The sequence below is a fragment of the Phaenicophaeus curvirostris genome, unplaced genomic scaffold (assembly GCF_032191515.1).
Source record: "Phaenicophaeus curvirostris isolate KB17595 unplaced genomic scaffold, BPBGC_Pcur_1.0 scaffold_178, whole genome shotgun sequence".
Taxonomy (NCBI): Eukaryota; Metazoa; Chordata; class Aves; order Cuculiformes; family Cuculidae; genus Phaenicophaeus; species Phaenicophaeus curvirostris.
In genome coordinates, this window is record NW_027206798.1 from 1 (window position 1) to 68798 (window position 68798).

Sequence of the window (68798 nt, forward strand, 5' to 3'; positions counted from 1 at the left end):
CAAACACAGAGTCCCAAGCTTTTTCATCCTCCCCTCAACACAAATTTGAGTTGGACATTGAGGGGCTGGCGTATAGTTCAGAGACGGAAACGAAGCTGGGGAAGGGTCGGGAGAACAAGTCTTATGAGGAGCAGCTGAGGGACCGGGGACTGTTTAGCCTGGAGAAGAGGAGGCTGAGAGGAGACCTCATTGCTCTCTACAGCTCCTGGAAAGGAGGTTGGAGCCAGGTGGGTGCTGGGCTCTTCTCCCAAGTAAGAAGCGATGGGATGAGAGAAAACGGCCTCAAGCTGCACCAGGGAAGGTTTAGATTGGATATTAGGAAAGATTTCTTTACCAAAGGAGTGGTGAAGACCTGGCAGAGGCTGCTCAGGGCAGTGGTGGACCCTCCATCCCTGGTGGGGTTCAAAAAGCACATAGATGTGGCACCTGGGCCATGGTTTAGTCAGCACAGCGGGGTTGGGGTAACGATTGGACTGAATGAGCTGTGAGGTCTTTTCCAACCTTCAAGATTCTATGATTCTAAGAAATTTCACAGATTCTTCTGTCCCTCAGTCCAACAAACGAGAAGCTTGCCAACAACTCACCTGCTGCTGCTGTTGATACATGGTGGTTTGCTGGCGAGGGAAGGGGTTGCCGGAGGATGTGCCTTGAGCGGAGAATTGATTGCCATAGGAATCACGTCTGGAGAAGAAACAGATGCATTACTTGTGTGACCACTCTCACAATCCCAGAGCTCCCAAACCGGGCCGAGCTGCTGCTGGGAACACCCCGCACAGACCTTTGTTGCTGCTGCGGCTGCGGGTAGCGGCTGGGAGAATACATCCCCGACTCCGGGCTGGAAGGCATGATGTTGGGCTGCGGAGTTCCGCTTGCTAAGTTGCCCTCAGGTCCCCTGCCGGGCTCCGTCCTACAGGGAAGCAAACACAAAGACCGCACACGTCCAACTTGAATTCACCCTCGCTCCTCAAATGGATCAGGAAAGTCACAATGGGAAGTGAAAGCGATCGTTTCACGAGGTTCAAGCACCCACCTCACTCTGTCGTAAGGACCTCCGTAGGAATAGTGTTGCTGCTGTCCGATGGCCATATTACCCATCCCTGGACCTGCAGCACGATTGTAAGGGTCACCCATACCACTGTTGGGGCCCTGCCCTGAGGACATGAAGGGATCGCTTCCTGGAGCTGAAACACGGAAAGAACCACCAGTAAACACATCTTTCTAACGCAGACGTAGACAGGCCCTGTCTCCTGGGGAAGGAGGGCAAGCAGAAGGTCTCCTACAGCTAATTCCAGCATAGAGAGACAGGGATTAGTACTCAAGATGAGGGAAAGGAGCACACGAGGACCTCCTCACCTTTCCTCACACTGCTGTAAGGATCTTTATTTGGCTCATAAGACATGTGACCCATCATGTCAGAGGTATTCATGCTGGGCTGGTACCCTGGATTTGGAGTCATGGAGTTCCGCTTTTGGAACGTAGGATCACTACCATCAGCAAAGGCATCCTGAAGGCCCACCGAGTTACTCCCGATCCAAAAAAAAAACCACAACAGGATTATAGAGGTCCACCATGCTCCTCAGGATACCTTTCCCCATGTTTTTTCTCAGGTGTTGCTGTCCCCTAGGATCACAGTCACGCTCCTCCAACAAAGTCACAAAGAACTGCCCTTCTACAATACTGTCCTTGACCCCAAACCCAAAGGAATCACTATTCTCACACAGATCCAGAGCCAACGGTGTTGCTGTAAGCCATGAACGAAGGAGCAAAGCCAGGGAGCCCCACCACAAGAGCCATCTGTGGTAGGGACCCAGCAGCACCCTTGCAGTCACACTGGGAGCGATGGTTTCATACCTGATGCCTGGCAAAGGGGGCATCTGGCTGTGTGGCGTAGACGCTGGAGTTGGTGGCTTCAAGTCTCCTCCTTCTGCCATGGAGCTGCTGGTGGACTGAGGCACCTGAGGGCCCTGCATGGAGCCTGAACCCGCTGCAAGAACAGAAACACATGAGCAGAGAGCCCTCCAAGAGACAGAGATGAACCACGGCCAAAGAAGTACAAGGAGCAAAACGCTGCATGGAGAACCTGGGCCAGACTTCCCAGAAGAACCACGTGCAGTAGCATAAAGCTGAGAGGACATGTTTGCTCTCATTGTGACTTTATTCTTTACCACGTTCTTTTACACAAGGCGCCACCACCATGGCACCATGTTGTGCTGCCCAGGATATCTCACTCCAAAGGATGATGCTCTACAGTGCACCTTCATGTTCTCTTTCTGTCGAGAAAGAAGGCGGGTTTGAGCCCTCTCCTGGAAGCCCGAGCCCTCTCCTGGAAGCGCGAGCCCTCTCCTGGAAGCCTCACCATCTTTTTAGTGATAGAAACTCCAGGATGTAAGCGGAAATCACCAAGTTAACTCTGAACAAGGCTCTGCCCTTCCAGAGGGGTTAATTCATGCAGGTCAATTCAAGCACCACTCCCAAGGATTCCTGGAACAGGGAATGCCGGAGATGCCAGATCTTTCACTGAACAACCAAACCCGTCCAGCAAGTTCCCTGGCTCCATACAGGTTGCTTTACACTACAGTAAGCTTTCATGAAAAAATCTCAGGCCATCATGTGTGATCCAGCTGTGCCACCGGCTCGAGGAGCTCTCCCTGCCCCAGATCACTGTGACACTGCCAGCTCTCAGATTCATACACTCCTCACAGCTGGCAAGAGCTGAACTCTTCATTAATGTTTCCATTAGTTACCATCCCCAGCACCCGATATCCCTCGGCTTCAGCCCTGCTGCTTGATGAGTCATTTCAGCTCTTCATTAAAATCCACCGAGGTCACGTCCAGGCCATGTTTGTTTACACCCCACCTTCCTGGCACCCTGTCCTCTTCTTCACGGCTCCCTCCCAGCCCAGGGAGGCCTTGGCAGAAGGAGGAGCAGAGGCAAGCTCAGCGGGGAGTTTCATTCATGGGCCCTCCCCGCCGTTCTCCTTCCCGTTCAGCTCCACTCGCTTCCCCCAGAAATTCACCGTTTGGAACGCTGGCATCGGCAGGAAGAGGCCTCGAGACATTCCCCACCTCGCTGCCAGTTGGTGCTTGTCCCCACCCCCTGCTGTCCCTCCCACTCACAAATTCACACACGCTTGGAGCCAGGCCAGTTCCATTACTCTGGGAATTAAAACCCAACGGCAGACTGATTCCGCACCCCGGGGACGCGCCGCAGTTTGTGAGCAGGAACCCAAGCTGGGCTGCAGGAAACCCGCGCCACGTGCCTGCGCGGCACCACCCGGCCCAGCCAAGGCCCTTCTGTGAATACGTTTGGGTTTGGAGGGTTATGAATGCACACTACATGGAAAACAGCTCCAGCACCGAGACCTCTACCTAGAGCATTATCCTGCAAGGCCTTTGGATGCTCTGCAGCCTCAAAAAGCAGCCAATGTGGAATCATGCCGCGCGATCCTCAATTCACAAAGTTCCAAGGGCCACAACAGGCGGGAACGAAGGAAAATCAAAACCAATGGATTATAAAGTCCGCAAGAAGCACAAAGTGGTGTCTGCGTGGGATGCCTCAGCCCTTTGTCCAAGTGACGGGACTTCAAAATCATACAATCATGGAACAGTTTGGGTTGGAAGGGACCTCCAAGCCCACCACTTCCACCCCTGCCATGGGCAGGGACACCTCCCACTGGATCAGGGGCTCCAACCCCCATCCGACCTGGCCTTGAACCCCTCCAGGGATGGGGCAACCACCACTGCTCTGGACAACCTGTTCCAGGGCCTCCTCACCCTCACAGCAAAACATTTCGTCCTAAGATCTCATCTCAATCTCCCCTCTTTCAGCTGAAAACCATTTCTCCTCATGCTATACCTGCACTCCCTGATTAAGAGCCTCAGCTGCTGTCCACTTGGCTTTCAAACAGGGAAGGCTTTGGAGTCTGGAGATGAAGTTGAGAATGCGATTTGTGTTGTGTACTACACCCTCTGTTTGGGCTGATCCAGAGGAGCGAGAGAGAAAGGAGGAAAAAGGAAGCAGAAGAGGAGGATGAACATGGACTGATACAGCTTAAAGGATCAGAGCAGCCCTCCAGTACTGAACGGGGCTGCAGGAAAGCTGGGGAGGGGCTCTTGATCAGGGAGTGCAGGGATAGGATGTGGGGGAACAGTTCACAGATCACCTGCACCACGGCCCTTGAAGGCAGAGTCACCACCTTCACACACTCCTGTATTGGCGAAAACAAAACAAAATATGATGCACCACCTCATCCATCCTGACAGGCATCTTGGCTGACATCCTACAAGTCCCAGGCTCCAAATGCTCTGAACATCTTTGTTCACCTCCTGGCATCTCAGAGGGCAAGAAAGTTTTTAGAAGGAGGTGGGGATGGATCTGTAGTCTAGTTTAAGCAGAACTCAGACACCACTTTAGACAGGTCGCTCTAATGACACACAAGTTGCTTTATCTCACAAAATACACCAGGTTTGGAGCTACACCAGGACAGGCTTCCTGACGAGCGAAACAACACGATTTAGTTCTTTATAAAAACCACCACTCTAACTGAGCAGATAAATGTAGTTGCCAACAGATTATTCGGACAAGCACGCTGTCGATCAAGGGCTTAGCGGGGCTGAAACCCAACTGCAGCACAATCAAAAAAGGGTTCATTATTCCCCTTCCTCAGGAGCCAGACAAAGGTAATGCTGGGTTTCTGAACCAAAAAGGCATTTTTTGCAAAAATTACAGGAACTTCACAGCAGATAAAGCTTACTTCACGTATAGGAACAGGTTCCTGACCAGAAAAAAAAGCATCTGAACGTTTTACTTATAAGACAAAGTGGAAAATCTGAAGCTTAAAGGGTTGGCAAGCTCAGCAGTGATTCAAGTCATGAACCTAAAGCAAATAAGACAGAGTGGATCAGACTTCATGAAGACCAAAATGCACAGCAGGCACTGTTGGCCTGGACCTCACGTCCTCCTTTAACTTCTGCATTGAACACTATGCTTAATTATTCCAAAACCGGAGCCTCCCATCAAATCTGAAACAGCAGTTCATTTGAAAGGGCTTGAATTCTAGAGCACTCAACCCGTAATAGGCTCGTGGAGCTCTCTGGGCACAAAGCCTCCAAGTTCTCACTGTCTCCTCTGGCGCAAGCATCCATTGCACACCCTAAACCCAAGTCTGAACTCACCTGGAGACGGAGGCTGGATCTTCGTCTGAGATTTCTTTGAATCGGCAGCTGCAAAGATATCCGGAGGGGGGTCTTCACCTCGCTCTATCTTGCACTTGAAGGCGTAGAGACACTGGATGTACTGCTTCTTCAAAGAACTAGCTGCGCTGCTGGACGTGCCCACGTTGAGATTGGTGGCTAACTCACACCACTTCTTGTTTTTGCTGACCTGCACAACCAACCAAGAGGCTCTAAACTCAATATCCAAGTTCCTTCTCCTCCAATACATTTTCTAGGAAGAAAGCAACACTCCCCAGCTAAAACAAAGGACGCTCTAAGGGCTAAGCAAGGCAGACACAGTTGTGTTCAAACTCAGAACTAGTAGTAAACTCTCTTCCCCACCTAGAGATCATTTGAATAGGGACAGACTGCAAATCAAATTAGCCATGAGATCAGTTGACAGCCTGATGCAAAGTCAATAGAATCATGGGGTGGTTCAGGTTGGAAGGGACCTCAAAGCCCATCCAGTTCCAACCCCTGCCATGGGCAGGGACACCTCCCACTGGATCAGGGGCTCCAAGCTCCATCCAACCTGGCCTTCAACCCCTCCAGGGATGGGGCAGCCACCACTGCTCTGGGCAACCTAGGCAAGGGTGTCCCCACCCTCATAGGAAAACACTTCTCCAAGATCTCATCTCAATCTCCCCTCTTCCAACTGAAAACCATGCCTCCTTGTCCTATCTCTGCACTCCCTGATCAAGAGCCCCTCCCCAGCTTTCCTGGAGCCCCTTTCAGCACTGGAAGCTGCTCTAAGGTCTCCACGGAGCCTTTTCTCTCCAGGCTGAACAACCCAGCCTATTAAGGAAGCATTAAAAAGCATTTTTAAAATTATTATTAGCATTATTTAAAAAAGTAAAAGCAAAATAAACAGGTAAGTGGGAAGCCAGGGCTACCCCAGAGCTACAAAGCTACTTTGAATCGTGTGGCCCATTGACTTGTGACTGCCAGACAGGAAGCAGCTCTGACCACAGACACCTGGTCACCCACCTCAGTCAGTCCTCTGATCTCCTTCTCTGAGATGCAGAGCCGGTAAAGGACCAAGGGCTTCCTGCCCACCGCTGGCAGATTTGTCATGCCCATGGCCTTCTCTTCAGTAAAGGCCAGGTAACGATCGACCCAGAGCTTCCTCTCGGGCTCACCACCCAGCTCGTAGAGTTTGGTGATCTTCTCATTGGCTGTAGTAGAGGAACTGGACTTCTAGGAGAAGGAAAGAGATACCAGCAGTGAGCAGCACAAAACCAGCTGGCTTACAGCAGAGAGGGTTTCAAAAAGGCAGTCAGGGAAGAGCTCCAAGTTCTGCTCAAGAACAGCTTTATATTAGACCCACACTTGTATCAGACAAACATCAGGCAGGCATTATTCGACAAAGGTATCTCAAAAATCAGCTGCTACTCAAGGAATTCACAGAACGTGTGTTTTCAAAAGTGAAAGGTGTCAGGAATGCCACAGAAACCAAACAAACCTCAAGGAGTCTTTGCAGAGAGCCATCTCTTTGAGGCATCCTTTGTGGGCTCATTTGCTAAATACAGGAGAAAACATTTAATTCAACTGCAAAGGAGTTTCCCCCTGGCTACTGCACCCTGCCAGGGTGAGAGCTGCCTCTGGTCAGCCTCTTCTCCTACTCAAGAGGGAGATGCATGCCTCAAAGGAAAGCTAAGATTTGAAGCACCTGTGACCTCAAAGCCCCTCCAGTTCCACCCCTGCCATGGGCAGGGACACCTCCCACTGCATCAGGGGCTCCAAGCTCCATCCAACCTGGTCTTGAGTGAGAGGTGTCCCTGCCCATGGCACAAGATGGAACTGGATGGGCTTTGAGGTCCCTTCCAACCCAAACTATTCCATGATTCTATGATACTAAGAAGCCATAACACGAGCAGAAGTGAGAGATCTTCTCAACGTTCTCGCAGGCAGCTGGTAGCACAAGTATCAAACTTCCAGAGCATTTGCTGTCCTTCAAGTAGAGACTATGGGCTCAGAAACTGCTTGTTTTGCTGGCTCTTTTGAGACTGGTAGCAGCAATGCAAAGAAAAACATTCCCTGAAGAACCTGTTTGCCTCCCTCTTCTGGCTTTAATACAGGATTAGGAAGAGGTTTGTTTGGGAAACAACTGTAACACTTTAGAGTCCCACCTCCCAGCTGAGAGATGAGAACCAAGTAGCTCCAAGCCTACACCAGAAACAAACCCCGCGTTGTTCACACTCCTTTGGGCAGTTTCACTCTGGCAGGTGATAATTCCTAATACTGAATCATTTTGCAAGTGTAATTGATTGCTCCCAAAGGGCTGGGAAATGCTCCTCTTCATTTCTCAACGGTTTATGAATCCAGAAGCAAACCTCTCAATTGTTCCCTCATAAATCCTAAAAAACCTCTTGTAAACACTGTTGAACCACTGTTCCAAGATGGATCTGTTCTAGGTACAGTTCAAGCCCAGCCAGGGCTGGCCACATCAAGTATAATTCAATTTTCCTACACTGAGCACTTCAACAAGGTGGTTTTTACCTTTACACTTTGGATTCAAGCCACACACTACACTGATTAGGTATTCAAAGGACCCGGAGACTTGGGAAAGGTGACCCAACAGGTCCACCTGTGCAGGTACCTTCTCCCCACTTATCAAAGGCCCAAAAGTGCAACGAGAATGTATAAATAAAGTGTGCCAGGCATCCATCAGGAATTCTAGAGAGGCTTGAACTCTTGAGTCACAAAGAGGGGAGGACACAAGAATTCTGATAGAGAAGTCCCTTTCCTGGCCTTAATGAGGGTCGGTGGGTATGGCAGCCTCACCATTCAGGCTCCTCCACAGAACTTATTACACATGGATTTAGTGGTTTATTGCAGAGCCCTCTCCAAAACACACTTGTCAAGACAATTATTTCTTTGAAATGAGTGTCCTACTCACTCATCACACTCAAGTTAAAATCCTGGTTGCAAGGAGCAATCGGATCACACGCTACAAGGACAACTTCTCTACAGCGAGAAGTCTGTCCAGGGTAAGGAGGAGGAACCCAATCGTGTTCTCTCAGGAACCACAGTCACCACTAGACAGATGCACTGTTCCAGTTACTGTGTCATGGTTTTATCTCCCTGGATGCTGACAAGGATGGAAGTCATTAGAAAAACGAAAACATTTTACCTTTGACTTGGATTCTGCTTTGGGTGTCCCATCTGCCTTATTGCTCAATTTAGTTGCGGGTGTTAATTTGACATCCCCAAGGCCTATCATTTCAGGGCTTGCTGCCATCCCTAGGAAGTCAGAAGAATCTTTAACACCGATTCTCAATATGGGACAACGAAATCAATGCAACATTTGACAGATGGTACCGGCTTACCTGCAGAGTTATTAGCCATGTTCCCACCCATCGGATAGGGCGGGCCCTGGGGGTTCATCATGCCAGCCATACTGTTAATTCCCTGTCCGTAAGGAGGTCCAGTGCCCATCATCCCACCTTGGTTCATGTTGGGATAACCAGGAGGCCTATAGAAAGCAAGGATAAAAGACATTCACTCCAAATACTGAGCATTAAGATCTTGTCCTCAAAAGAAGCAGGTTTGCTAAGAGAAGTCTACAAAGGATGTGGAGAACTGACTTTCCCCAGCTTCCTTCTCCAGCAAAAGACAAAAGATCAGGTGCTACCTGACAGTTCAGCTGCCCTAGAGTCTCATTCTCAACAGAAAAGGGGATGTAAACTAGCTCGCAAGAGGGAGCTCAATTCTGAACCTTTTCACCATCGGTCTTGTTCTGCTGCACCCGTAAAACAAACTTCATTCTAGTTGTTGTCTTCACAGGGAAGAACAGACCTGCAAACACCTCAGCCCTGTGAGAAGAGTTTATTTGTAGAGATCATAGAATCATAGAATCATAGAATAACCAGGTTGGAAGAGACCCACCGGATCATCGACTCCAACCATTCCTATCAAACACTAAACCATGTCCCTCAGCACCTCGTCCACCCGTGCCTTAAACCCCTCCAGGGAAGGTGAATCAACCCCCTCCCTGGGCAGCCTCTGCCACTGCCCAATGACCCTTTCCATGAAATAGCTTTTCCTAATGTCCAGCCTAAATCTCCCCTGGTGGAGCTTGAGGCCATTCCCTCTTGTCCTGTCCCCTGTCACTTGGGAGAAGAGGCCAGCTCCCTCCTCTCCACAACCTCCTTCCAGGTATCTGGAGAGAGCAATGAGGTCTCCCCTCAGCCTCCTCTTGTCCAGGCTAAACACCCCCAGCTCTCTCAGCCGTTCCTCATAAGGCCTGTTCTCCAGCCCCCTCACCAGCTTCATTGCTCTTCTCTGGACTCGCTCCAGAGCCTCAACACCCTTCTTGTGGTGAGGGGCCCAGAACTGAACCCAGGAGTCGAGGTGTGGCCTCACCCGTGCTGAGTACAGGGGGAGAAGAACCTCCCTGAATATTAAATATTTCCTAAGTATATCATTAGCGAAGAATTCCAAAACCCTGCTTGTCCAAGTGTTAGACTCTTAAGATTGATGAACAAGTCTCCAAGGTGGGCAAACCTTCCAAGAAAAGTATGTGAAGTCTCACTCAACTTTTGGGTTATTCCATCCACAGCTCTGAAAGAGAGACGCAGCACAAGAAAGGGACCAGGAGAAACCTCGTTCCTCACCTCGTCTGGATGGAGTTGGCAGCTGCGTGCATGGCAGTGGCGGCTGCTTCTTGTGCTTTGCGATTCAGGCCAGTGGGCGGGGGACACATCCCTGTCCCCACCTGCGGCGGGATATTTGCCATGTTGGGTCCGTAGGGCCTGTTCCCCATGGCCGCGTGGCTCATCCTCCCGGGAGGAAGCCCGCTGTACGGCGGCACACCCGTCTGCCCGTGCATCTGGCTCCCTGCTCCCATCGGGTTCATGCTTCCTCCCATTCCCGGACTGGGATAATTGGCATTGGACATCGCGTTGTAGTTTGGCTGCCTGGGAGAACCTCCTGAGGAGATAAAAAGAGAGAACGACAACATCGCTCTACCAGTTAGTTTATGAATCACCATAAAAAAAAAAAATCTTCTATCAGCAAATATTTAAAGATCACTAACAGATGAGGGGGAGTGTTAACACCTCAAGAAAAATTCGAAGTACTTCGATATAAGCCACAAAAAAAAGGTGTTTTGACATAGCCAAGCAGCAATATCGATTCAAAAGCTGCCTGAAACTCTCCCAAGGCAAAACTGAGTGGAGGAGGGGATTTGAAAAGCTCACTCAACCCTTTTCCTTCCCCTCCAAAGAAAACCAGCCCTTCTCATCTTTTACATTGGACGTACGACCTATTTTTAAATGAGGAGGAAGGCTCCTAGGTTTAGAACTACACCTAGTCCTGAAACCACTGCATTCCATCCGTCTCAACACAAATGAAGCACGGTTCCTTCCAGCTTGGAAGGAGCACACTGTTTTGTATAACCCACACATGAAGAAGGGACAAATAAAGCCAGTTTATCAAGGACAAGAGCCAGGAGCTGACTGTGCCTCACCTTGAGGTCCGTACTGCCCACCCTGGGCTCCGTAGCTTCCCATGGAGTTCTGCTGGTACGGCCCCATTCCAGCGTGCATCTGGCCTCCCGAAGACTGACGGGGAGATAAGGCTGAGCCAGGCTGGGGTGAGCTGTACTGGGGCATCTGAGGGTTCCTCTGCATGTAACCTGGTCACCCGGGGAGAGGAGCAAACTTATTAGTGCAAAGTATCCAGAGGTGCCTCTGGACACACACGTTCTTAGGGAACAGCAGCCCCTGGGAGCCACTCACAAACCCCTTTCAGCAGCAGCCGAGACACATTTTACAGTGGTTGCTATTAAGGAGACAGCGTTATCTGCTAAGATAACGGATCCAATTTCCTGGTTTATCCAGAAAAAAAAGCCCTTAGTGTCACAGGAGCAGACAGCACCACTCTAAATCCTGGGGGCTTCTCGTCATCGCTAGTTTTCGTTTGCTTATTTGCCTCCTCAGGGTGACAACTTTCAGCCAGGAGAACTGAAGCTTTACCTGACTTTCCCCCCACATCAACCTTATTCTCTTAGGGGGAAAACGTGCAATATTATTGTGAACGCCCCTCATTTTGAAGCTTAAGGTCATGGACAAACAGCATTTGTAGAAAAGCCAGTCAGAAGCCAGAGAAAACATCTTAGAAGCCACTCTAGGAGCCTGGATGGAACGGTAGAGGCCAACCAACCAAAATGAGCTCAATTTACTGCAAGGTGCCTAAACATTCAGAGGTTTTAAAGGGGCAGCTTTTAAATGCTACCTCACCATAGAATCCACGTTATCAGGCCAGGCAGTTTTTAGTTACACAGCTAGCTTTACAATTAAGTCTTTTAACTCATGCCACACACCTCGATCTTGCGCTGTGCTTGACTGGTTCACGGAAGGATGCATGATACTGTCCGACTGGCCGCTGGGCGGTCGGGGTGGCATCTGATTGCCTACACCGCAAACAGGAGAGGGGTTAATCACAAAAACTCCACACCACAAAGCCCAGGAGGCAAGAGTATTAAACACCAGGACTACAACTTGAGGAGCAGGGTATGTTAGCCGCAGCGAAGGAAAACAAGCAAGATTAGTCACGTTAACCCAGCGAGATGACAGTGCTGGTTTACCAGCCTTCTCACCCATCCTACTGCGTCCTTTAACTGTTCAAGGTGTTCGAAAGCCAACAAGTGAGATCAAAGGACCTCAAATAACCACAGAGCACTGACAACGGCCAATTCCTCCCCACTGGCCATTGTAATTCACTCCTCAGCTGCACAAGGCAGCCCCACTAGAAGATCAACACGTGCCAAGAAGAATTACCTGGTACTGCAGCAGGTGAAAGCGGACCGGAGCGGGACTGAGCAACGCTGGCTGGAGACCCGACCGGGGATGGGGAGGGTCCTCTGATGCCTGGCAGGTGAGGAGAGGTATGCGGAGAGAAAGGAGACTGAGCTGGGTTACTCTGCTCTCCTTGACTGCTGGAAATCCCTGACGTGCTTACTCCAGGACTCAGGGCTCCTTCTGTACCCACGGGGAGATCAGCTATTGAGCCAGACAGGTCCTGCAACACACAGAGAGACAGATCAGGCCAAAAATAAGAAGACATGGCACTGTGATCTCCCGTATCAGTAAGAAAGAGCGTGTTTCTCCCTTAGGGATGCTACAAATAGAAATCCGTGAACTCTGTTCATGTTATTGTCAGCAATGAAGGCAGCTGTAGACACCAGTAACTGCCAAACGCGTCTTATCCTGCTGTCTGTCTCCAAACCCAAGAGTTCCCCAGCCGGTTTGCCGAGCGCTTGCTGATGGTCCACACAATCGGCTGATTCTCCTACTTGCTTCTTAGAATTCAGTTTAGAGGCGAGAAATTAAAGAATGCATCAACGATACGCAGAGAACTGCAAACAGAGGAGACTGTCCACGTGATGATGGCTTGGAAGCAAAACGTGGCTCAGCCTCTGAAAGACAGAAAACTCGTGCCTCACCATAATTAATTCATAAACCTCAGATGAGCTGGGAAACTACTCACTGGCGATGGATAAAACCAAACGAAACAGAGATTTAAAAGAAAACCATAAAGTACTTTTCAGGGTTCCCACTTCCTTTTCTTCAAAGACAGCAAAAATTAGCAGTTGCAGTATCAGCCTATCAAGTTCAGCGTTTCACTGGGGCAAGGCTAGAAAACACCTTTCCTATCATGTGTATCCACCCTGAAGTAGAAAAGCATAAAAAAACTTACGGAAGTTAAAACCTCAAACTGTCACAGCAGCAACTGCAAAGCGATGGCACCAAATATCATCTGGGAAGTCTCGAAAACCAGGGATACTTCCCAGGTGATGATGCGCAGATCCAACACGCGCAATAATAAGGTTCAGCAGCAGTTCAGGCTTAGTCAAGACAGAGGCAGCAGTCGAGAACTTGAATGGAAAGCTGGGAAATCACAACTACTCCAGTGATGCAATGAAATCTTTGCCAGAGATTCAAAGGATGAAGAAGTGGGAGACCAAAGCTTCTCAGGACTTCACCCGTCCTTCCTAAGTCTTTCAGAGTGACCAACCTCAGATCCAAACCATTCCGGACTGAGCCCTGAATTTCAGATCAAATCCCTCCACACAGAATCCAGCCGACCAGCATGACCAGAGCCAACATCATTTAAACACCAAGCAGAAAGGCCGAGCCAACTGATAAATAGCTTGGACACCCCAGTCTTGTTTACACTGACTCGATGATGCCTTGTTTAGCAGCAGTTGGGATAGCATTTTCCCAGCTCTGTGCAGCACAGGAGGACTCGGGATACAAGATACCGCAAACTCAGCCTGCAGAAGAGCCCTATCGCTCTGCAACACCTGCCTGCCAGGTGATGTGGGAAAAGGTTCTGGCAGCACGTCCCCAGCATCTAGGCTCACCACATCCTAGAAAGTGGAGAACTGGAGTTACCGAAGAATAAAATATGACCCAAACGCCTCATCACACTTAGAATCATAGAATCACCAGGTTGGAAGAGACCCACTGGATCATCGAGTCCAACCATTCCTATCAAACACTAAACCATGTCCCTTAGCACCTCGTCCACCCGTGCCTTAAACACCTCCAGGGAAGGTGAATCAACCCCCTCCCTGGGCAGCCTCTGCCAGTGCCCAATGACCCTTTCTGTGAAGAATTTTTTCCTAATGTCCAGCCTAAATCTCCCCTGGTGGAGAGGGGAGGTTGGACAGTGACATTGGGAAGGACAAATGGGGGGTACCAGCTGCATCACATTCTGTTGTTGGTTGCAGCAGAACCATCTTGTCTATTTTAACAGTTGATCAAAATGCTTCTACAAACACCGGCAAATGCTACGTTTGAGCTGAAAATGCCAGTCTGTCAGTGGGGTGACTTAGCACATCGCCCGTCCTTCCTCCTCTCCATTACTGCCTCTGTTAGAGATCACTTCCTGCACAGCTATCTTGGAGGTAGATTTGTTCAAACATTACCTTCCTGGAAAAAACCCCTTTGTTTTATTTCAATGAAGGCTAAAAAACTGCCTAAAAAGCCTAAAAATAGCATCTAAGATCTCTTGCAATTTTCACTGCCTTCCATTGTAACATCAAAAACGTTGCTCATTTACGCAGCTCCTTGTTTTCTTTTCCTCCTGGTCAACTTTGACAAAACCCACATTCCTCCCATGGAAACCACTGGAAGTGGGAGTAAAAAGACAGTATTTTCAACATTTTGCATTAAAAAGCATCAACCAACACAAACAACCGAGAGCAAAACGCTCCTCTCCCTGGGACTCGCTGCACCTAATTCTGCCTCCGGTGTGAGATCCACCTCTCAGCTCCCCTCTGAGTAGTGAAGGGATCAGAATGTCCAGAAGCCAATTCAGTCCAAGCTAAGATGAGACGGTAAAAAACAGTATTTCCCTTAAACACATTAAGGTATTTTTAGTCTGAATCGCCAAATGCGGTTTTCATCATCACTGAAACAAAGCTGGAGGCCAAACCCCTTTGCAGGAGATTTTAAAATCCCCGCCCCAAGAGCTCGTGGCATTTCAGAGCTATCAAATCCTCAAGCCCAGAGGGGCAGAGCCCAAAGCTACAGAGATGAGCTATTTCTATGCTCAGAGGAAAAAACACAATATAAATGTACACCAAAGAAAATATAAGCCTGAAAGGACAGATACACAGCAACGGTGCAAGGTGAAACGTGAATATCCCCTTCCATTAGCAGGAGTGAGCAGCCTGCTTCTCCGAGAGGCAAAGGAGAAGGTTTGCCTCCAGGATCTGAGAGGGGTCACTGGAACCAGGAATATTCATACATGAACCAGGCAGAACGAGGGGATACAGCTTAGTAACGCCAGGCAGGAAAAGATCTGCAAGATGTGAAGCCAAACAATGTTAAAAACAGTTTGAAAATTACCTCCTAACCCACCAGCTAACGACCTTTAAAGCTGATCTCGTCAACTTCACCTATGCATCAAGGCTTAACCTAAGTACTGCGAGTCATTTAAAAACGCTGGTTTAATTAAGCAGGTTAATATAGGGTTGCTTTAGACGTGTAAGCGAGGGATCCCTGCCTTGCTAGCGCACCATCATGGACCTCGTACCCAGGAAGACACCAGCCTTTCAGCTCTGAGATCACAAACAGGACCATCAAAATCAACTGGTGAAGTGACTTTCACCTCTAAAGATCAGTAAGTTTTACACATTCAAACAATAAAGCCATTTCCCAGCAAAGATGCCAGCATAGCAGCGTTTACCAAGTGTTATCCAGCAGGACTAAGTTTCTTGGAAGCGAGACTGATGCAAGGGGAAGGTGAGAAGCCAGGACTGGAACACCTAAAAGCAACCAGCACATCCATAAGGGACTCTTTTCAACCTATCAAGTCATTTTTTTCCCCATCTATCAAGTAATTTTCCCAGGATGCCGACCATCAAGGCACAGAGTAGAGTTTTTAACCAAACCTGACGGGTGCCATCCAGCTCCCATCTACTCAAGAGGGGAAATAGAACTCAAGGCTACCCATAAAATGGTCTGTAGAGAAACAGAGAAGCCTTTCAAATAGAGCAAATCTCATTGAAGTCATGGAGTCCCGCTGCCGGCAGCAGGTTCTGGATCGAGCCCAAGAGGAGAGGGCCAGCAAGGTTTTATTTGCCTCCCACAGAGCATCAGGAGGGGACCTGGAACTAGACGGTGGCCCCAGGAGAAGGGCTCTCCTCTCCCCTCCTCCCGCCAGCGCAGCCAATCGAGCCGAGCCGGGAGGTGAGGCTCCACAGCCGTAACTCTGCCAACTTGAAGGAAACGTCAGGGGCTGGAGAATTTCCTCACGTGTTTCCAATGTGGTTTCTATGCATTTTATTGCTCATTTGCAGATCAAAAATGCTGGAGGGATTCCAACTATTTCACACAGAATCTCACACTCCCGGCTGGCTGCAGCCCCAAAGCCTGAGTTTCTTCCCTTGAAATACTGCCCAGTGTTACTTTGGGATGTGACCTGATAGCGGAAGCCCACGGGGACCCTGAAACGATAATCGTTCCAGCTGCGATTGGTTGCCCAGCGCTGGCTGATGCCAGCACGGGTTTGTCAGTGCTGCTGACAAACAGGGACTCAGCAGCTAACGCCTCCTGTTCACACCACAACAAAAACCATGCCTGGAATCACACAATCCGGTACCCAACGGAGGAGGCAGGGAGTTCTTCCGCCTCAGGGAAAGGGTTGCAAGTCCTGGCATGACCAGCCCAAGGGAGCCTGATGCTGGAAACCGCCACGTTTCTTTTCTATGAAAAGAGGAACCACCAGTTTGCTATGTGATAGCAGCTGGTTTGTTAAACAGGGATGAAACAACAAGAAATACTTCACATCAAAACCTTCGAGGAGAAGGGATTGAAGGCTCCGCTCCAGCCCAGCCCACCGAGCCTCAACAGTGGGAAGACTGACCAGAAAGCAAAGGGATCTCCTCGCTGGGGTTTGCAGCCTTCCCTGCTCATTGGAGAAGAGGAGGCTGAGGGGAGACCTCATTGCTCTCTCCAACTACCTGAAAGGAGGTTGTGGAGAGGAGGGAGCTGGGCTCTTCTCCCAAGGGACAGGGGACAGGATGAGAGGGAATGGCCTCAAGCTCCACCAGGGGAGGGTCAGGCTGGACATTTTCACAGAAAGGGTCACTGGGCACTGGCAGAGGCTGCCCAGGGAGGGGGTTGAGTCACCTTCCCTGGAGGGGTTTAAGGGACGGGTGGACAAGGTGCTGAGGGACATGGTTTAGTGATTGATGGGAATGGTTGGACTCCATCATCCGGTGGGTCTCTTCCAACCTGTAGATTCTAGGATTCTATGATCTCCAGCCTAAGAGTGGATGGCGAGGGAAGGAGCCGGACGACGCTGTCAGATCACTAGATAGCACTCAAGGAAATGATGATCAGGAGACGAGCATACGGCAGAGCTTAGAAATTCCATAAGGCCGGTTGTTTCCATACAGGCGCTCACAAGCAAAACCAGAGAACAATAGCTAAATTTATTCCCTCATTCTTTCTGAAAGGGAAAAAAGCTGCTTCATTGCCTCTGACTAATTGAAACACCTACTTTCTATTACAATTTCATTTTCACTGCAGTTTCTTTTCCACTTAATTCAAGAACTATCAACACTTGGAAATCACAAGCTTGTCCTTTCCTTCCCCTTTATTTCCACACCCAAAATACCTCAATCTCCTCTATCACAAATTACACAGCTGACTGGCAGCAATTTTGGGGAAACGGGTAGACCTGTTTCTCCTTCTAAGGCACAGAAAACAGAATCTTGCATCTCATGCTTCACAAAACACTTTAGAGATAAACACAAAGAGACCTGGAGATCTTGCCATGCTCTGTCCGCACCAAACTTCTCATCCAAGGCAGCACCTGGCAAAGCTGACCTGACATTTCCACAGATCATGGAATGCTTTGAGTTGGAAGGGACTTCAAAGCCCATCCAGTTCAACCCCTGCCACGGGCAGGGACACCTCCCACTGGATCAGGGGCTCCAAGTCCCATCCAGCCTGGCCTTGAACCCCTCCAGGGATGGGGCAGCAACCACTTATCCAGATAACCTGGGCCAGGGCCTCCCCACCCTCACAGCAAAACATTTCTTTCTGAGATCTCATCTCAATCTCCCCTCTTGCAGCCCAAAACTCTTCCCCCTCGTCCTATCCCTGCCCTCCGTGATCAAGAGACCCTCCCTAGCTTCCCTGGAGCTCCTTTCAGCGCTGGAAGCCGCTCTAAGGTCTCCCCAAAGCTTTCTCTCCTCCAGGCTGAACAACCCGAACTCTCCCAGCCTGTCCTTGTACGGCAGGCTCTCCAGCCCTCGGATCATCTCCATGGCTTCCTCTGGACTCACTCTAATAGACCCATGTGCTTCTTGTGCTGAGGAAGGAGATCACTGCTGCACAGGACACTTCTGTGCTTTATGAAATAACATATACATTCACAGCTTTGCCTGGTGGAAGCTCCCGGCTGTAGCTGCACTGCAGGAAAAAGAGCGTTTGGGAAGGAGGCTGCTGGGAGGAGGGGCCGAGCGGCACACCAGAAATTTCACTCTGACTGCAAAAATAAGCTGCTGTTCTAACCCATCTCAGTAAACCGAGATGAGTCTGGTTGCTTGGCAGAAAGCAGGTACAGGATGAAAAGGGAGGACGGCAGAAGGAAGCGCTGCTGGCGTTACTACCTTCCTGCAAGAGGAGACCTTGCAGAACAGCCAGCTCTGCTACCGCAGCAGCCATTGATTTTTCAGAGGTCGATACTCCACTCCCACAGATCCGCTCGGCACAAGCTTTAATCACATCTCCTGCTCCTGCCCTGTGCCGCTCTCCTCCATCGCTTCCCCTCCAAATAAAATTTAAAATAAAAAGCGGGGGGAAGGGGGCTCTCCTCCCGCTCCGAACACTGAAAGATTCTGTACTCTCGCTCGGTGCAGAGGAGAGATTCAAGCGCTGTGGTTGCAGCACTAAGCACAGACGGAGCAACGTGATTCACCCACAGAACAAGATGTCGCTGAAGGGAAAATCCAGCCTGTGGAAGGCTGGCGTTCCCACTTGGAGAACATGGAGCGCCGAGGTCTTCTGCAGGACCCTGGGAGATGCAGCAGCAAAACTCCCCAGAAAAGAGTTATCATTAACCCTCTGAAAGATGCCTGGCTTCTAAAAAGCACTCCTAGGGTTATCTAAATATAGATGCAACTCAGTGTTCCAAGCAGGAGCTTCAGAAGGGGTGTAAACTAGATGTAAACTAGATGACCTGTCAAGGTCCCTTCCAATCCAAAGCATTCTACGATTCCAAATGTTGGCCTGCCCACCAAGCAGTGGTGTTGGCACCTGAAAGGGTAAACCCTGAGGCTTCAACAGGAACGCTGACCCTAAACTAAGTTGCAGGGAAGAGGCAGGGAAGACCCAAGGCACAATGAGCAGCAACATCACAGCAGCACAGAGTCATGGGATAGTTTGGGTCGGAAGGGAACTCAAAGCCCATCCAGTTCCAACCCCTGCCATGGACAGGGACACCTCCCACTGGATTAGGGGCTCCAAGCCCCATCCAACCTGGCCTTGAACCCCTCCAGGGATGGGGCAGCAACCACTTATCCAGATAACCTGGGCCAGGGCCTCCCCACCCTCACAGGAAAATATTTCTTCCTAAGATCTCACCTCAGTTTTCCCTCGTCCAGCTGAAAACCATTCCCCCTTGTCCTATCCCTGCACTCTCTGGGTGCCCTCAGTAGCACCACGTTTTGGGAGCGTGGTAGGGACACCTGAGGAGAACAGGATCAAAGAGTCGATCGCATCCATCAGGAAGGCTGCTCAGGTATCAGGCCTTGGAAAGGAAAGTGCCTGTGAGGGACTAGCGTGGGTCTGAGACGACAGACTACAGTCACTTATTTATTAAAGAGCTTTTCTCTTCCTTCTAAAGGTTTTTAAGTACCCCGCTTCACTCTGAGGACAAACTCCAGCCCCTTCGCAATGCTACATCACCCAAGAGGCAGGAAGCTCCCCTCTTTTTGCCAGCCATAAGGATCTTCCAACTCCCCAGCAGTGCTTCCTCTGGAAGGCACTTTCATCTCCAACATGTTCAATTTAGACTCCAAAGCGTTGAGTTATCTCGGCATGTGATGGTGCCACCATGCCAACCACAGCAGCTTGGGTGGGCAAAGTACCGGAGCAAAGGCAAGAGGCTGAATAATCACAAACTTAGACAGGCGTCTGCTCAGTGCAACGCTTGGGATTTTGAGACAATTCAGCTTTTGGTATTGTTACCTGCCTCTTTGAAACAACCGAGTGACAGAATTCCTGAAATAAGCAGAAGGAGGAAAGATTTTAGGAGAGAATAAGGTTTCGAAGGTACCAGAAATTAACTGGCGGCAGTGGCAGAGGGCTCTGCACAGCCCAGACTGGGCCCAAGTGCTCCTGCCTGATGGATCTGGCAGTCCTTTCGCTGGAAAAAGCTGCTAGGGAGAGAGCTGAAAGCTGGCAGCTCCTTTCCAAAGTCCTCCCAAAGCAGGGATGCAGTGATGGAGCAAGCTGAGGGGCTACAGCTGAGACCCTGGACACTGCCAGCTGGGGTGGCTCTGGAAAAAAACGTTTGTGTGCAAGGATCTGCTTGCAAAAATGCACCTGCTGACCCAGGGAGCATGGAGAAACTGCAAACACATTAGGAAAGAACTAAGGGAATTCTCCTTTCACCCTTCCTCAGCGCAGAGGAAGGGGTAGCATAACCATGGAAACCTGGCCCATGCCAGACATTGATGTATGCCCAGTGCTACCCCTTGGGCCAGGGTGCCAGAACAGTCAATTCCTAAAAGTTGCCCCCTTCTCCCCCTTCTCCTTTTTCGCCCCGCTTGCTCCCTTCTCCTTTCAATACACATTTCTATTTTCTCATGTAAAATCCTATTCAAAACCATAACCAAACCCAGTGACACAGCTCCTCCTCCAATTACCCGGCCTTGTTTGAAATCACGGCATGAACTCTGGACCCACAAGGGCGCAGGCACCGGCCCATCTGAGCCACGCAGCCGCTGCAGGAGGGAGCAGAGCAGCCAAGCCCTGGGCCCCTGCCACGTCCCACATTTGAGCTTCATGTGGAAGCAGTTTTCTCCAGGGCATTTATGATCGTGCACGTCTCCAAGACGAGTCAATCCAGCCCGCCAAAAGGAAAATGATTCCCATGAACCAAAAGCTCAGGTGTGGCAGCGTTTAACACACATGAAGTGCTGTCAGCTGAAGTTAAACACCTTTGTTTTCCCCTGCGACTGCCCCACGCAGTAGCTGAAGGTCACACCACCACGGGCTTTCCCTCCCTCACATGGTGCAGGACCTCTGGCAGGTTAAGTTTGAATGGAAAGGGAAGAGGTCGAGGTTAGTGTGCCCGACAGACTGACAAGAGGCTTCCGCACCATTTCAAGTGTCTCCAATGACACCAAGTCCGCAGCAAAAAGGAAGGGCCAAACTGATTTCCCTGCTCTACAACAACGAGCTGCTCAAGAGCGAGGGTCACCAGTGAGGTGCGTGCTTCAGCAGCCACGGCGCAGGGAGTGGCTCCGTATTCCCAGGCTGCGGCAGCGCAGGGGATGCGTGTGACGGGGCACACGGCTATTGTTCAGGATCCCAGACCAGAACTGGTCACCCTACAGCAATTCCCTGATTAAACACTGACCCGCCTTCTCACGCCGGCCAGGCTCAAAAGAAAACGAGCCCGTCCTCTCCCGAGCAAGCTGCCAGGCGTCCCTGCTGCCCACCTCCACACGGAGGTCGCCGTCTTCTTTTTCAGTAGTCTCCGTATCAGACATCGCTCCTAAGGAAACGAAAGGCTGGGGGTTAGGGGAATGTGTGCGAGGCGTGCAGGCAGGAAGCAGAGCTGAGCAGCTCGAGACCAGAATAGAAACAGGAATCGAGCCCGGCATCGAGCGCAGCGCAACGCGCTGCCGGCACAGGCTCCTGCGAGGCTGCATCGGCAGCTCCACACGGCATCATCTCGAAAGGGATGCTGATCGGAGGCAGAGGGCTCCGCGCAGCCTGGATTGGGCTCAGGAGCTGCAGCACGGGCTGGGGAGTTTCCTCCTGGAGCACCGGGGCGGATTAAGCTCCGTTCAAACCCAGACGAAGGGGCGGGAGGAGAGAAAATTGCCACATGGACAAATAGCTGCGCAACCCAGAGAAGCAGGTTGCAGTGTGAAACACGTCAATGGGGTGGCTGGAAGGTGAGGGTCATTTTGCAAGCGGCAATCCGAGCCCTTCGCCACTGGAGAAATTATTAGTAAAATTAAGAATTAAAACAAACACACACACAGCCTTCCCAAGCAACCAAACAGAAGTGATGGTCAGTATTGCACATACAATGAAAAGCGCTGGCAGAGAAGCCTTGGCCAGGAAGAAAATATTTCCAACTCCCAATATCGGCATAATTTGGGATAAACACCTTCCTATCAGCATAAAACACCATTCACTGATCCTGCTAATCCCAGTGTTCCAGGTCCTGGGCTCCCCAGGGCATTTCTCTGCACATCCCTGGTGATGCCCGGGCACCCAGCGTGCAGCCACCCTGCTCTGAAATGCACACAGCTCTACTCCCTCTCCAGGCAAGCAATAAGACAAGCTCAAAAGGCAAAATGCAAACCAAACAGAAGCATTCCGACATGGAAAAAGGAAATAAAAAATAGTTATAAGGAGCCTGAAGTGACCAGCAAGTTCAACTCGAAAAGGTTCTCTTCCCCTCTCCCAAAACAGATAGCCAGAATGATCAATTCTGAGCTCAAATAATATCAAGAAAGGGTTCCTTTCCTGGGCTGCCCCTCCCTCGGCAGCACTCTCAGCTCTCTGCTGTGTTTCTGCCTGTTGCAGCGATTATTTCCAGGTCAGGGCACGCAGCTGACAGAGCTCAACTTTATTCCACTCCAAGAGCACACAAGCTGAAGTGACCACTTTGGAAGAATGGAGGATCCAAACGGTGCTCCCCCAACAGCCTCCTGAGTACCCAAATTCAGAACCTACCTGGCTTAAGAAAGGAAGAGGCAAGCAAACACAGAAATACCCCTCGCTGCTGGGGATATGCACAGGAGGGCTCCTTCTGCACCAGCCAAACCCTGCAGCCTCACCCTTCTCCCCTCCCCACAAAATCCAGTTTCGTTAAACCCATTTTAGATGGGTTTAGATCCAAGACGAGAACACCTTTGGAAGTTAAACCTGGATCAGGAATTTGGCTGCAGTCGGTTATACCCCTTCCTGCCATTGCCAAGACACTTTAAGGCTTGAAAGCAGAGAGGAACCCAAGTGAAACACAGCTGGAGAAGCAAAAGCGTTTTCCAAAGAGTGCAAAATACCAAGAGTAAAACAATTCCCATTCCACAGCCAGATGAAAAGAAGTTGCCCAGAGAAGGGATGAGGTTTCTCCTTCAGGCCAAAACAAACTAAGGACTTTCTGGAGTGGGAATTCCAAAACTTTCATACAAGCTGCCCCCGTTTGCTTCATTCGCCGCAACAAAAACTCAAAGACAACCTTGCTCTTTCAGGACCCCCCATAACCCTGTCAGCATCCATCCTTCTGGTTTGGCAAGAAATCCCATCCCATGCAGAACCTTTCCCATTGAAACATTGCTGAAAACAACACCTCTTACTAAAGTTTTTTTCCACAGCCCCCACAAGGGAAACTTCAGAGGAATCCCAGAAGATGCAGCAAAAAGCAAACACGATCCAGTATTCGCTGGTATCAAATTGGCTTTGCATTATAAACGGCTTCTGGGGCCAGCCTGGATGTCCTAATGCCACAGCCAGCAACCTCTGCGGTGGGGAAGGTGGATGGAAACAGCCTGGCACGGCAACCACTGCCTTGATGCTCTGCTCCACATCCCCCTCAAAGACATCAGGAATTCTCACATTCACTTCCTTCCAGGCAGTCCATAAAAGACAAGGAGACTGGGGTAAGATACCAACCTGTCGCCTCTTCCATAACGAGACACAGAATTCCTCCCAACAAGCCTAGAACTCCAGAGAACTTGGACTGGAAATCAGTTCTGTTGCCAAGCCCAAATGGATGTCCTAGCACCCTGTTTGCTTCCCCTCTATCTTCTGCCAGCGCCTTCCACGTCTAAGCAGAAGGCAATTAATAGCTGGAAATATTTGACTCCTACAGACGCAGAATCCAAGCCTCGAAACATAAAGGCACCAAAGAAACCGGATACGACTCACCAGGAAGAATTCTTTGCGAAAGAGAAGAGACTAGGGAATCCCTTGGGAGAAAGATTCTATACTAAGGATTACTGTTCCTCGGTTACAGCCAGACACCAAAGAACACACTTCTCCCATACACAACAGCAATCTCAGTGCAGCTGAGCTGCAATCCTGACAGAGCCTCCCTAGGGAACAGCAAATCCTTCCCTTAGCGCGTTACAGGAGAAGAGCTGCAGCCGGGACACTCACACGGATTCGTTGCTCTTTAAGAGGCACCAGGGAGTTTAAGTTTGCAGCAGCGTTATCCCCAAAAACACAGCAAGGATCATTTTCAGAGAGGGAACAAACGAGGGAGGAAACGTCCCAGCCAGAACAGCCGACAACACAAGCAGAAATGGGAGACCAGACATTTTGCTACTTACAGACAAAGCGTTTGAGAGCTCAGTAATTTGACTCTTCTGCTGTTCAAAGACCGAATATGGGAACATCATCAGGAAAAAGTTGAGTGATTGATACAAAAATCACCACCAGGAAGATACCTGAAGCCACCCACCCAGAACAACCAACGAGAGGTCCCTCAAGCAGATCTTAACAAAAGCAGCAAGAGCAGGACCTGAACAACCAGCCACATCCCCATCCAAATCACCAACTCAAGATGGAAAGAGTCCCCGCTTCGTTGCTTAGAACTCCAACATTAATGTTGCTGTACATTATTCACATGTTAAGGCCAAAGACTCGCAAAGGCACCAGGCACATTAATTTAACGCTTCCTAAGTACCTAAAAAGCAGCAATCTCCTTCCCCTGCTGCAGCTGATCCATGTTTAATTAAAGATGATGGATGGCACAATTCACCCCAATTCCAAGATATCCAACGAGCTATTCCGAGGCTTAGAAAAGGCCTAAGAACACCACAAAAAAAAATTAAAAGCCCACAAATGAACTGTGCTTGTGTAAGTCAGACATAACAGCAGAACAGGGATGAAGGAAGCCTCCTGAGTAGGATAAAACTTTCTAAACCAGACAGTCTGAGCAATATAAGGAAGATAAAAAGAAATTGATAGCACCCTTCCCCACCGCTCTTTTGTTTCTAAGCACCCACAAGCCAAACTTTGTGAAGAGATCGATGTCTGAAACAGAGCTGGCTGACACACACCTCGGTGGTCACCCCTTCCGCGACATCGCCCTCTGATCCATTTCTCCATTTACACACACAGCGTTGGTCTTGTTCTACCAGATCACAGCTGGAGGACAAGGAACGACGAAACACGTGCAAGAATAAGGGGGAGTTTCTGCACAGGGGCTCCTTTTTTTTCCCATTTTTGACTTAGTGTGGAAGAGAAGGCCCAAAAGCACAACGGGGCAGGGTGAGCTAAAGAGCATCTGGCTTCTGTCTTTACGGTCACGGAGATGACCTGAAGGGCTGGAGCACCTCCTGTACAAGGACAGGCTGAGAGCATTGAGGTTGTTCAGCCTGGAGAAGAGAAGGCTCCGGGGAAACCTTAGAGCAGCTTCCAGTACTGAAAGGGGCTCCAGTAAAGCTGGGGAGGGCAGGGATAAAACAAGGGCAAGCAGTTGTAAGCTGAAAACCTGATCTGGTGGGAAGTGTCCTTGCCCATGGCAGGGGGTTGGAACTGGTTGGAACTTTGACAGACTTGCAACCCAAACCATTCCATCATTCTATGATCCTCAAATGCAAATTATTTGGTGATAAAGCCAAGAAAAGAAGATAACTGGAAAGAAAGCCTGTTTGAAACATAAATAAGCTTTACAGCCAAGCTAGTCTAAAAGCTGCACTGATTTTTTTGCAAACCTCTTTAGCGCATTATTAAAAACTGGTGGACATTTCAAACATTTAAACTGGATCAGATTCCCTTACTTCCAGGTTCCTTCACCTTTACAGCGGAGATGGCTCTTTTCTTAAACTGCTTGGGAAAACTTGAAAGGGGCCAAATATATTAAACCACAAGGTATAAAACAAACTCCCACTTGGTACTTAGAAGGAGCCACTTCTGCTAAGCAGAGCAACTAACTCCTACAATCTGAGTCAGAGGGCGCTGATTGGTAGGATTCAGGAAGGCTCCATCAACAATGCTGCTGAACAGGACTTCCCACCGTTCTGAGCTAGAGCAATTGCTTCAATTACTTCAGCAGCTTCGCTTTTCCTACGTTCTTCACCAGAAGATGGGTCACATGGAAGAACTTGTGCAGAGGCAGAGTGGAAAGAAAAGCTATTTAAAAGGATTTTTTTTTTCCCTAGGCCTCAGAACGAATTAAATCTTTGTAATCAGGGTCCAAAAGGAGGAAGAAAAAAAAAAGGAAAAAGAAAGAAAGAAACAACCCACAACTAGTCCCATTAGGTGGTCACAACTAGAATCACTTTGTATTTGGGGTGACAATTTGTAACCACACTCTGAAGGAGTTATTTGAAGGGGCTCACAACAAAGCCATTCTTGCTGCCGTGAGCTAAAATAACTTTGCTATGTACACAGCTCGCTCTCCTCTGCCCAATCCAACTGCAGCTCTGAAACCTCAGCCAGCGCTGAAACACAAAAATAAAAGCTCACTCACTTTCTATGGGTTACTATGAAAGAAAGCAGCAAAATCGGAACTTGACAGCTCAAAACTCATCCTCTGAGGCAGAGGCACAGACTAGCCTGTGCAAATCAATCCAACTTTGAATCCTGCTCTGTTTTCTTGGTGAAGTTTCAAGCCACCCAAGTCCCAAACCTGCTAGGACATCAGGCACCAACCTCACACCCAGCTGTTCACCATACACACAGCAAGCAGATTTAGTACAGAAAAGACAACTTAATTCTCCTTCCGCCAAGGAAGGTTCTACCTGGCGCTGATCTTCCTCACCCTGGGTACTAAGAAACTTGTCTTTTTCAACAATTGTTCCGTTAGATTGGGCCAAAGCAGCTGAAACCAGCAGTTCAAGGATCCAACAACACCGACAGGGAAGCACACGGCCACTCGCTACCCACCGTTGCGACACCGGGCAAGGAACCCGAGTGGGACATAAACAAGATGCCATCACCACAGGTCAGGGCCTATTCCAACAGCAGTCAGGTACTTCAGACACTGCAAACAAAGCTCAGACACCCTCTTAGCTCCAACACGCAGACCAGACCATTCAGGGTTAAACGTTACTCGCAAATCCATTACTTCTGTAAATTACATTTCATCTCCAGTGGGAAGCCAGAAGCTAATGACTTAGTAAAAAGCACAGGCAGCCTCCATCATTCCCATCTCCATGTAGAATACTACCAGTGCTAATTTATCCTGCCTTCTGATTGCCCTCGCCCCGTTCACTTCTAGATCAGCTCCCCACTCACCGGCAGGCTAGAAGGCCTGGACTGAAGAGTCAAGTTCATATCTTCTTGCCCTTTACTGGAAGCCACTGAGGGAGCAGACGACGCCTGGGACCCAAACGAGTCTTGAGATAACTCCTGAAACAGCAAGAAACACCAAAAAAAACCCCACAAATGGGAATAAAATCAAGGCTCTGCTGGAATCTCTCTGGTATATTCTTGTGTTGTGGAGGAATTTGCCCAAAACAGGAAATAATCACAGAATCACAGAATAAGCAGGTTGGAAGAGACCCACCGGATCATCGAGTCCAACCGTTCCTATCAAACACTAAACCATATCCCTCAGCACCTCATCCACCCATGCCTTAAACACCTCCAGGGAAGGTGACTCAACCAATTCCCTGGGCAGCCTCTGCCACTGCCCAATGACCCTTTCTGTAAAGAATTTTTTCCTAACGTCCAGCCTAAACCTCCCCTGGCGGAGCTTGAGGCCATTCCCTCTTGTCCTCTCCCCTGTCACTTGGGAGAAGAGGCCAGCTCCCTCCTCTCTACAACGTCTTTTCAGGTAGTTGGAGAGAGCAATGAGGTCTCCCCTCAGCCTCCTCTTCTCCAGGCTAAACAACCCCAGCTCTCTCAGCCGCTCCTCATCAGGCCTGTTCTCCAGCCCCCTCACCAGCTTTGTTGCTCTTCTCTGGACTCATTCCAGATCCTCAACATCCTTCTTGTGGGGAGGGGCCCAGAACTGAACACAGGATTCGAGGAGCGGTCTCACCAGTGCCGAGTACAGAGGGAGGATAACCTCCCTGGACCTGCTGGTCACGCCGTTTCTGATCCAAGCCAAGATGCCATTGGCCTTCTTGGCCGCCTGGGCACACTGCTGGCTCATATTCAGTCAGCTGTCAGTCGGCCTGTAGTTTCCTGGATCCTCCCTGCGACCCTTCTTGTAGACGGGCACAACATCAGCCTCCAGTCCAGTGGGACTTCCCCAGTCTTCCAGGACTGTTGGAAGATGATGGAAAGGGGTCTGGCCAGCACATCCGCCAGCTCCTTCAGTACCCTAGGGTGAATCCCGTCCGGCCCCATAGACTTGTGGGTGTCTAGTCGGGCTAGCAAGGCTCTGACCACCTCCTCTTGGATTACGGGAGCCTCATTATGCTCCTCTAGCTCCTGGGTTTGTACACAGACGGAACGACCCTCCTTACAACTAAAGACTGAGGCAAAGAAGGCATTAAGTACCTCAGCCTTTTCCTCATCCCCTGTTACTGTTGTTCCTTCTGTGTCCAATAGGGACTGTATGGTCTCCCTAGTCCTCTTTTTATTATTTATATATTTACAGAAGGATTTTTTGTTATCTTTCACTGACTTGGCCAATCCAATCTCTAGTTGAGCCTTAGCCCTTCTGATTTTTTCCTACACAATCTCACTTCCCTCCTGTAGTCCACCCAAGAGGCCCATCCCCTCTTCCAGAGCCCATAAACATTTCTCTTCTTCTTGATATCCCTCAAGATCTCTCTGTTCAACCAAGCTGGCTTTCTCCCCTGCCGGCTTTTTTTCCGGACCACGGGGATGGCTTTCTCCTGAGCTGCTAGGACCACCCTTTTGAAGAGCTCCCAGCCCTCCTGGGCTCCCTTGCCCTTGAGTACTGTCTCCCATGAGACTTCACCAACCAGCCTGCTGAAGAGATCAAAGTCTGCCCTCTGGAAATTTAATGCTACCGTCTTGCTAACCACCCTCTGCACTTCACCTAGAACAGAAAATTTTATCATCTCATGGTCGCTTAGTCCTAGGCGTCCACCTACCGCCACATCCCCCACAAGGCCTTCTCTGTTCACCAACAGCAGGTCCAGGAGGGCACCCTCCCTCGTTGGTTCATTCACCAACTGTGCGAGGAAGTTGTCTCCCACGCCCTCCAGGAACCTCCTAGACTGCTTCCTTTCTGCTCTATTGTACACCCAGCAGATATCAGGCAGATTGAAGTCTCCCACCAGAATGAGAGGCATCGATCTAGAGATTGACCGCAGCTGTTTATAGAAGAGCTCATCAGCTGCTTCTCCTTGGTTGGGTGGTCTGTAACAGACTCCCATCACTATGGGTCCCTATAGGCTCTATGGGGTCTCTATGGGGTCTCTATGGGGTCTATGGGGGCTCTATGGGGGCTCTATAGGGTCCCTATGGGTCACTATGGGCTCTATGGGGTCACTATGGGCTTTATGGGGTCTCTATGGGCTCTATGGGGTCTCTATGGGTCCCTATGGGCTCTATAGGGTCACTATGGCCTCTATGGGGTCTCTGTGGGGTCTCTATGGGGTCCCTATAGAGTCTATGGGGTCTCTATGGGCTCTATGGGGTCTCTATGAGTCCCTATAGGCTCTATGGGCCCCTATAGAGTCCCTATGGGGTCTCTATGGGTCCCTATTGGGTCTCTGTGGAGTCTCTATGGGGTCCCTATGGGTCTCTATAGCCCCTATAGAGTCCCTATGGGGTCTCTATGGGTCCCTATTGGGTCTCTGTGGGGTCTCTACGGGGTCCCTATGGGTCTCTATAGCCCCTATAGGTCTCTGTTCTCTATAGGTCCTGGTGGATCCCCCGGAGCTGGAAGCCAAGGGGGGAAGGGCCGATCCAGGTGAGGGGGGGTGGGTGGGGTGGGGGGGCTGATGGGGGGCGTGGCCTCTGCAAGCCCCGCCCCCTCTTCTAACCATGTTACTCCCTCCCACAGGCCCCTCCCCCTTCCTGCTGGAGCTGCGGGGGGGCGGGCCCCCACCCCGATCACGTGACCCGGAGGCTGCAACAGGTGGGCGGGGCCTCTATGAGGTCTCTAGGGTCTCTATGGGGTCTCTATGGGGTCCCTATGGGGTCCCTATGGGTCTCTATGGCGCCCTATGGGTCCCTATGGGGTCTCTATGGGTCCCTGTGGGTCCCTATAGGTCTCTATAGGTCTCTATGGGGTCTCTGTGGGTCTCTATGGGGTTTCTATGGGTCTCTATGGGGTCTCTATGGGGCCCCTATGGGTCCCTATGGGACCCTATGGGCTCTATGGGTCCCTATGGGGTCTCTATGGGTACCTATAGGTCTCTATGGGGTCCCTATGGCTCTATGGTGCCCTGTGGGTCTCTATGGGTCTCCGTGGGGTCCCTATAGGTCTCCGTGGGGTCCCTATGGGTCCCTATGGGTCTCTATGGGGTCTCCATGGGGTCTCTATAGGTCCCTATGGGTCTCTATGGGCTCTATGGGTCCCTATGGGTCCCTATGGGGTCTCCATGGGGTCTCCATGGGGTCTCTATTGGTCCCTATGGGTCTCTATGGGTCTCTATGGGTCTCTATGGGGTCCCTATGGGTCCCTATGGGTCTCTATGGGTCCCTATGGGGTCTCTAGGGGGTCTCTAGGGGGTCTCTGTGTGGGCTCTATGGGGTCTCTATGGGGTCTCTATGGGGTCTCTATGGGTCTCTAGGAGCACTATGGGGCTCCCATTGATCCCTATTGGTCCTTATTGATCCCTATTGGTCCTTATTGATCCCTATTGGTTCCCATTGGTTCCCATTGATTCTATTGGTTCCCATTAGTTTCTATGGGTCCCTATGGGTCTCTATTGATCCCTATTGATTCTATTGGTTCCCATTGGTTTCTATGGGTCCCTATGGGGTCCCTATGGGCCCCTATGGATTCTATGGGTCCCTGGGGGTCTCTCTCTCCCCGCAGCGCGAGTGGGGCCGCAGCTTCTCGGCCGTGGAGCAGAACCGCCTGAGCTCTCGGTGAGGGGATCTCTGGGGCCGGGGGTGGGGGTGGGGGGCGGGTTATTGATCCGTGGGGCAGGGGGTGATCGATCCCCGCCCCCCCCAAAGATTCCTGCCCAACGCCGAGGTGTTCGCGGCCGCCTACCCCCACAAGGCTTTCTGCGGCGTCTTCAACGGCGACAGCTCCCTCTTCGTCTCCGCCTGCCAAGGTACCTGGGGGGCTCCCTTGGTCCCTATTGATCGGTATTGATCGCTATTGGTTCCATTGATCCCATTGGTTTCCGTGGTCCCTATGGGTCCCCATTGGCTTCTATGGGCTCTGTGGGTCCCCATTGGCTTCTATGGGTCTCTATGGGGCACTATGGGGCTCCCATTGATCCCTATTGATCCCTATTGGTTCCATTGATCCCTATTGATTCCTATTGGTCCCATTGATTCCATTGATTCCATTGGTTTCCATTGGTTTCCATGGGCCTCTATGGGTCCCCATTGGTCTCTATGGGCCTCTATGGGTCCCCATTGATCCCTATGGGGCTCTATGGGGTCTCTATAGGTCCCCATTGATCCCTACAGGGTCTCTATAGGTCCCTGTTGGTTCCCTATGGGTCTCTAGTGATCTCTGTGGGTCCCCATTGGCTTCTATGGGGTCCCTATGGGTCCATATTGATCCCTATGGGGTCTCTGTGGGTCCCTATGGGTCCCTATTGATTCCTATGGGTCCCTATTGATTCCTATGAGTCCCCATTGATCCCTATGGGGTCCCCATTGATCCCTATGGCGTTCCCATTGATCCCTATGGCGTTCCCATTGATCTCTATGGGTCCCCATTGATCCCTATGGGTCTCCATTCATCCCTTTGACTCCCTATTGATCCCTATGACTCCCTATTGATCCTTTTGACTCCCTATTGATCCCTGTGTGTCCCTATGATCCCTGCGGGCCCCTGTGGGTCCCCGCTGACCGCCGGGGGGCTCCCCTGTCCCCCCCCGAGACCACTCCCTGCGTGTGTACGGGGCGGCGGGGCGGGGGCTGCGGCTGCTGCGCTCCACGCAGGGCCGCGACGTGGGCTGGAGCATCCTGGATGTGGCCTTCACCCCCGACGGCCGCCACGGCCTCTACTGCAGCTGGTCCCCCTACGGTCAGCCAGGGGGGCGGGAACAGGGCTCAAGGGGGTCTCCATGGGGGCTCCATGGGGTCTACGGGGTCTCTACGGGGTCCCTATGGGCTCTATGGGTCCCGGGGGGTCCCTATGGGTCTCTCCCCCCGCCCAGTTCACGCATTCAACATCCACGGGGAGGACGAGACCCACATGGCCATGGATCTGCGGTGAGTTATGGGGCAGGACCCCTCTTCTATGGGGCAGAACCCCCTCTATGGGGCAGGACCCCTCTATGGGGCAGGACCCCCTCTACGGGGCCCCATCTCCTCGCTATGGGGCAGGATCTCCTCGCTATGGGGCAGCCCCCCCTGTGTCCCCCCCCAGCCCCCCGGATCGGCGCTTCGCGCTCTTCTCTCTGGCCGTGGGGCCGGGGGGGCAGGAGGTTTGGGGCGGCGCCAACAACGGCTGCGTCTACACAGCTGCGTCTACGTCTACGACCTAGGGGGTCAGCGAAATTGGGAATTGCGGGGAAAATTTGGGGAATTTTGGGGAAAATTTGGCGAATTTGGGGAAAATTTGAGGGAAATCGTGAAATTTAAGGGGAAATTTGGGAATTTTGGGGAAAATTTGGGGAATTTCAGAGACAATTTGGTGAATTTTGGGGGAAATTTGGCAAATTTCAGGGAAAATTTGGCAAACTTGGGTGAAAATTTGGGGAATTTGGGGGAAATTGTGAAATTTTGGGGGAAATGTGGGGAATTAGGGAGAAATTTGGGGAATTAGGGAGAAATTTGGGGAATTAGGGAGAAATTTGGGGAATTTGGGGGGAAGTTTGGGGAAAATTTGGCATATTTTGGGGAAAATTTGGCAAATTTTGGGGAAATTTGGCAAATTTTGGGGAAAAATTTGGGGAATTTGGGGGAAATTGTGAAAATTTGGGGGAAATTGCAAAATTTGGGGGGAACCTTGGGGGAAATTTGGGGGGAAATTGCGAAATTGGGGGGAAATTTGGGGAGTTTTGGGGGGGAAATTGAGGAATTTGGGGGAAATTTGGGGAGTTTGGGATGAAAATGGGAAGTTGGGTGGAAAATGGGGAATTTGGGGGGAAAATGGGGATATTTGAGGGGGAAAATTTGGGAATTTGGGATGAAATTGGGGAAAATTTGGGGGGAAAATGGGGAAATTTTGGGGAGAAAATGGGGAAATTTTGGGGAGAAAATGGGGAAATTTTGGGGAGAAAATGGGGATTTGGGGGAGAAAATGGGGAGATTTGGGGAGAAAAATGGGAAATTTGGGGGGAAAATGGGGAAATTTGTGGGAAAATGGGGAAATTTGGGGGGAAAATGGGGAAATTTGGGGGGAAAATGGGGAAATTTGGGGGGAAAATGGGGAAATTTGGGGGGAAAATGGGGAATTCGGGGAGAAAACGGTGAATTTTGAAGCAAAATCTGGGAATTCAGGGGGGGAGAAGACGCAAAGAAGGTGGAGGTGGTGGAACTGGGATGGTGGCCAGAAGGTCTGGAGATGCCGGGGGGGGGAACTGGGAGCACTGGGAGGGGGACTGGGAGGTAGTTATGGGGCACTGGGGTGGACTGGGGTGAACTGGGAGCAACTGGGAGCTACTGGGAGGGAGATAGGGAGGAGGAACCCGTGGTGGGATGGTCTTCAGAAGCTTGGGAGATGCTGTAGGAGCTACTGGGAGCACTGGGAGGGGGACTGGGGGTGACTGGGAGGTAGTTACGGGGCGCTGGGGTTAACTGGAGTGAACTGGGAGCAACTGGGAGCTACTGGGAGGGGGAGAGGGAGGAGGAACCCGCGGCGGGATGGTCTTCAGAAGCCTGGGAGATGCTGTAGGAGCTACTGGGAGCACTGGGAGGGGGACTGGGGGTGACTGGGAGGTAGTTATGGGGGACTGGGGTGAACTGGTGTGAACTGGTGCTTACTGGGGGGGTCAGGTGGAGGTGCACGAGGCGGACGTGAACGCGGTGGCGCTGGCAGACGCGGGGGGGCAGCTGGTGCTGAGCAGGGGGGACGACGGGCTGGTGCGGCTCTGGGACCGACGGAGCCTTGGCCACCGCAGCCACCGCCCCGTCTGCCGCCTGGCCGGGCACCGTGGGGGCGTCACCTTCATCCACAGCCCGGTGAGGGGGGGCACTGGGAGGGACTGGGAGGGACTGGGAGGGGATTGGGAGGCACTGGGAGGGGATTGGGGGGCACTGGGATGAACTGGGAGGGGGAAAGGGGGGATTGGGAGGCACTGGGATGAACTGGGAGGGGGAAAGGGGGGACTGGGAGGGACTGGGATGAACTGGGAGAGGGAAAGAGGGGACTGGGATGAACTGGGAGGGGACTGGGAGGCACTGGGAGGGGGAAAGGGGGGACTGGGATGAACTGGGAAAGGACTGGGAGGGGATTGGGGGGGACTGGGATGAACTGGGAGGGGGAATGGGGGCACTGGGAGGGACTGGGATGAACTGGGAGGGGATTGGGAGGCACTGGGAGGGGATTGGGAAGAACTGGGAGGGACTGGGATGAACTAGGATGGGGAAAGAGGGGACTGGGAGGCACTGGGAGGGGATTGGGAGGCACTGGGAGGGGGAAAGGGTGGACTGGGGGGGAATGAGGGGGAATGAGGGGGACTGGGATGAACTGGGAGGGGGAATGGGGGGGACTGGGAGGCACTGGGAAGGGACTGGGAGGCACTGGGATGGAATGGGAGGGGAAAGGGGGGATTGGGAGGCACTGGGAGGGGGAAAGGAGTCACTGGGGAGGGGAAAGGGGGAACTGGGATGAACTGGGAGGGGGAAAGGAGGGACTGGGATTCACCCCTATTTACCCCGATGACACCTTAATTACCCCCATAACCTCTGAATTCGCCCTTAATCCGCTGTTAATTACCCTTAATGACTCCCCTAATCCCTTAATGAGTCTCCTAACCCCTTAATTACCCCAATAACCTCTCAATTTCCCAGTAATTAGCCCTTCATTAAACCTTCACTACCCCTTTCCCCCCCAATTACCCCCATAACCTCTCAATTTGCCCTTAATCACCCCTAATTACCCCATATCCCGCCTCTATCCCCCTATTTACCCCTTTAATTACCTCAACAACCGCCCCATTCCCCTTTAATTACCTTTAATTACCTTTAATTAACGCCCCCTCTCCTCACGCTCCATTTCCCGCCTCGCCTTTCCCGCCCTTTTTGTTGCCATGGCGGCCGCGCGCGGTGGGGAAGGGGGGGGGCGCGCGCGCGTGCGTGGCCACGCCCCCCTCTTTTTACGTGATGACGTCACCCCCCCAGCGGCGGCGGCGCTGCTTCCGGGGGACCCGTCGCTGCAGACGTTCCGGGGTCACGTGGTGCTGCGCACGCTGCTGCGCTGCCGCCTGGCGCCCGCCGGGGGGCGCGCGCTGGGGGCGGGGTGCGCCTCGGGAGGCGTCATCGGTGAGCGACGCGGGGGGGTTGACGTCATCGGGGAGCGACGGGGACGGGAAGGGGAAAGCGTGGGAAAAGGGGCTGAGGGGGGATCTATGGGGCAGAGGGAGGGGTCTGTGGGGCAGAGGGAGGAATCTATGGGTCAGAGAGGGGTCTATGGGGCAGAGGGAGGGGTCTGTGGGGCAGAGAGAGGGGTCTGTGGGGCAGAGGGAGTGGTCTGTGGGGCAGTGGGGCAGAGGGAGGGATCTGTGGGGCAGAGAGAGGGGTCTATGGGGCAGAGAGAGGGATCTATGGGGCAGGGAGGGGTCTATGGGGCAGAAGAGGGGTCTATGGGTCACAGATTGGATCTATGGGTCAGAGAGGGGTCTGTGGGGCAGAGGGAGGGATCTATGGGGCAGAAGAGGGATCTGTGGGGCAGAGGGAGGGATCTATGGGGCAGAAGAGGGGTCTATGGGTCCGGGTGGGTCTCTATGGGTCCGGGGGGTGGATCTATAGGGCAGAGGGCACCCCCTGACCCCCTCGTTCCCTCCCCGGCCCCCCCCCCCGCAGTGTACGACGTGCTGACGGGGCGGGTGCTGCGGCGGCTCAGCCGGCACCGCGGCTGCGTGCGCGACGTCTGCTGGGGACCCCAGCCCTGGCGCCTCGCCAGCGCCTCGGTGCGCACCTGGGGGGGCGCCATGGGGCAGCTATGGGGCAGCCAGGGGGCCCCGTCAGCTTCCGGTGCTTTCCGTTGGGTTCTATAGGTCCCCATTGGGTTCTATAGGTCCCCATTGGGTTGTATTGGGTCCCCATTGGGTTCTATGGGTCTTTATTGGGTCCCCATTGGGTTCTATAGGGTTCTATGGGTCCCCGTTGGGTTCTATGGGGTTCCTATTGGGGTCTCTATGGGGTCCCCATTGGGTTCTATGGGTCCCCATTGAGTCCCCATTGGGTTCTATGGGTTCCCCATTAGGTTCTATTGGTTCTTATTGGGTTCTATGGGTCCCCATTGGTTTCTATTGGGGTCCCCATTGGTTGAGATAGTGTGTGTGCCCAATTGGCTATATGGTAACCCATTGGTTTATATGTGGATCCCAATGTAACACTTTACCCAATTTATGCGTACACAATGGGTAACCCCAATAGGGTCCCCATTGGTTTCTGTGGGTCCCCATTGGGTTCTATAGTGTTCTATGGGTCCCCGTTGGGTTCTATGGGGTTCCTATTGGGGTCTCTATGGGGTCCCCATTGGTTCTATGAGTTCCCCATTAGGTTCTATTGGTTCTTATTGGGTTCTATGGGTCCCCATTGGTTTCTGTTGGGTCCCCATTGGTTTCTATTGGGTCCCCATTGGCTTCTATGGGTCCCCATTGGCTTCTATGGGTCCCCATTGGGTTCTATAGGGTCCCCATTGGGCTCTATAGGGTCCCCATTGGTTTCTGTGGGTCCCCATTGGGTTCTATGGGGTCCCCATTGGGCTCTATAGGGTCCCCATTGGGTTCTGTGGGTCCCCATTGTGCTCTATAGTGTCCTCATTGGGCTCTATAGGGTCCCCATTGGGGTCTCTATGGGTCCCCATTGGGTTCTATGGGTCCCTATTGGGGTCCCCATTGGGTTCTGTGGGGTCCCCATTGGGTTCTGTGGGTCCCCATTGGGTTCTATGGGGGCCCCATTGGGTTCTATGGGTCCCTATTGGGGTCGCCATTGGGTTCTATGGGGGCCCCATTGGGTTCTATGGGGGCCCCATTGGGTTATATTGGGTCCCCATTGGTTTCTATGGGTCCCTATTGGGGTCCCCATTGGGTTCTATGGGTCCCTATTGAGTTCTATGGGTCCCCATTGGGTTCTATTGGGTTCTATGGGTCCCTATGGGGCAGGGGGAGGATCTATGGGGCAGGGCTGGGATGTGTGGGGCAGGCCCTCTGGCTCTGCCCCACAGTGGGACGGCACCGTGCGCCTCTGGGGCTACCGCAGCCCCCAAGCAGAAGAGGATGAGGAGGAGGAGGAGGAGGAAGGCGTCCCCCAATAAAGGCCTCTGCCCCACAAGTGGCGCCCGGGCTCTTAATTGGGGGGCAGACGGCGGCCTGCGAGCCCCCTGCCCCATAGATCCCCCCTCTCTGCCCCATAGATCCCTCCCTCTGCCCCATAGATCCCTCCCCAGCCCCATAGATCCCCTCACAGACCACGACCGCGGAGAAGCTTTGAGATCTTGACGCTCGCCCCACACTTATGGGGCTGGGCGGGGGGGTGGGGGGTGGCTGGTTATGGGGCAGCGCCGTGGGGCAGGGCCGTCGCCTCAGGAGGAGTCGGCATCTGGGGGGAGAAAGGGGGTGGTGTGCCCCATAGATCCCTCCCTCTGCCCCATAGACCCCTCCCTGCCCCATAGATCCCTCCCTCTCTGTGCCCCATAGATCCCTCCCTCTCTGTGCCCCATAGATCCCTCTCTGTGCCCCATAGACCCCTCCCTGCCCCATAGATCCCTCCCTCTGCCCCATAGATCCCTCCCTCTGCCCCATAGACCCCTCCCTGCCCCATAGATCCCTCCCTCTGCCCCATAGATCCCCCCCCACACCCACCCTGCCCCCCGGCGGGTGCCATCTTGGCTCGGCAGGTGACGAAGGCATCGAAGGCGAAGACGAAGGCGAGAAGGAGGCTGAAGGTCTAAGAAGGGGGGGGGGGTCACTTAGGGGGCATCCGTGGGGCTGGGGGGGGGATCTATGGGGCGGGGGGGTCTGTGGGGCAGGGGGGGGGCCACTCACGAAATCTTGGCAATTTGTGAGTTAGCACTAGAAAGGGGTAATTGTTGCCATTTCAGTTCTTAAGTTGTCACTGGAAAACAGGATTAGAGGAGGAAGGATTTCTCTAAGCCTCGGGAGAAAAGCTATTGCCGTGGAATATTGATGCAAGAAGAAATTCTTATATTCTGTGCTCTTCAGTGTACTTAGGAAAATAGTTCACTGCCAGTCATGATTTACTGTTATGATATTTCTCTTCTGTAATTCATAGGAACAATCAGAGAAGGCTGAGTTCTATTGAAGCCAACCTTTTTCTGCTCCGCCTCTCTGGTGATTCTCCTACTCTGTTCCCGCTTGGCAGCTGACAGCAGCGAAGCTCTCCTGGCTCCAAGTGCCCACTGTCTGCCCCTGCTCTCCTGAACTCCTGCTATAAAATCTTCCCTGGTGAAAATATCCCAGCAGAGGTGTGCTGCTTTCTGCACTTGGCGTAGGTGCCTGGAGAAGGAGGCTATTCACTTCAGCTAATGCTGGCTGGTGTTTTCTTAATCTGCCTTTTCTTCTTCTACAGACAATTTTCTTAGGTCTGTGTTTGTTAAGAAGAGGTAAGATATCTTCTTTAGGACTAAGTTGTCTTTGAAGTTCCTTTATGAAGTTAGCCTTGTACGTCATAACAGGTACTGGGCTTTATTCAATGGAACTACAAAATGCTTAGACAAGCAAATGATGTAAGGAATAGTGGAACTGTGTGTTGTTTGGAAAGAGCTGTGCAAACTGCTGCCCAATGTAGATTGATGTGCTGAAGATTTATTTCTCAAAATTCAACATTTTTTAGAACACCTCAGTATTATCTTGGATAAATGCAAGATGTTAAATCAAACATGGCTCTTACGAGGGGGAGCAAATGGAACTAAAACAGTGGCAGCAACGAGATGTTCTCACAGTGATTACTTGTTGTGTTAACAGGACTGGGAAGCAGACGAATAGCCCAGAGAGCTCTTTTGAGAGTGGGGGATTTCATCCAGGAGGAGAAGGCGGCTGCATAATCCTTTCCCCGAAGAGGTGAGTGCTAGAGGATGTAGGAGGAGTCTGAAGATGAGCTCATATTGCAACTTCTGACACCTACTGATTGTTTTAATTCAAGTATTCCAGAAAATCTGTTAAAAATTCATGCAGTTTGTTTTACTTTTCTAGTTTGGAATAATTGCAGTAGACTAGCAGGCTCCCATTTGGTTATAAGCTCTCCTAGATTTCCCCAATATAAACTACTTCATATTGTTCCCCTGGGAATTTAATTGCATTAAGAAATGATTGGCCCTGATAGACTTCTATGGTCTGTGATAATTATAATGGAATAAGATATCCATATAAAAGCATAAAATGATGCTGAAGCACATGCGTTTTGATCATTAATTAGTGAACTATCAAAGGCATTGCAGATGGAACTGGTTTTTTGCTTTTTAGAACAGAGCCTGACCACTGCAGCCTCAACTGTGTAGTAAGCTTATTTTTAGTTCTTCTTGCTTTAGTGAATACATCTGAACGTGTATTTATGTACATATTCAACTCTGCTGTGAACTTTGTAATGCTTTAAACCTTCCTGCGGAGAAGTCTGAGAGGTAGGTTTCCTTCTGGAAGAGGCCAGTGAGGCTGCTCCGTTGGTCCAGAAAGCTCTTTCTGTAGCAGTTTACTGTTTTCTTAGGGTGATACCAAATCTCCCCGTACTGGTTAATGGAGCAGCTGGGACCTGCTAACGAGCTGGTTCATAAGGAAACAGCTTACTCGTATAAAAGCAGCAAAGCTAAAAGCTGTTTGAAATCTGTGGTTCAGGAGTACTAGGGTTTTTATTCTCCTGTCCCCCAAAATCACTCTGTGTTCTGCCCATCTGGATTACTGTCAGGGGGGTTGGATTAATTAGATGAACAGATGTCAGTGTTTTATCCATTGCCTGGCATCCTGTCCTCTTCAAAAGTATCCACAGCTTCCAGCTGGGACCTCCAGGGCGCTGGAAGGATTTCCTCAGAGAAAGGTTAGGAGCTGGCTCCAGTATTTCAAAACCCACGTTACGGCAATCATGACATTTTACTTCTGACTCTGTTGCATTGGGTACAAACTGAGGGAAAAACACGATTGCTTAAAAAGTGTGAGTGGAAAGGGGTGATTTGGATCTAAATATCTCATAGCATGTATTTCTACTTGTGTTTGTGTATTTGACAGCAGGTATGCATACACATGTATTTTTTCCCTTTTCTTAAATAATGTATGCTTTTTTATAATCAGATGTGCCTTAAAATATGACGCAAAAAGGGATGTTTGTCTTGGCTTATCTTTTCTGCCACACAGACATTCCTGAGCTTGAGCATGCGGGTGGTTAGAGGGTATTTTGATACGGTCTGCTTTCAGTAACGTCCTGTCAGGACTTGGGACTCATCTGCTCCTCTGATGGAACACTTAGGGCAGCAGCATCTTCTGTCGATATTTAGTAGCTGCAGGATTTCAGGTGCCATCACGATGAACCTGAATGTGACCTGAACTGCACTGAAAGCAGGTTGAGGCAGGAATGGCTTTTTATCTTCTTGAACCATGTTCGAGGTTGTGATCGTTCAAACTAAACAGATTAACAGTTAATCACTGTTTCTGTTTAACAGAAATTAAATATTTTTTTTAAATATTTTTTTTTAAATATTAAATTTTTTTAATTAATCACTGATTAACAGAAGAGACCCACTGGATCATCAAGTCCAACCATTCCTATCAAACGCTAACCCATGTCCCTCAGCGCCTTGTCCACCTGTCTTTGAAACCCCTCCAGGGAAGGTGACTCAACCCCCTCCCTGGGCAGCCTCTGCCAGTGCCCAATGACCCTTTCTGTGAAAAAGTTTTTCCTAATGTCCAGCCTGAACCTCCCCTGGTGGAGCTTGAGGCCATTCCCTCTCGTCCTGTCCCCTGTCACTTGGGAGAAGAGCCCAGCTCCCTCCTCTCCACAACCTCCTTTCAGGTAGTTGGAGAGAGCAATGAGGTCTCCCCTCAGCCTCCTCTTCGCCAGGCTAAACACCCCCAGCTCTCTCAGCCGCTCCTCTTCTTCTCCAGCCCCCTCACCAGCTTCATTGCTCTTCTCTGGACTCGCTCCAGAGCCTCAACATCCTTCCTGTGCTGAGGGGCCCAGAACTGAACACAGGATTCGAGGAGCGGTCTCAGCAGTGCCAAGTCCATAGGGAGAAAACCTCCCTGGACCTGCTGGCCACACCGTTTCCGAATAATAACCACTCTGCACCCTTCTAAAGGCCTCCAGACCCTTATAGACCCACTCAGGGCCTTTCTAAAGGCTGCTAGAGAATTCTATGGCCCACCAGGTCAATTCTAAAGACCCCAACACATTTCTAGAGCCTCCCAGGGCCTCTCTAAAGGAACCCAGACCCTTCTAGAGCAGCCCAGGGCCCTTCTAAAGGCCCCTAGACCCTTCTAGAGCCACCCAGGGCCCTTTTAAAGGACCCCAATCCCTTCTAGCGGCCCTCTGGACCTTTCTTAAGGCCCCCAGACCCTTCCAGAGCTCCACGTCCCTTCTAAATGCTTCTAGACCATTCTAGAGCCCCCCACGACCCTTCAAAAGGACCCCAGACTGTTCTACAGCCCCCCATGGCCCTTGTAAAGGCCCTCAGACCCTTCTAGAGCCCCTCAAGAACCTTCTAAAGGCCCTCAGACCCTTCTAGATCCCCTCAGAGCCTTCTAGAGCCCCTCAGAGCCCTTCTAAATGACCCCAGACCCTTCAAGAGCCCCTTATGTCCCTTCTTAAAGCCCCCAGACCCTTCTAGAGCACCTCTGGACTATTCTAATGGACCCCAGACCCTTCTAGAGTCCCCCATGACCCTTCTAAAGGCACCCAGACCCAGCTAGAGACTCTTAGAGCCCTTCTAAAGGCCTCCAGACCATTCTAGAGCCACTCACATCCCCTCCAACTGCCGCCAGACCCTTCTAGAGCACCCCAGAGCTCTTCTAAAGGACCCCAGATTATTCTAGATACCCCCAGGGCCATTCTAAAGGCCCCCAGACCGTTCTAGAGACCCTCAGATCCCATCTAAAGGCCCCAAGACCCTTACAGACCCCCTCAAACCCTTCTAAAGGCACCTAGACCCTTCTAGATCCTTTACCTACCCTTCTAAATTCTCCCAGACCCTTCTAGAGCCCCCCCAGGGCCTTTCTAAAGGCCCCAAACCCTTCTAGAGCCCCTCAGGGCTGTTCTAAAGGCTCCCAGACCCTTCTATAGCCTAACTGAGCCCTTCTAAAGGACCTCAGACCCTTCTAAAGCCCCCAGGCCCATCTAAAGGCCCCCAGACCCTTCTAGAGATCACCAGGGCCCTTCTAAAAGCCCCGAGACCTTTCTAGAGACCCTGATGTCCATTCTAACTGCACCCAGACCTATCTTGAGCCCCCCCAGAGCCCTTCTAAAGGCCCCCAGACCCTTCCAAAACCACCCAGAGCCTTTCTAAAGGACCCCAGATGCTTCTAGAGGCACCCAGGGTGCTTCTTAAGGCCCCCAGACCGTTCTAGATACCATCAGATCATTTCTAAAGGCCCCAAGACCCTTAGAGACCCCCTCAAACCCTTCTAAAGGCACCTAGACCCTTCTAGATCCTTTACCTACCCTTCTAAATGCTCCCAGATCCTTCTAGAGCCGCTCAAGATCCTTCTAAAGGCACCCAGACCCTTCTAGAGCTTCCCTGGGCCCTTCTAAAAACTCCAAGACCCTTCTAGAGCCCCCCAGACCCCTTCTAAAGGCCCCCAGACCCTTCAAGAACCCCTCTGCACACTTCTAAAGAACCCCAGACCCTTATAGACCACCTCAGGACCCTTCAAAAGGCCGCCAGAGAATTCTAGGGCCCTCCAGGTCACTTCTAAAGACTCCCAGATTATTCTAGAGCACCCCAGGGCCCTTCTAAAGGCCACGAAACCCTTCTCTAGCCCCCCAGGGCCCCTCCAAAGGCCCTCAGACCCTTCAAGATGCACCCAGAGCCCTTGTAAAGGCCCCCAGACCCTTCTAGAGCCCCTCATGACTCTTCTAAAAGCCCCCAGACCCTACAAGAGCCTCCCAAACCCCTTCTAAAGGCCCCCAGACCTTTCTGGAGCCACTCAGGACTCTTCTAATGGACCCCAGAGCATTCCTGAGCCTCTCAGGGCCCTTTTAAAGCATCCCAGATCCTTCTAGAGCTCCCCAGGGCCCTTCTAAACTTCCCCAGACCCTTCTAGAGCCCCCCTGGGCCCTTCTAAGGGACCCCAGACCATTTTAGACCATTACAGGGCCCTTCTAAAAGAACCCAGACCAATTTGGAGCCCCCCAGGGCCCTTCTAAATGACCCCAGAGCATTCCTGAGCATCTCAGGGCCCTTCTAAAAGCCCCTAGACCCTTCTACAGCTCCTCAGGCCCCTTCTAAAAGCCCCCAGACCTTTCTAGAGCTCCTCAGGGCCCTTCTAAAGGCCCCCAGACCCTTCCAGAGCCCCTTAACACCCTTCTAAATGTTTCCAGACCTTTCAGGGCCCCACAGGGCCCTTCTAAAGGCCCCCAGACCCTTCTAGAACACCCTATGATGCTTCTAAAATCCCCCAGACCATTCTAGAGCCCACTAATGCCCTTCTAAAGGCATTCAGACTATTCTAGAGCCCCCCAGGGCCCTTCTAAAGGCCAACAGCTCATTCTAGAGCCCCCCAGGGCCCTTCTAAAGGACCTCAGACTCTTCTAGAGACTTCATGACAATTCTAATGGACCCCAGACTCTTCTAGAGCCCCCCAGGCAATTCTACGGGCCTCCAGACCCTTCCAGAACCCCCTAGGGTGCTTCTAAAGGTCCCCAGACACATCTAGAGCCCTCCAGGGAACGTCTAAAGCCTCCCAGATCATTCTAGATGCCCCCAGGGCCCTTCTAAAGGACCCCAGACCCTTCTAAAGCCACTCAACACCCTTCTAAAGGCTCCCATTCCCTACTAGAGACCCACAGGGCCCCTCTAAAAGACCCCAGACCCTTCCAGAGACCTCTAGGGAGCTTCTAAAAGCCCTCAGACCCATCTAGAGCCCACCAGGGCCCTTCTAAAGGCCCCCACACCCTTCTAGACCCTCCCAGGGCCATTCTAAAGGCCCGCAGACCCTTCTAGAGCCACCCAGAACCCTTCTAAATGACACCAGACCCTTATAGAATCCCCTAGGATGGTTCTAAATGCCCCGAGACCCTTCTAGACCACTCAGGGCCTCAAGGCCTTTCTAAATGTACCCAAACCACTCTAGATCCAACTAAGGCCCTTCAAAATCCGCCCAGGCAATTCTAGATGCCCCGGGCCCTTCTGAAGGCCCCCAGACCATTCTAAAGGCCCTCAAACCCCTCTAGGGCCCCTGAATGCCATTCTTAAGGCACCCAGACCATTCTAGAGCCCCCCAGGGCCCTTCAAAAGCCTCCCAGATCATTCTAGAGCCCCTCAAGGCCCTTCTAAAGGGTCCCAGACCCATCTAGAGCCCCCCAGGGCCCTTCTAAATGACCCCAGACCCTTCTAGAGCCCCTCAACACCATTCTTAAGTCGCCCAGACCCTTCTAGAGCACCTCTTGACCCTTATTAAGAAGGGCCCTGGGGGCATGTAGAACGATCTGGGAAGCTTTAAAAGGGCCCTGGTGGCATCGGGAAGAGTCTGGGGTAGTTTGGAAGGGCCTTAGTTGGCTCTAGAATTGTTTGGGGGCCTTTAGAAAGGGCTTGAGTGGCTCTAGAAGGATATGGGAAGCTTTGGTCTGGGGGGCTTTAGAAGGCCCTTAGGGGGATCTAGAATGGTTTGGGGGACTATAGAAAGGACTGGAGAGGCTCTAGAAGAGTATGGGAGGTTTTAGAAGGGCCCTGGGGGGCTCTAGAAGGGTCTGGGGGCCTTTAGAAGGGTGTGGAGGGGTTCTAAGAGGGTCTGGGGGCCTTTAGAAGGGCCCTGGGAGTCTCTAGAAGGGTCTGGGGGCCTTAAAGAAGGGTCATGAGGGGTTCTAGAAGGGTCTGGGGGCCTTTACAAGGGCCCTGGGGGGGTATAGATGGGTCTGGGGGCCTTTAGAAGAGTCATGAGTGGATCCATGAGGGTTTGGGTGCCTATAAAAGGGCCCTGGATGGCTATAGAAGGGTCTGGGGGCCATTAGAAGTGTCTAGGAAGGGCTCTAGCAGGGTCTGGGTGCATTTAAAAGGGTCCTGGGAGGCTCTAGAAGGGTCTGGGGGCTTTTTGAAGGGCCCTTTGGCACTCTGGAAGGGTCTGGGGGCCTTTAAATGGGCCTTGAATGGCTCAAGAAGGGTCTTGGGTCATTTAGAAGGGCCCTGGGGGGCTCTAGAAGGGTCTGAAGGCCTTTAGAAGTGTCATGAGTGGCTCTAGAAGGGTCTGGAGTCCTTTAGAAGGGCCCTGAAGGGCTCTAGAAGGGTCTGGGGACCTTTAGAAGGGCCATGAGGGGCTCTAGAAGGGTCTGGAGACCTTTAGAAGGTCCATGGGTGCCGCGATTGAGAGACGGGACAATACTTGATACAAGCAAAAAGTGTCAATTTTATTGTGTTCTTCAGACATATTTATACTAGCTACAAGAAGCGTGTCTCAAACCGATTGGTCCCCACACCAAACTAGGCAATCACAGATTGGTTAATACAAAAAAGCTTTTTTCAAACATGTACTTCCTTCAGTAACAACAATAGTTCCTCTTATCAAGGTGACTGTCTTGCAACCACAGACACCCGTGCTCATCCTCACGTAGCCAGTACTCTTTTGTTCCTTCTAAACAAAGGCCTTATCTCGCTCTTCCCAAGGCCTGCGGCCGACTAATTCCAGCACGTCCAGCACGTCCTCCTTTATCAACTGTTCTCTGCTGGGGGTCTTCCTGAGGCTAGCCAAATCCTGTCCTACATCTCCCCCTTCCTGTTGCACAACAAGAATCTTCTTCATAGAACGCGCCATTAGTCCTTGCAGGCATTGTAATAGGCATGGCAAAAAGAGTAGTAAAAGAATAAAGACCACCAAAACATACACAATCATTTTTACAAGACTCCTTAACCACCCCGACAGTCCCCATCCTTCAAAGAGCTTATCTAACCAATCCCAACTGTCACTTTGTTGAAGTCTGGAGACTCCCACCTTGAGCTGTTGGATGCTCATATGAATAGATTCCGAGTGATCGGAGAGATTCATACAACACATACCTTCAAAATCTTCACAACCATGTCCCTGTGCCAAAAGCAAAAAATCTATTGCAGCTCTATTTTGCAGGGTAGCATGTCGCACACTGTCTACATCTAATAAAAGTCCAGAAAGAGCACTGCTAGTAGCGTTTGTTTTGCCAGCCAACAGCCGAGTTTATCTAGGGTTGCCAGTGCTTTTGCAGCTGCACCCCCGGGTAACAAAAGAGAAGTGGCAAAGCGTGGGCCAAAAGACCAAAACTCCACATTGTCATCACACTCAGAGGTATATGTATGGACACTTCGTCTTGCCCTGTGGGAAAGGCGATGTTGCAAAATCGTGGATGTATTGGGAGTTAGAACAGATAGACGTCCAAGACTACATGGTCCTCCTTTTATATGAGAGGGGATCATGGGCCATGCTCTGTCTCCGCAAATAAAAAATATTCCTGGTGGTAATAAAAGGGGAACATTGCTAGACTTGGACAATTTCATTGCTGTATAATTACACCAAATAGCAGCGTTTTTAAAGATGGGATGGACGGGGGAAACATCCCATGCTTTGGACTGATTTTTCCCTGTATAGTTAAACCTGACACAAAAATCCATTTTTACTGATCCAAGGAGTTCAATCTCCTGTGGCTCTAGGGTGGCAAGTGGAAGATATGGGGTCCATGCATCCCAGCAGTTGGTGACATTCCTGGATATGCCCTTTTGAAAGAGGGTTTCCAGGAGAAACTTAGGTATTGGCCACTCCTCTAGTGGCAATCCCACAAGACACGTAGAAAATGGATTATTAGGAGAGGCAGTGGCAAGGCACAACGTATCTTGTCCTGTGAGATTTGCTAGTGTCACCCATATATTGACCTTGGGTAGTGCAGGCAGGAATGGGTAACTCTGCGTGCTCCCCAACATAATCATGATAAAAACTACTAGCTGAGGAACAACTTTTTGCCCCTTTCTAGCTTCCAAGCAAACCGTCTTTTGCATCTTTCTTTTGTTTGATTCCAGTCCTGTTTAAGGACGGCCTATATGGCGGGGTACTAGGTTTGTCCTGCTACACTCTAAATTACAGATTACAACCTCTCGTGCCCTTTTTCCCACTAAATTAGCCCAATTTATATATTCACATAAATATCGGTCATTCCCTAATGATTAATGCCCTATAACAAGCAAAAGTTTAACTACAACAATCTCCTTTTCTAAACAGTCTTCACACCATCACCTGGCGAGAGTTGCTCGGTGCAACCACTCCTTCTCCCATGTATAACATATACACAAGACCCAAGGGTCACAAGATTTACATAAGGCACAAATGATTCCAACAACGAGTGTTTCTCTGCCCTGGTTCATACAGTTTTTTCGCGTTTCCAGCGTTCAGTCCCTGTTGTCCCGATCTTCTTCAGGAAATTCATCAAATTGTTGTCCGGGAGACTGGTCCTGAGGGTGACTGAGGTTTTCACCAGATGATTGTTGTAAGGATTCACGGAAGGGTCGCACATTCTTTGCCGGGATCCATCGTGGACCTTTCTCTGTGGAGACACAAGCATAACCTCTGCCCCATGTAACAAGAGGATATGGTCCCATGACCTTACCTGTTTCTGGGTCGCGAACCAGTACTGGGGCTTTGACTCGCACCTCGAGTGACACAGCTGTATTAAAATGTCGAACAATTGGAGGGTTGTTATCTATCAAAGAACAATTTAAAAAATTAAAAACATACAAGGCTTTCTGCAAACGCTCCTCAGGAGTGACGGTTCCTATTCCCCCTTTTTGTTGTTGCATCAGGCGTTTCAGTGATTGGTGAGAACGCTCAATCAAAGATTGACCTGTGGGGGAATGAGGAATACCAGTAATATGGGTTATACCCCAAGAGTCAAAGAATACTTTTGTTGCGGTTGAGATATATGCAGGGCCATTATCCGTTTTTATTTGAGAGGGTATACCCAAAGTGGCAAAGGCACGCATCAAATGTTTACGGACGTCACGTGCTTTTTCTCCTGTGTGACAAGAAGCGAACAAGGCGCCGGAAAAGGTGTCTATAGAAGAGTGAATATTCTTCAGTTTGCCAAACTCCGGAAAGTGAGTTACATCTGTTTGCCATAGCTGTAAACTTTGTAGTCCTCTGGGATTAACTCCTCCCGCTATCGACGGAAAAGAATGTCTTTGGCAGTCAGGACATACAGCAACGATATTAGATGCTTGCTGAGAGGTGAGGCCAAACTGCCGTTTGAGACCTCCAGCATTCTGGTGAAAAAAGGAATGGCTAAGTTTAGCCTGTGCTATGCGATCGGGCAATACCTGTACTGGTAATGTCAATAAATCGGCCTGTCTATTTCCTTCTGCAATAAAGCCAGGTAGAGAAGTGTGTGACCTAACATGCATAACAAAATAGGGGTGAGGGCGAGAGTCCAAAAGAAAAATAAGCTCCTGTAACAAGGCAAATAAGTTAGGATGTGAAAGGTCACGCAATAAAGATGCTTCGGCTCTCTCTACAATCCCTGCAACATAAGCAGAATCAGTAACAAGATTAAGTGGTGTGGTCCACCTTCGGAAAACTCGAACTACTGCAGTCAGTTCCACTATTTGGGGGGATCCAAGAACGGTGTCTATGTCCGAGTTCCATCGTTCATGTTGGTCATCCCACCATAGAATAACTGACTTATGTGTTTTTCCAGACCCATCTGTAAATACAGTAAAGGCCTGCAATGGCTGATCACTCCTTTTCGGCTTAGGCATTAAACGAAAATCAGCATTAAGTAACTTATGTGAAGGTGGATGGGATGTGAGTTGACCCGCATAGTCAGTTAGTGCCATAGTAAAGGCATCTGATTGTTGATAAAGCCACTGTAAATACATATTCGTTACAGGTAAGCAAATACGAGTAAAATCTACTCCTGATAATGCCAGCAAACGTTGCCTGGCCTTAATTATCAAACAGGCAAACATTTCATGCTGAGTCAAAATAGTTTTTGAAGATTGATTCGGCAAAAAAATCCATTCAATAATTAACAGTGGGTCTGATTTTTCAAAATCCCATTGAAATATCAGGGCATGAGGCTGTCGAGCGGGATTTAAAATGATCAGGTAAAAAGGTAATTCGGGAGCCCACCGATGTGCTTGTTTAAAGCTGATTGCCGTAGCAACCTTTTGTAAGGAGTCAATGGCCTCAGGGCCAAGACTGCGGTGGGAACGCAAGTCAGTGTCTCCCTTGAGCAGCCTGAACAAGGGGCCTAAGTCCGTGTTAGAAATTCCCAACAGCGGCCGGACCCAATTGATTGTGCCTAATAGTCTCTGTACATCATGTAAATTTTTTACGTCTGTTCGTATCTGTAAAGGTTGCGGAATTACGGATTGAGCCCTTATATGCCAGCCCAAATATTTCCATGGTGATGTTTTTTGAATTTTTTCCGGCGCAATACAAAGGCCTGCCGAATCGACAGCGGTCATGACAAGGGCTACGGCTTCCTCCATGACCTCGTGGCGTTGTGCAGCCACTAAAATATCATCCATGTAATGATATAGTAAAGCACTGGGCGCAACGGTCCTGACAGGGCTAAGCACTTTAGCCACATACCACTGACAGATTGTAGGGCTATTCTTCATTCCTTGCGGTAGCACAACCCACTGGTATCTTTGCAACGGAGCTTGCATGTTAACGCTTGGAACGGAAAAAGCGAATTTAGGAGCATCATTTGGATGCAGGGGGATATTGAAAAAACAATCTTTGAGATCGATAACAGTCAAATGCCAATCTCGAGGGATCATAGTAGGGGACGGAAGGCCGGGTTGTAGGGCCCCCATGTCTTCCATAGCGTCATTAATTTTTCTAAGATCATGGAGCAAGCGCCATTTGCCAGACTGTTTTTTGATGACAAAAATAGGTGAATTCCAAGGACTGGTAGAAGGCACAATATGTCCTTTCAGCAATTGTTCAGCAACTAATTCTTGAAGGGCGCGAAGCTTTTCCAGTGGAAGGGGCCATTGATCCACCCAAATGGGGGTATCAGTTTTCCAGGTTATTTTCAGGGTGTCGCGCACTTCAATGGCCCCATCTAAAAATGGGTCCGAATAGACATTCCCCACTGGGACAACACATCACGCCCCCACAAAATCATGGGAACTGGCAATACAAAAGGCTTAATGGAGGCTATGTGTCCCTCTGGACCTTGAATTTGGATCAATTCCAGACTCTGGTGACTGCTACCAGTCCCACCAATTCCAGCTAATGTTTGGGAAACATTGGTTAAAGGCCATTGTGGTGGCCATTTGGCCTGTGATATTACAGTAACATCAGCTCCAGTGTCGATAATCCCACTGAGCACTATTTGTTGTTTCCCACGAATGAGGGTACATTGACATAGGGGTCGTTTTTGAGAGATAGACTGCACCCACAAAATTTGTGGGTCCCCTGTAGACCCGAACCCTCCCCTCCTTTGATAGGGTTGGCGAGAATCGGGGGAATCCGTTCCCATGGGAATCAGCACCAATTGTGCTATACAGCTACCTTTCGGTACTGTACAGGGGGGAAATGGGGTCCATGCCATGATTTTAATTTCATTAACACTGTCCGAGTCAATGACCCCCGGTAATACAAAAAGTCCCGACAAGGTAGTAGATGACCTTCCTAACAATAACGCTTGTGTCCTAGGGGGTAAAGGTCCCAAAACATTTGTCAATAATAAGTGAACCGAAGAATCTAATAGTGTTACTGTGTGTGTGGTTGCCAGGTCCAGTCCGGCACTACCTGCTGTTGCTGGGCGAAGACTTGAGGCGGCGCTCTTTCCCTCCAGGGGTGTTGAAAGGTTGGCTGCGGTATTTGTGTCTGCACGCGTCGCTGCCCCGCGCTCTGTGGTCGGTTTCCCTGTATCAGTTGTCCCTGAAAATCATACTTGGCGCGACACTGATTAGCATAATGGCGCCCTTTTCGGCATCTGGGACAAATTCCAGGTGCTTGGGGCCGAGTTCCAGCATTAGTACTTAAACAATTTTTTCTCAGATGGCCGGGCTTGCCGCAACCATAACAATTCCCCGGTCCTGTTGGACTTATCGGGGTGCGCATGGCTGCAAAAGCCGCAGCCATAGTTTCAAATTTATGATCCATAGTACCAATTCTGTTACAAGCCTCCACCATTTCAATCAATGTAGGATTCTGGTTCGGGAGAGATTTTAACAGTTTCTTACAATCCGCATTAGCGTTCTCGATAGCTAATTTCAGCAATAAAATTTCCCGGGCCTCTGCATTATCTATTTGTCGTTCCAAGGCCTGTTTTAATCTGTCTATAAACTGCATATAAGGCTCTTGGGGTTCCTGGGTAATAGTAGTAAACGCTTTTTGCGGTTTTTGAGAATCGGGGACTTTCAAAAAAGCCTTTTTGGCCTCTTCACGGGTCGCCTCAAGGGCCTCCCGTGGGATTCGAACCTGGTCCACAGGGTTGGTATGTCGTCCTGTCCCTGTAAGATGTTCTATGGTTAGCGCGGCTATATCAGCATTACCATGACCCACATAAGTCAAAAGAAGTGCCTGTAGTCCCCCCCTCCAGTGAGCTTCCCATAAAGAATATTGTGTAGGCGTCAGTAACAATTGTGCTAAAGATTTTAAATCATGTGGAGTCATGACATAGGTATCAAAGACAGAGGACAATAGACTTACAAAATACGGAGAGGAGAGTCCATGTTCAGTTACCGTACGGCGCAATTCCTTAATAACTGGGAAAGAAAGAGCCTCCCACTTGGCCCCCCGACCTTGATAAATAACGGGGGCTACTATGGTTTTTGCGATTTCAAACTCTCCCTTCTTTAAGGCTTGACGCCTTATATTAATCCACACATCATGTGGATCGGGGGGGTAGAGGTCTGGTCCCTTTTCAGGGTCCACTGGTCCTGGATCAAAGGGATCCTCCTCAGGAGGATAGCTAGCAGCACACACCTCCAACGGCGCAGCAGGTTTCCCATCCTCTGGCAAAAGTGAGGGCATGGCAGGAGAGTCCTCCTCTCTTTCTGCCTTGTCTTGCTGACTTTTTTCTTGCGCTTTCAAAGTCTCAAAAATACTTCTCCACCACGGGAGCATGCGCTGCGCTTCGGCATTCCCTATAGTTGCTGCATCCCACAGTTTCACCCCCACATCATCCCAGAGTTCCCGTGTAAAGATAGTGGATGCAGTTACGGTGGGTATTTTCGCCTGTACCCATTTAAGTGTTACTTTAAGATCATGCCCAGAGATATTTTTCCCTTGCTTTTGAAGAAGGGCTTTCATAAGTTCATATACGTCTCTTTCAGGGGAAGAAGCCTGGTTCCCCATTTTCCCGTTTCCCACAGCTCACCTCTATGCTCCAGAGGGATTATTTACCGGCCGGTTCCTGCTTCCTTTCAGCAGCTCATTCAACGTTCTGTGGAACTCGTGGCATGCCACCAGATAGGTGGTTCTCTGACCCTTGGCAATCACGTCGGTATCACACCGGGGTCACCAATTTGCCGCGATTGAGAGACGGGACAATACTTGATACAAGCAAAAAGTGTCAATTTTATTGTGTTCTTCAGACATATTTATACTAGCTACAAGAAGCGTGTCTCAAACCGATTGGTCCCCACACCAAACTAGGCAATCACAGATTGGTTAATACAAAAAAGCTTTTTTCAAACATGTACTTCCTTCAGTAACAACAATAGTTCCTCTTATCAAGGTGACTGTCTTGCAACCACAGACACCCGTGCTCATCCTCACGTAGCCAGTACTCTTTTGTTCCTTCTAAACAAAGGCCTTATCTCGCTCTTCCCAAGGCCTGCGGCCGACTAATTCCAGCACGTCCAGCACGTCCTCCTTTATCAACTGTTCTCTGCTGGGGGTCTTCCTGAGGCTAGCCAAATCCTGTCCTACACATGGGGTCTTCTAGAAGGGTCTTGGGGGCTTTTGAAGGGCTTTAGTGGGCACTAGAATGCTTTGGTGGCATTTAGAAAGGCCTTGAGTGGATCTCGAAGGATATGGGAGGTTTTGGAATGGACCTGGGAGGCTCTGGAAGGGTCTGGGTGCCTTTAGAAGAGTCATGAGGGGCTCTTGAAGGGTCTGGCTGCATTTAGAAGGGCTCTGGTAGGCTCTAGAAGGGTCTGGGGGCTTTTAGAAGCCCCCTGGAGGGCTCTGGAAGGCTCTGGGGGCCTATAGAAGGGCCCTGGGAGGTTCTAATATGATATGGGGGCCTTTAGAAGGGTCCTGAGAGGCTCTAGAATGGTTTGGGGGCCTTTAGAAGAGTCATGAGGGGCTCTAGAAGGGTCTAGGAGCCTTTAGAAGGGCCCTGGGGGGCTCTAGAAGGGTCTGGGGTCATTTAGAAGGCCCTGGTGGGGTTTAGAAGGGTCTAGGGGCCTTTAGAAGGGCGCTGAGGGGCTTTAGGAGGGTCTGGGGTCCTTTAGAAGGGCCCTGGGGTGCTCTGGAAGGGTCTGGGGGCCTTTACAAGGGCCCTGGAGGACTCAGGAATGGTCTCGGGGCCTTTAGAAAGGCCTAGGGGGGCTCTGGAAGGACATGGGGTCCTTTAGAAGGGCCCTGGGGGGCTCTAGGAGAGTCTGGGGGCCTTTAAAATGGCCTGAGGGGCTCTAGAAGGGTCTGGGGGCCTTTTGAAGGGCCCTGGGTTTCCCTGGAATTGTCTGGGAGCTTTTTGAAGCACCCTGGATGGATCTGGAATGGTCTGCTGGTTTTAGAAGGGCTGGGGTGGCTCTGGAAGTTTCTAGAGGCTTTTAGAAGGGCCCTGGGGGGCTCTGGAAAGGTCTGGGTGCCTTTAGAATGGCCCTGGGGTGCTCTAGAAGGGTCTTGGAGCCTTTAGAAGACTCTTGAGGGGCTCTGAAAGGGTCTGGGGTCCTTTGGAAGGGCCCTGGGGTGCTCTAGAATGGTCTGAGGTCCCTTAGAACCACCCTGGGGGCATCTTGAAGGGTCTGGGGGGCTTTAGAAGGGACTTAGGAGGCTCTAGAATGGTTTGGGGTCCTTTAGAATGGACTTGAGGGGCTCTAGAAGAGTATGGAAGGCTTTAGAAGGGTCCTGGGGGGCTCTAGAAGGGTCTGGGGGCCTTTAGAAGGATGTGGAGGAGTTCCAAAAGGGTCTGGGGACCTTTAGAAGGGCCCTGGGAGGCTCCAGAAGGGTCTGGGGGCTTTTCAAAGGTCTTTTTGGCGCTCTAGAAGAGTCTGGGGGCCTTTAAACGGGCCTTGGGTCTCTAGAAGGGTCTTGGGTCATGTAGAAGGGCCCTGAGGGCCTCTAGAATGCTTTGGTGGCCTTTAGAAAGGCCTTGAGTGGCTCTAGAAGGATATGGGAGGCTTTGGAAGGGACCTGGGGGGCTCTGGAAGGGTCTGTATGCCTTTAGAAGTGCCTTGGGGGGCTCTAGAAGGGTCTGGGGCCTTTTAGAAGAGTCATGAGGTGCTCTAGAAGGGTCTAAGTTCCTTTAGAAGAGCTTTGGGGGACTCTAGAATGGTCTAGGACCATTTAGAAGGCCCCTGAGGGGCTCTAGAATGGTCTGGCGGCCTTAGAAGGGCCCTGCGGTGCTCTAGTAGGGTCTGGGGGCTTTTAAAAGAGTAATGAGGTGCTCTAGAAGGATCTAAGTTACTTTAGAAGGACTTTGGGGGGCTCTAGAAGGGTCTGGGGGCATTTAGAAGAATCATGAGTAGCTCTAGAAGGGTTTGATGGCCTTTATATGGGCACTGTGGGGCTCTAGAATGGTCTGGGGGCCTTTAGAAGGGCCTTGAGGGGATCTAGAAGGGCCTAGGAGGTTTTAGAACAGACCTGGGGGGCTCTAGAAGGGTCTGGGTGACTTTAGAAGAATCCCAGTGTGTTCTAGAAGCGTCTGGGGACCCTCAAAAGGGCCCTTGGGGGCTCTGGAAGGGTCTGGGGGCCTTTTGAATTGTCATGAGGTGTTCTATAAGGGTCTGGGGGCCTTTAGAAGGGCCCTGGGAGGCTCCAGAAGGGTCTGGGGGCTTTTCGAAGGGCCCTTTGGCACTGTCTGGGTGCCTGGGGGGCTCTAGAAGAGACTGGGTGCCTTTAGAATAATCCCAGGGTGTTCTAGAAGGGTCTAGGGAACCTCAAAATGGCCCTTGGGGGCTCTAGAAGGGTCTGGGGTCCTTTAGAAGAGTCATGAGGGGCTCTAGAATGGTCTAGGATTATTTAGAAGGGTCCTGGGGGGCTCCAGAAGGGTCTGGGGCCTTTAGAATGGCCTTGGAAGGCTCTAGAAGGGTCAGGGATCATAAAAAAGGGCCCTGGGGTTGTCTAGGAGGGCCTGGGGGCTTTTAGAATTGTCATGAGGGGTTCTAGAATGGTCTGGGGGTATTTAGAAGTGCTCTGGAGGGCTCTAGAAGGGTCTGGGGGCCTTTAGAAGGGTCATGAGGGGTTCTATGAGGGTCTGGGGGCCTTTAGAATGGCCCTGGGGGGCTGTAGGAGGGTCTTGGTGTCTTTAGAAGAGTCATGAGGGGCTCTAGAATGGTCTGGGGGCCTTTAGAAGAGTCATGAGGAGCTCGAGAAGAATCTAGGGCCCTTTAGAAGCGACCTGGAGGGCTCTAGAATGGTCTTGGGTCATTTAGAAAGGCCCTGAAAGGCTCTAGAAGGGTCTGGGGGCCTTTAGAAGGATGTGGAGGGGTTCTAAGAGGGTCTGGGGGCCTTTAGAAGGGCCTTGGGAGGCTCTAGAAGGCTCTGGGTGCCTTAAAGAAGGGTCGTGAAGGGTTCTAGAAGGGTCTGGGGGCCTTTACAAGGGCCCTGGGGTTGTCTAAGAGGGTCTGGGGGCCTTTAGAAGAGTCATGAGTGGATCTAAGTGGCTCTGGGGGCCTTTAGAAGGATTCTGAGGGTCTCTAAATGGGTCTGGGGTCCTTTACAAGGGCCTTGGAATGCTCTAGAAGGGTCTGGGGTCCTTTAGAAGGGCCCTGGGGTGCTCTGGAAGGGTCTGGGGGCCTTTACAAGGGCCCTGGAGGGCTCAGGAATGGTCTTGGGGCCTTTAGAAGGGCCTAGGAGGGCTCTAGAAAGGTCTGGGGTCATTTAGAAGGGCCCTGGGGGGCTCTAGGAAAGTCTGGAGGCCTTTAGAAGGGCCCTGAGTGGCTCTAAAAGGGTCTGGTGGTCTTTTGAAGGCTCCTGGGTTTCTCTAGAATGGTCTGGGAACTTTTTGAAGTGCCCTGGATGGCTCTGGAATGGTCTGGGGGCATTTAGAAAGGACCTGAGGGGCTCTGGAAGGGTGTAGGAGCTTTTAGAGGGGCCTGTGGGGGTTCTGGAAGGGTCTGGAGGGCTTTAAATGGGCCTTGGGTGGCTCTAGAAGGGTCTGGGGTTATTTAGAAGGGCCCTGGAGGGTTCTAGAAAGGTCTGGGTACCTGTAGAACAGCCATCAGTGGCTCTAGAAGTGTCTCAGGAACTTTAGAAGGTCCCTGGGGGCATCTAGAAGGGTCTGGAGGGCTTTGGAAGGGGCTTAGTTGGCTCTAGAATGCTTTGGGGGCCTTTAGAAAGGCCTTGAGTGGCTCTAGAAGGATATGGCAGGCTTTAGAAGGGACATGGGGGACTCTGGAAGGGTCTGGGGGCTTTTAGAAGGGCCCTGAGGAACTCTGGAAAGGTCTGGGGGCCTTTAGAAGGCCCTGGGGTGCTCTAGCAGGGTTTCGGGTCCTTTAGAAGACTCTTGAAGGACTCTAAAAGGGTCTAGGTGCCTTTAGAAGGGCCCTGGCATGCTCTAGAATGGTCTGAGGGCATTTAGAACTGCCCTGGGGGCATCTTGAAAGGCCTGGGGGGCTTTAGAAGGGACTTAGGAGGCTCTAGAATGGTTTGGGGGCCTTTAGAAAGGACTTGAGAGGCTCTAGAAGTGTACGGGAGGCATTAGAAGGGCCCTGGGGGGCTCTAGAAGAGTCTCGGGGCCCTTAGAAGGGTGTGGAGGGGTTCTAAAAGGGTCTGGGGGCCTTTAGAAGGGCCCTGGGAGTCTCTAGAAGGGTCTGAGGTCCCTTAGAACCACCCTGGGGGCATCTTGAAGGGTCTTGGGGGCTTTAGAAGGGTCTTAGGGGGCTCTAGAATGGTTTGTGGTCCTTTAGAAAGGACTTGAGGGGCTCTAGTAGGGTATGGGAGGCTTTAGAAGGGTCCTGGGGGGCTCTAGAAGGGTCTGGGGGCTTTTTGAAGGGCCCTTTGGCGTTCTGGAAGTGTCTGGGTGCCTTTAAACAGGCCTTGGGGGGGTCTAGAAGGGTCTGGGGGCCTTTAGAAGGGCCTTGAGGGGATCTAGAAGGACCTAGGATTTTTTAGAACAGACCTGGGGGGCTCTAGAAGGGTCTGGGGGCCTTTAGAAGAATCCCAAGTTGTTCTAGAAGGGTCTGGGGGCCCTCAAAATGGCCCTGGGGGGGCTCTAGAAGGGTCTGGGGTCTTTAGAAGGGCCCTGGGAGGCTCCAGAAGGGTCTGGGGGCTTTTCGAATGTTTTGCAGGGTCACCAGTGCCTTCGTAACAACATCTGCGTTGCTGTCAGGAGGATCTTCATTCTTCTTGCCTGTGTGAATTAGTGAATTTCTTTGTTGGGGAAAGCTCCATGCCTGGAAAGCTCCCCAGGTTGCCACCATGGCAGGGATGGCACCTGGGGCCATCACCCCACCACCTGACTCCAAAGATGTGCCCATGGTAAGGAGCTTCTCTGTTGCAGGGACTTCTGTCTGAGGCATTGACAGGGGACTTGGGAGGAGCAAAGGCATTAAGACTCAGTGGGGCTGGCATGGCCTCGCTGTCCTTGCTGAGAAGGTTCCTGCTGTCCCCAAGCAAGGCTGCACTCCAGGGTCCCAGTAGCACTTCCAGCAAATCCATCACAGAGGTGTCCTCAAGATCCTTGTGGATCTGTTGTCCTTCATTGTTTGCCATTGACCTGCCTGAAGAAGCAGGGAAGGGGCAGAAGGATCAGTTGGACAAAGCAGCTTGGCCAGCAAGGTCAACCCTATCGTCACCATCCTTAACGTCTAATGATGCTTAAAGAGAAACAGAGCTATGAGGAGATGTTGGTGTAGAGGGATGAACCCGCAACAATGTCTCTTACTTTCGTGCTTGTGGATGAAGTTGAACAGACAAGAAAGTGCTTCCAAAGCTGGATTTTCTTTCTTTTTCACAGAACCGGGGGAAACAAAGAGATGACCAAGTAGCTGGCCCAGGATGGGGATCTGCAGCCCTTCAAAGCAGACAGGGCTGTCTGTGGATCTTCACTCTTCATTTGGGACCTGCATGAAGGAGGCAGAAGAGCAGGAGGGTTGAGGGCTGCACCCCTGGAGAATCAAGGCTTTGCCGGGCGATGCTCTGGCTCTCAGAGCAGCCAACAGGGCAGGAGCTCTATGCAGGGAGACCTTTAGCCACTCTAGTGGAAAGGGAGGGGACATGGCCTGGCTGGAGGATTCCTCGCTCCTCACCTGCAGCGTGGGGTTGGTCAGCAGACGAATCAGCTTCCCAATCCTGCCCAGGACGCTCTTGCGCACAGTTGATCCCTCAGAGCTGGTGAAGTTCAGAAGGGTCTGGGAAGAGAGAAGGTCCTGGTGAGCCCTGGAAGCAGAGTCCTCCTCCACCAGAAGCAACGCTGCTTAGCTCTTGCGCTGGACTCACCCAGGCCACGAAGGCTTCTTCTGCTCTCCAACAAAGGCTCCAGTGGGGGCCCTGTCCTAGGGAGACCTTGCAAACTTGGGCTGATGGTTGGATGGGATGAGTGTAGAGGTCTTCTCCAACCTTAACGATTGTATGCTGCTATGAGGGTCTGGTGGCCCTGGGTGGTGAGACAGACCCTGTGGGCGAAACTTGTGGCCAGGCACTAAGGCAGGTGCCACCTTCCTGTGCTCCTGAAGAGCCTGGTGGGCAGCCCCTGGTTCCCTGAGGAGCTGGGCACCCTCCTGGCAGCGCTCTCTCCACCCGGAACTGAGGTGGGGACCATCGACTTCAGAGTGGACACCCCCTTCTCCCAGGGCGAGGAGCAGCCCCTCAGAACCCAGCTTGTTGCGGACCTGGAAAATGTTTGTCAGCTCCTGATTGAGTCTAGTGACCGGAATGATGCCCACCAACTTCTCCATCATCACATCCAGGGCTTCCAGGGTCTGCAAAGAAGATAAAGAGTTGTGATAGGATTTCCTGCTGTCCCCCTCAGCACCAGGATCCCATCTCCCAGTGCCGGGGCAGGACTGCCACGCATCCCAAAGTGCAGAGCATCCTGTGGAGGTGACCAGAACATGAGAAGAGGATGAAGGCACGAGAGTGGGCAAGCAAAGATGAGTCCCTGCCTTGGCCCTCTGGTGGTATCACAGCCAGGGAGCAGCTCAGAGGGCATGGGGGCTCCTGTAGCTCATTCAGCACTTACCGAGAGGTAGTGGTCATGGATGGATTCCATCTCTAAGAAGTTCTTGACTTTCAGAGAGATGGACAAGACTGTTGTCAGGCAGGTTTGGAGCAGGAGTGTCTCCATGCCCTAAAGCACTCTCTGCCAGGAGCTGCGGAGAGAGACAGGGGAACCAGTCAGGCACTGGTGCTGGGAGCGGTGCCTGGAGGCCTTGTACGTATAGACGTCGACCCCAGATGTGACCATGAGGGATGTTGAGGTAATTCAGTTCAGTGATGGCACACATGGCTTTCTGCCACAGCTCCATCTGGAGATGTTCGTCAGCACGTTTCTCTTTCATCAGCTCCTGCAAAGCCCAATTGATATGAGACCTGGCAACAAGCAGCATCCAGGGCTACTAGACCCTTGCCACCCAGGGACACAAGATACTCACCACTCAGGGACACCAGATCCTCACCACCCAGAGCCTCCAGACCCTCATAGCATCATACAATCATTAGGGGTGGAAAAGACCTCTAAGCTCATCCAGCCCAAATATCAGTCCAACCCCACCGTGCCTATGAAATTACCTCTTGAAGCGTTGTATCTCCACATGTTTTGAACCCCTCCATGGACGGAGACTCCATCACTTCCCTGGGAAACCTCTTCCAATGCTTCTCCACTCCTTGCATAACAACATCATTCCAATATCCAAACTAAACCTCCCCTGCTGCACATTGAGGTCATTTTCCTTCGCCCTGCCCAAGTGTTGCCGTCTTCCTCTGAGCTCCTGGTTGACCTCTCACTTTGACCTTCTCCACCACATTGTAGCTGCAGCAGAACAGGTCCAGGCCTCTTGACAAGCAGTACTTCTTGGCGGCCTGGCACAGGGAACCAATGTAGTCAAGGAACTTCAGCTTCTCACTGTTTTCCTGGAACGAAGACCAAATAGGGAGCGTGAGAGTGGGACACCCATAGCCAGCAGGACCGGAGCAGTGAGATGGAGACCTGGGAGAAACAACTCTGCCCAGGCAGTGAGGGGCAGGGTTGCCTCCTCTGTGCATTTGATGAAGGCACAGATGAAGTCCCCTGTTTCCTTCACCTTTGCATAGATGGGCAACCAGCCGACTTCTAAGAGAGGAGGAGAGCAGGGAGGGCTGTGAGAGGGTGTGGTGGAAGGAGAAGGAGACTCTGCTGGGGACAAAACTGGCTGCCTGGTCGGGTCCTGCTCCCCAGTCAGCATAAGCTCCACGTGCAGTTGAGCTGCTGTGCTGGAGAGGACACATCTGGAAAAGCCCTTGTGACACCGGGTTGAGGGCAGAGGAGAACCCAGAGCAGGAGCCGGGTCCCCTCTGCTTGCTCCATCCTTGGGAGGAGTTGGAAGAGACCCACAAGGATTGTGGAGTCCTGTCCCTGCATAGGACAACCCCAAAATCATGGAATGATGGAACAGTTTGGGTTCCAATCCCCCACCATGGGAAGGGACACCTCCCAGTGGATCAGGTTGCACCATGTCCCATCCAACCTGGCCTTGAACACCCTCAGGGATGGGGCAGCAACAACATCTCCAGGCAGCCTGGGCCAGGTCCTCACCAACCTCACACGAGAACATTTATCCACAAGATCTCATCTCAGTCTCTCCTCTTTCAACTCCAAACCATTCCACCTCCTCCTGTCCCTGAACCCCCACATCAATAGTCCCTCCCCAGCTTTCCTGGAGCCCCTTTCCATATTGGAAGCTTCTCTTCTTCAGGATGGACAAGGCCAATTCTCATAGCCTGTCCTCACACAGGAGGTTCTCCAGCCCCCAGATTATCCTCATGGCCTCCTTTGGACTTGGTCTCACAGATCTGTGTCCTTCCTATGCTGAGACCTCCAGAGCTGGACATAGGACTCCAGATGAGATCTCACCAGAACAGAGGAACAGAACCACCTCCCTGACCCTGGTGTCCAGCCCTGCCCAGCCCACCAGGACTCTTCACTCACTGATCTCCAGCGGCAAGACCTCAGTCTCCTCATTGGGCTGTGGGGCAGATTTCCTCCTCTGGGGAGAGTCATTCTCATGCCAGGACAGCTTAGGTCTGAAAGGAGTTCTCTCTGTCATCGTTGTGGATGGAGGTAAAAGCATAAGCAACGAGAATGAAGAAGCTTCGGCAAACACCTCGGCACCACGGGGTAAGACGTGAGGTCTGCCGGGAGCTGTGAGCTATGATGTCTCTCCCATGACTGTCCTGAAGGACACTGAGAGCTTGGGGGCTGCGCCTTCCTCACCTCTCGAGGGTAATGGGGGATCCCACTGTGATAGTCCCACAACCTGGGCAGGGGCTGGGGGGAGCCTCAAAGGACAGGGGTGTGGCCAGCGCTCCTCCACCCCCCCACCTCCGCCTTTCCAGGGTTATCGATGGGGGTAGTGGCATTTATTCACAGAATCACTAGGTTGGAAAAGACCCACAGGATCATCGAGTCCAAACATTCCCATCAATCACTAAACCATGTCCCTCAGCACCTCATCCACCCATGCTTTAAACCCCTCCAAGGATGGTGACTCAGCCACCTCCCTGTTCCAGTGCCCAATGACCCGTTTTGTGAAATATTTTTTCCTGATGTCGAGCCTGAACTTCCCCTGGTAGAGCTTGAGGTCGTTCCTTCTTGTCCTGTCCCCTCTCACTTGGGAGAAGAGGCCAGCACCCTCCTCTCCACAACCTCCTTTCAGGTAGTTGTAGAGAGCAATGAGGTCTCCCCTCAGCCTCCTCTTCGCCAGGCTAAACAACTCCAGCTCTCTCAGCTGCTCCTCTTGTTCTCCAGCCCCTTCACCAGCTTCATTGCTCTTCTCTGGTCTCGCTCCAGAGCATCAACATCCTTCTTGTGGTGAGGGGCCCAGAACTAAACACAGAATGTGAGAAGCGCATCCAGAGTCCATGGGAGAATAACCTCCCTGGACCTGCTGGTCATGCCATTTCTGATCCAAGCCAAGATGCCACTGGCCTTCTTGGCCACCTGGGCCACTGCTGGCTCATGTTCAACCAACACCCCCAGGTTCTTCTCCTCCAGGCAGCTTTCTAGCCAGACTTCTCCTAGTCTGGAGCTGCTCAGGATTGTTGGTCCCCAAATGCATGACCCGGCATTTGTCCTTGATGAACCTCATGCCATTGGTCTCAGCCCAGCGGTCCAGCCTGTTCAGATCCCTTTGGAGCCTCCCTACCCTCCAGCAGATCCACGCTTCCACCCAACTTAGTGTCATCTGCAAACTTGCCAAGGGTCCCTTCAATGTCTTCATCCAGGTCATCGATAAAGACATTGAACTGGGCTGGAGCCACCACTGAGCCCTGTGGACACCACTGGTGACCGACCTCCAGCTGGAGTTAGCTCCATTGCCCATGACTCTTGGATCTGAGGGGCTCATTTATTGATCCAATGGGGGAATTCACTGATTGTGGGCACAATGTATTGATCCAAATGGGCATTTATTGATCCCAGAGGGCATTTATTGATCAAAAGGCAGCATTTATAGGTCTCAGATGGCATTTATTGATCTGGGCGGGGAGCATTTATTGGCCCACAAACCACAACCCGAGGCAGAAAGGAACCAGCTTTATTGCCTGGGGGGTGGAGGGACACAGAGCCTGGGGGGGGCCAGACATCTCAGAACCTCCCTCTCCCAAGCAAGAAGCCCCCCCAAACCTCCCAATGAGGTGGGGACAGAGCGAGCTCCCTGTGCCGGGGTGCAGTGAACGGAGGCTCCGTGTGGCCCCAGCGTAGGGGTTTTGGGAAGAGGGGAGTGGTTTGCGCCCCCCCCCCAATCCTATTTTCCCACGATGAGTGGGTTGTGGAGGACGACAATGACAGAGTCTCCACACAAGAACATCTTGGAGATGTAACGTTCCTCGTTCACAGGCTTTGATTTCTTCTTCCCCTTCCCACTCTTGGGCACCTACGTCCACATCTCCTTGACGTTCTCCAGGACCATGTTGCAGTGCCTGGGGGGGAAGGACGAGGGGTCGGGGAGGACACACAGCTTGGGGGACCCCCAATGTTTCCCCGTGGTCCCCAACATCCCTTTGGGTCACCTCAGGGCTCCCCACAGACCCCAGTGTCCCCCATGGCCACTCCTTGGGTACCCCTCTGTAGACCCCAATGTCCTCCTGATTTATTCTGGGTGACTCCCAATGTCCCCCCATGGTCCCTAATGTCCCCTTGGGCCACCCTGGAGTCCCCCCAAGGCTCCCATCCCCTTGAATCACCTCAGGGTTCCCCATGGCTCCTGGTGTCCTCCCAGTGGTCACAGGGGGCACCCTAGCGTCCCCTCAAGATCCCCAATGTCCCCCAGCATCCCCTTGGGTCACCCTGGGGTCCCCCCAGTGTCCCCTTGAGTCACTTCAGGGTTCCAGTATTACGTGTGTGCTGGGGCGAGTGGCTGATGCCTTGGTGTACCTGTGATATTAGCAGGAGGCACAGAACAAACGACTGATGTTCTCTTGCTTGTAGCTTGTTGAGACCTTGGAATCTTTTTTAAGAACCATGGGTTAATAGGAAAGGAATGCACTAGGCAGAAAACATGAAGATAAGGGGCACATCTGCGGAAAACAGGGGGTTGCACACTGTTGCTGACCTGTGGGATTCTCTTGCAGGTCTTATGAGGAGCGGCTGAGAGAGCTGGGGTTGTTTAGCCTGGAGAAGAGGAGGCTGAGGGGAGACCTCATTGCTCTCTCCAACTACCTGAAAGGAGGTTGTAGAGAGGAGGGTGCTGGCCTCTTCTCCCAAGTGACAGGGGACAGGACAAGAGGGAATGGCCTCAAGCTCTGCCAGGGGAGGTTTAGGCTGGACATTAGGAAAAAATTTTTCACAGAAAGGGTCATTGGGTACTGGAACAGGCTGCCCAGGGAGGTGGTTGAGTCCCCTTCCCTGGAGGTGTTTAAGGCACGGGTGGACGAGGTGCTAAGGGACATGGTTTAGTGTTTGATAGGAATGGTTGGACTCGATGATCCGGTGGGTCTCTTCCAACCTGGTTATTCTATGATTCTATGATTCTAGGTAGAAATATACTGGCATAGCTGTTACTGGATACAGAGGCACTATATAAAGTTTACATTCTCTAAATAAAGTTGATCTCGATTGTCGTCCCCATTGATGGGATCCATGCCTTAACTGCTACAAATGGCGCCCAACTTGAGAGGGACCCACACCTCTCAGGTTAAACCCTGACATTCAGGGTCAGAACTGCTGGAGAGAAGCGTCTGTAGCGACACCCAGTTGGAAAAAATTTGGCCAGTGTGGAGCACTGAAGCAGTCTGGACAAGTAAAATCCTTGAAAATGGTGAGCACCTGGGAGCTTGGGAATAATGGAGCCTTCAATGTCTGCAGAAGAGCAGACTACACTAGATATCTTAAAATCAAGAGTAAAGAAACAGGACGTTAACTATGCTGAGCGACAACTCAGGACTTTATTAAAATGGATACAGGGTTGGGATCCAGGTTTAGGTTTGACTCCTGCATATTATATAAACATCTGGGATGCCACGGGATTTAAATTATGGGATGCGGCTACCAGGGACAACCCTGGGGCGGTAAGCCTGTTATCTAACTGGAGATTAATGATCGAATTGCCAAAATACTCAAGACTGCGCAAAGATTTAGCGGAACCATGAAAAAAGCAAGAGGACAGTAATATTCAGTATTCGGAGGCTGGTGCAGGGCCATCTGCAACAGCTGATAATCCCTTTGATCCATGGCTAGGTAAACATTTTGCCAGTTGGTGTAGATCAAAATGGAATAAGAACAGGACAGTATTGTTGGAAAACCAGGAGCAAAACATGGTTCGGAGGCACATACCGACACAGATGCCTCCACGGCAAGCAGCAGCTCTCACCTCAGAGCAAGAGCCAGAGGCAGCACCGAGACAGACATGACTATCACCATTGCAGTAGTGCTGCAATCGTCCACACTTCACACAATACCACGGAATGTAAAAGGACCACTGGGGGGTGGCTTTACTTGTAATTAGAGTGATTATCAATAATTCAGTTGGGAATCTTTGTTTTACCTGAGGTCATAGATCCAGGCTTTACTGGAATAATTCAAGCAAGGGTATGGATGCCATCTCCACTAGTGTTATGGACAACATCTCCACTAGCATTAATACCAAAGGATAGCCGGATAGAAAAATTAATTTTGTTCAAAGCAGCTGTGTTCCAAGTTGACTCTCTAGAGCATGGCTCATGAGGTTTTGTGTCCACAAGAATCCCTGAAATACATTTGGTTTAGTCCCTACAAACTCCACATCTTATGTTGAAGTGCATATTAAGTTTTATTTTTTAAAAAAGAAGGCGAGGGGGGAAAGCCAGAACATATTAAAATGGCTGTAGTACAACCCTTTGTTGTGCACGTTCCACTAATCTTAGGGAGAGAGATGTGTTAAGTGCAATGGGAATAGGCATTGGAACCATGAACGAGTGAAAACTTGGGTGCATTGCAAAATTTAGTGGAGGAGCAAATAGATCAAGGGCACATAGTTCCAATTAATAGTCCTTGGAACACACCTGTATTTGTGATAAAAAGGAAATCTGGAAAATGGCATTTATTACATGACTTTTCTAGACAAACTACAAGAGGCCTTAAATAAGCAAGCAGGCAATATCACCATTAGAGAAGTTTTGCTTAAACAATTAGCCTTAGAGAATGCAGAAAACTGACTTAGTACACTGTTAATTGCATGATAACATGCTACAAAGATTGCTTGTTTTACCAGAATTGACTGATGCCAACTTTACGACAGCAATGCAAGTAATAGCTTGGATGTCTATGCCTCCTGGCTTTCTATCAAAGGGCACTAGAATTACTCAGCTGATTTGTTTTCCAGCAATTGTATCCCATGCAGGAAATTGACCAGTCCATGATTCTATGAACGCAGAAACTACAAAAATCGTAAACCTGCAAAGTACGACACTCACAAAGCAACAAAGAGCAGTGTTTTACTGGAACTGAAATACTTGTTCTGTTATTATCGACTAGTCATAATCAACATTATATGGATGCCTTGAGCTAGCTCTGAAATGAGTGGTTGTGTGTGTGTGTTTGAAGCACTTCAAACATTTGTAAGACTTACAAATTGGTTTTGACTAATCTTAGAAATACATCTCTGGGACCTTTCAATCTCAAATCTCCACTAAGCCGGCAAACAGGTAGATTTACCTGGGGATCTTTGGAATGAAAGGCTTCAGAGCGAAAATATTTAGAATATCCAGCAGGAAAAAAAAAAAAGAAAGAAAAAAAAAGAAAAAAAAAACCAAAACAGATAAAGCCCAGCCTTGCAGCTCTGTGTGTGTGTGTGTGTGTGTGAGTGCCCCCACTTCTCCTAACACTTTCCCTGAATGTGTTCTTTTTCGCATTGCCGAAGTCCAGAGGAGTTAACGGTGTTTTTGTGAGAACACTCTGCATTCCAGGGTCCCTTATCAGATCAGCAACTGCTGGGCCCTAGTGCAGACAACCATTAGGGATATTAAGACAATGAATAGCAGAAAATTCAAGAGATTCATTACGAATTATTGAGTGGATATTTTACCACATCAACCTTAAAAACAAACAAACAAACAAACATAGTCACTAGATTTGAAATTATTACAATGATAATCACCAAGGGAAGAAAAAGAAGCATTCAGTTATTAGGCCAAGACTCGACAATCATTTATATCCCAATAACAAAAGAATATGCTAAGTGTTGCACGGCAAATATTTTGAATTAACAAGTAGCTCTAGCAGATTATCCAGGAATTACTGATATCCATTTACCAAGTCATAAATTGTTTTTCTCTTTACAAACATTACAAATAGAACAGAAGCCTTCATGTAGAGAGCAACTGATTGACGGCCCTACAATATTTACTGATGGCTCAGGAAAAACAGTTATTATGGGCAACGAGAATTCAAAACTAGAAACCAAAAATTTTGGTGCGAATGGTCTTGCGAGATCTGATAACCATGACTGAAAAAGGAGATGGGAAAGAAATAGAGATGTTGGTTGACACTGGAGTTGATGTCACGGTGATAACAAAATCACATTAGCCTTCTGATTGGCCTCTATCGGCATCAGATGGAACACTGATAGGAGTTGGAGGCTTTACAGGTGAAACAAGGATGAGCCAAAAGACTGTGACTTTTGTGTTGCCTGATGGTGGGTGTTGTTTCACCAGACCTTATGTGGTAGCAACCCCCATGAACCTCATGGGGAGGGATCTGTTATCACAATTGAAATGTGTCATCAGTACGCCAGCAAAGGCTCCTTTTCAATAATGACCACTGGTCAGCAACCAACACTCAAGCTGAAGTGGAAAACGGATAAACCAGTTTGGGTAGATCAGTGGACACTATCAGAAGAAAAGGTCGCAATTTTACAACAGTTAATTTTAGAGCAATTGGAACTTGGACATGTTAAAGAATCTGTCAGTCCGTGGAATACACCAGTGTTTGTGATACTGAAGAAATAAAGGAAGTGAAGACTATTACACGACTTATGAAAGATCAATGAAGTAATGAAAGATATGGGAGCACTACAGCCAGGATTACCATCACCGACAATGATTCTGAGACATTGGAACATTTTGATCATAGATCTCATAAGATTCGTTTTTTACTACATCTATTTTTCCAGAGGACACTGACAAGTTTGCCTTTTCAGTGCCAGAAGTAAATAAGCAAGCACCTATGAAAAGATATCTATGGGTACTATTGCCACAAGGCATGAAGAACTCACCAAGAATTTGTCAACAATATGCGGCCAAGGCACTGGAACCTTTTCAACAACAACATCCACATTTGATAGTCTTTCATTATATGGATGACGTTTTGATAGTGGGACAGGATCAGCTTGAACAATGTCAAATAGAGCTTGTAAATGATTTACAACAATTAGGGTTATTCATAGCCCCAGAGAAGGTGCAGGTCCAACCACCATGTAAGTATTTGGGTTGGAAAATATTTGACTAAACTGTTGTTCCACAAAAGCTGACAGCATGGGTTGACAACAAAACACTAAACAATGTGCAAAAGATGTTGGGAAATATCAACAGGGTGCAATCATTACTGCAAATAGACAATTGGACGTTAAAACCTTTATTTAATTTATAGAAGGGCGATACAGATGTGAACACCCCATGAAAATTGACAAAAAGGGCAGAACGGGCATTAGAGCAAATTGAGAAGGCCGTTGACCAATGACAAGCACATCGAGTGGTGTTTGAACAGCCTGTGCATTTACTGTTA

General features: G+C 50.8%; 2 protein-coding genes across 2 annotated transcripts; one reads left to right on the forward strand and one right to left on the reverse strand.

The window, feature by feature from the left end:
* Positions 1-584: 584 nt before the first annotated feature.
* LOC138734739 (AT-rich interactive domain-containing protein 1A-like) lies at positions 585-27290 on the reverse strand (the record flags this gene model as incomplete). The annotated part of the gene is made up of 14 exons (XM_069882544.1): positions 585-681; positions 779-907; positions 1031-1181; positions 1354-1523; positions 1852-1984; positions 5176-5383; positions 6202-6411; positions 8348-8457; positions 8544-8689; positions 9831-10146; positions 10685-10852; positions 11540-11629; positions 11997-12237; positions 27171-27290. Coding segments are annotated over 14 exons (2289 nt in total), but the record flags the coding sequence as incomplete, so codon positions are not given.
* A 2387-nt stretch (positions 27291-29677) lies between these two features.
* On the forward strand, positions 29678-37419 carry LOC138734741 (DDB1- and CUL4-associated factor 11-like). The gene is made up of 11 exons (XM_069882548.1): positions 29678-29769; positions 29886-29937; positions 30844-30896; positions 30987-31087; positions 31870-32016; positions 32150-32204; positions 32362-32446; positions 33933-34089; positions 35280-35420; positions 35961-36067; positions 37330-37419. Exons 1-11 carry the CDS (start codon positions 29678-29680, stop codon positions 37417-37419), a joined length of 1080 nt encoding a protein of 359 aa, XP_069738649.1.
* Positions 37420-68798: the final 31379 nt, after the last annotated feature.

What these genes read in the sequence shown, in the direction of transcription:
- LOC138734741 (XM_069882548.1), top strand. Translation starts at nt 29,678, where the DNA reads ATGGGTCTCTATAGCCCCTATAGGTCTCTGTTCTCTATAGGTCCTGGT. An exon ending in CAGAACCGCCTGAGCTCTCG is followed by an intron (nt 30,897 to 30,986) that starts GTGAGGGGATCT and finishes CCCCCCCCAAAG; the next exon opens with ATTCCTGCCCAACGCCGAGG. An exon ending in CTTCGTCTCCGCCTGCCAAG is followed by an intron (nt 31,088 to 31,869) that starts GTACCTGGGGGG and finishes TCCCCCCCCGAG; the next exon opens with ACCACTCCCTGCGTGTGTAC.